The sequence below is a fragment of the Mercenaria mercenaria genome, unplaced genomic scaffold (assembly GCF_021730395.1).
Source record: "Mercenaria mercenaria strain notata unplaced genomic scaffold, MADL_Memer_1 contig_586, whole genome shotgun sequence".
NCBI classification, from domain to species: Eukaryota; Metazoa; Mollusca; class Bivalvia; order Venerida; family Veneridae; genus Mercenaria; species Mercenaria mercenaria.
In genome coordinates, this window is record NW_026463467.1 from 1 (window position 1) to 69,776 (window position 69,776).

At 35.7% G+C, this 69,776-nt stretch overlaps 4 protein-coding genes across 4 annotated transcripts; 1 reads left to right on the forward strand and 3 right to left on the reverse strand.

The window, feature by feature from the left end:
* Window positions 1-134: 134 nt before the first annotated feature.
* Window positions 135-1,997, reverse strand: LOC128554639 (uncharacterized; the record flags this gene model as incomplete). The annotated part of the gene is made up of 2 exons (XM_053535929.1): window positions 1,874-1,997; window positions 135-1,575 (listed from the first exon to the last, which is right to left on the reverse strand). A coding segment is annotated over exon 2 (991 nt), but the record flags the coding sequence as incomplete, so codon positions are not given.
* Window positions 1,998-13,803: 11,806 nt separating this feature from the next.
* LOC123553304 (uncharacterized) lies at window positions 13,804-30,949 on the forward strand. The gene is made up of 8 exons (XM_045343045.2): window positions 13,804-13,898; window positions 19,237-19,376; window positions 22,917-23,881; window positions 24,252-25,079; window positions 25,724-25,804; window positions 28,944-29,203; window positions 29,748-29,825; window positions 29,966-30,949. Exons 1-8 carry the CDS (start codon window positions 13,836-13,838, stop codon window positions 30,050-30,052), a joined length of 2,502 nt encoding a protein of 833 aa, XP_045198980.2. The 5' UTR covers window positions 13,804-13,835; the 3' UTR covers window positions 30,053-30,949.
* Window positions 30,950-38,749: 7,800 nt separating this feature from the next.
* On the reverse strand, window positions 38,750-40,976 carry LOC123552774 (uncharacterized). The gene is made up of 3 exons (XM_053535930.1): window positions 40,778-40,976; window positions 39,913-40,632; window positions 38,750-39,702 (listed from the first exon to the last, which is right to left on the reverse strand). Exons 1-3 carry the CDS (start codon window positions 40,974-40,976, stop codon window positions 38,750-38,752), a joined length of 1,872 nt encoding a protein of 623 aa, XP_053391905.1.
* Window positions 40,977-41,062: 86 nt separating this feature from the next.
* On the reverse strand, window positions 41,063-44,020 carry LOC123553302 (uncharacterized). Its single transcript, XM_045343044.2, has 2 exons — window positions 43,922-44,020; window positions 41,063-43,661 (listed from the first exon to the last, which is right to left on the reverse strand). The coding sequence occupies exons 1-2, from the start codon at window positions 43,934-43,936 to the stop codon at window positions 41,868-41,870; spliced, it is 1,809 nt and encodes a 602-aa protein (XP_045198979.2). The 5' UTR covers window positions 43,937-44,020; the 3' UTR covers window positions 41,063-41,867.
* Between the last annotated feature and the right edge of the window lie 25,756 nt (window positions 44,021-69,776).

Consider the following 69,776-nt stretch of genomic DNA (forward strand, 5'->3'; position numbering starts at 1 on the left):
ACTCACTAGTGCCTCATTAGTGACATTCATTGTGTAGTCTTTACTTTGAAGACTGATGAACATCTATTAAACGATGTTTAGTCAAACTTTACTATGCACAATTTGTAAATATGCATCAACAATTTTGCACTTACTTGTAAAAAAGAAGCCCGCCCTGCTAAGTGTATTGGGATCAGGACTTCTCCGTGTCCACCGTGCATATGATCTTAGTCTGTCATTATATTCTATAAAATCCGGATGTCTTGGCCTTTGCACTGTATTAGACTGATTCCTAGAAAAATGCATTAAATTACTAGCATGCGCAATCTCATTTCCAGAAGAAGCATTATGTCCGTGGTATCTAGACAAACTATTACCACCTATTGCCAAGCTTGAAGCTTGATCACTGGTCACTGGCAAAGACTGGCCATTTGAAAACGCAAATACACTCCTCCCCTCATCATTTTGCTCTTCAGTTACTTGTTGGGGAAAGTTTTCAGTCATTTGAAATTCTCCTGATAGTGGAAACACAATTGATGAACTGTCAAAAGTGGGTGTTCTAACTTTACTTAAACTTTTCAAAGATATTTTGCGCGTTGTGGTGCAGAACGCATCTTTCCAAGTGAAATAGTTAGAACTTTCACTATAGTTGTGTCTATGTAATATTTCAGAAGGTAAACATTTCACAATAGTATTGTTTTCTTCCAATATATCATCAAGTTTGACATAAACTACTGATATATTTTCTTTTAACTGTTCAAAGAAATATGTCGTCTGACTAACTTGAGGTAAAACAATTGTGTCACCATCATTCAATTTGTATATCAAGAAACACTCATGCAGCTGCGACCAAGAACCAATGTTTTCTAGCTTGAGTCGAGGAAGACTTTGTCTAGCAAAGTATGTTAGCTTGTCGGATAAAGTGGTTGATAATTGTGTGAAAACTTGAACTTGTCCGCTTTCATACAGTAACAAGCTGTCTCCAAAAAACTTAAATATATACTCAATATGTGGTAATATTTGTACACTCGACGACGACTCTTGCAAAATTGTTATCGCTTTCACAAATGTGTCATTTTTTCGTTCCTCACCATGCGTGTCAGACTTTCTGTAAAATGCCCTGTTTTTGTTTTTGTTTTTATTCATGATGAAAACTCATATGTGAGAATTGAAAACGTATACATCAAATACTTAAAAACAAACAAATAAAGGAAACCTTGAAGATATACTAACAAATCTTAATCTTAACACATGCTTTATTTTTTAAAACATCTGTTGCTCTGCTCTACTTTCGTTTAGAGTTCTTGAATTTAATATCGTGCATAGCGTTAGGACTACATCATCATGCCACTAGAGATCAATGGTTTACAGTGAATTTCTACAGTAGTGGTTTTAGGGTTATATCTACTCGGTCTTTTTTCTTCTTTCCAGTTACGACGACTGCCTTAAAATGCGTATAGAGATCTTGTTTGATAGATGTAATATTATATTAAACTTCCAACATTCGATGCAGTTGTCGTTTAGGCTTTACGTTTGCTGTGTAGTTTCTTTTCAATATTAACATAATTCCGTTTGATCTACCATCCATTTCATTTCCTGAAATAAAAAAGTATACTTTTTCATTAAAGAAAAAAAAATGACATTCTGAGTCTCTTTCAGAATTTTATTTGTAAAAAAGCTTATTTAATTAAATCTATGAGGTTTCAGTTGCAGACAAATGCATGAAAGTAAAAAAGAACCCTTAATTTCCGTAAATTCATTTCTTCTATCTGTTTAAGACAAAAATAAGACATCGACCTTATTTACCTTAAGATAAGGTTTTACTGTATCTTACGAGAAGATTGAGTTTATTTAAAAAATACCTACGGGCAAGAAAATATAACATTACAACTACCTAAGGTCTTAAAGAACCCTTGCATTAGTCACCCAAGTCTTCGACATATGTAGGCTTTATAGAAAGACTATCTGAAACAATACTAATGTCACAAGTCATAATGCAAAAATTAAGAAAAGTGTCTAAAGATTACACTAAAACAATGTTACTCTGTCATTCAGGAAGATCGAAACTTGCTGATAGGAAATTAAATTTTAGGCAAGTTTAAATTTGAGGGTATCTTGTGTATAATCACCTTGTTCAAAAGACTCTGAGAAAAAACATTTTATTATCAATGAAATACATAGTACCCTGACGAGTTCTCTATATTTGATAGTGAATTATCCCGTCTAGAATTATACAAATTGATAATAATTTTACTGAAATATTACAACACAATAAACAGTAAGCCTGAGATTGCCATACATAGTTTTATATTATCAACTAGAATTATACAAATTGATAATAATTTTACTGAAATATTACAACACAATAAACAGTAAGCCTGAGATTGCCATACATAGTTTTATATTATCAACGCCTATATATCTAAGCATATCAGTTGACTCGCGTCAAGAGTAATGTATAATACTTCACTTAAATCTTCAACAATTTATATCAATTTTGGTCTATTTAGAGAGTATATTATAATCCTTTATAATACACGGAAAAGTCAACAGATCAAACAAAAAATAAATGATCTTACATACAAATAAACGAATAGGAAAGATATTTTATTTATTCTAAAATAAAAAGATACAAACAGTTGAATAAAATAATGACTTTATATAATTTTATCAGTAACACACTATGGACTGAGATCCCGAAACAAATAATCACGATAAGCCGAACAAGAAAGGTTAGCAAACAGATTCCAAGTAGTATGGAGTGACCAAACAGAAAATGCGGAGGAGTTAAAGTCAGGATATGGCTGTACAAGAATTGAAGAAGTTTTATGCTGGCACATCAAACTGAGCGTTGTTAAAGTTGGAACTGGAGTATGAAAGCCACAAGATGGGGCTAGGACAGGCTTTTCTATAATTTTATGCATGCTCAACATCAGGGATCCCTTTTTAAAAATGCATGTATATATAAAACAGTAGAAAGAAAATTTCTGAAAATTGGCATATTTGTACATTTTGCAAAGATGACTTTAAGGGAAAAGTTTAAACCTGTCAGGAGAAGACAATACTTTTACTGTTTGTAAACAAAGCCACGTGAATGGGATTATAAATGTAGCAATACCTATAAAAAATCACCTACATTTTGTCAACTAATCTTTCTGCATACGGTTCAATACATTTTCAATGTAATGTTCAGTGCATGAATTGCGTTTAAAAATTGAAAAAGCAAATAAAATATGCATGTTTTATGTAACATGAAAATAAAGCTCAAGGCTACAATGTTAACTTTTAGTCACTTTGTCTGGCTTCATAATCAGTAAGTTCTAATTGTCCTTTTACTGTAACTATGAATTCTTTGTCATATACTTACATAAAGAATACTATTGAACCAAAATGGAAATATTTTGGCATCAAACTCATATATGGCTAGATCTTATGATTTCGGAATACTTCTATAGCATAATGTTGGTAAAACTGGATCAAGTAAGACTGTCATTGATATTCAGGCATCTTCTAATACACTGTTTCCTGACAGTGGAGTAGTAAGAAAACATCACAACTTAAAACAAGTTTTTAAAAAAAAAGATATTTATGACTTGTGCAAATATCATAACTAGATTTGATTCCACAGTAATTACAATATATATATATATATATATATATATATATATATATATATATATATATATATATATATATATATATATATATATATATATATATATAAAGCATGAAACTGTCAAGTAAAAGAGTTATTGTATATTTATACACCATTCATCATATTGTTAAATAATCTCACAGGTTTCTTCGAACCTGCATATCAGTTAAACCCAAAATAAATTGTACATAGAAAATTATGACAATTTTCATGGAATTTCCCTTAGTAGTACCTCGTAACAGTTAAGTGATGAACAGTGTTGAAAATTTCAGAATGTGTGATAAAAATAATCACTTGGTGTAACAGTAACAACTCTACCATCTTCCTCCCATGTCAGAACTGGGAACGGGCTGGCCTATAACTTCTGTAGTAACAGCTTTCTTTTGTCAATCACTGACCTTGTATATTGGTGCGTTTCCTATAGGAAAACCTGCCACATATTCTAATTTCAAGAGAATTTTTTTTCATCTTTTATCATATCCCTACTTTCTGCAGAGAAAAAAAAATAGTAACAATTAACCCTGTAAGACTTAAAGTTAAGCTAGAAATTGTCCCGGAGTTAATTTTGCACCATGTGATCCGTTAATGGTTGAACGACCCCTTGAGGTCATTAAGTAATTGAGTAATTAAAGTTTAACTACTGAACTGTTGGAAAGACAATTTTATTACCAAATTGAAATGAATTGGTTCAATTTATTATTTCAAATTGGTAATAAAATTGCTTCATCATTATAATTTAAACCATGAAGCAAATACAGAAAAAACAAACCTTGTTGCTGTAGAAAAACGGGAAATCTAAAATCAAAAATAGCTCATTACGAGGATCTATTTATAGTATAATTTATGGCGCCACTCCAGGTAGACGCATTAACGTGTCATTATGATTTTAAATATCAACGTTTTGAAAGATGACTGAAATTGTTGAGTCATTGATTGGGTATTGATTGGGTACATTGTTGATTCGTTAAATTAAAAAAAAAATCAAATGTATAAAAATAGTGACGAAACCTCCGGATCCAAGCTGTTACCATTTAAGTCTACTTTAATTATTCACACTGGACAACGGTTACCTTAAAATGACAAGAAACGAGAGATGTTAGCATTATAAAGGCAACAAAATGGCTAAACTGACAATTGTTTAAATTCATACAAACTATAAGAAATGCATAGATACGGCATACCCAGATAACATGTACGCGATAGCAGATAACATCAAGAAACAACGTGACTTTGTTTATATCTTCTCGTCCACGCCGCGATAAGTAGGATAGACCGCTTTAAGCAGATATGGTAAGGAGATAACAAACTGCATGTTCAAGGTTTATTCGGCAAATTCGGCATTATACATGCCTTTGGCCATTAACAAATATAAAAAGAACATGGCATATTAACAAACAATACAATACATGTATAAATATATAGTGCAAAAAATAAAAGTGTATGCATACATTAACAAACGTATAAATTATACAAAAGTATATGTTAGGAAACATCCAAACAAACAAAACATATATAACAATTTTCGTGAAATTATGTGGTATTATTTTTAAGTACATTGATTCTATATTGCGTGGCTTCTTTAATAAACTTAGCTATCTTAATAATCAGTTTAGCATTTTTCGAAGGCATTAAATTATTAAATTTCTGAATAGGTGGCCATATGTGTAATACCAAGGTACGTGCGTCTTTCTAATATCTGTATAGTTACTACAACAAAGAATGAAATGATATTCTGACTCCACAACATTTCGGTTACATATCTTACATAGTCTGTTACTTCTATCTATATTATTATATCTACCCATCTCAATTTCCAGCTGATGTGAACTTAATCTCATACAAGTAAACATTTTTCGTAAATCAGTATTTTTCGGCGTTAGCTGAATAACATGGATTTTGACCTAGATTCTGTAGTAATCGGGACACGGAACAGGTGCGCGCTGAGAAGATAAACCATTTATTAAGTCTTAAATGACATTGATTATCAGAAGGCACATATTAAATAGAACATATTTAGTAGTTTTGTTACCCTAAACTAAAATGATATATTCTAATTTAAAGTTTTTAGTAATTTATCACCGCTAGAGAAATCGAAAGTAAACTTCTTCCCCCGTTGCGTACCTCGCTTATGGATGAATGAGTGGTGGCTGGTTGTAACTGTATACAGTCAGTGTACCCGGTGTCGGACTGTACGCGGTTTCGCACACATGGCAAATTCATGCTCTTCGTGAAAATAAAGCAGAAAAAATAACAATTCTTTGTTACTATTTCACGAAACTGAGTTATTCCCTACATAATTTGACACCAGGGGTCTTTCCCCACTAGAGCCTCGCTCTGGCAAGTGCAGACAAAAACAATAACAATTAACACCAACGGAGGCCAGTAGGTCAGCTGAAAATTTTTAAATTTCATGAAAATAATGACTATGCAAACAACAACAATGTGCAAATTAAATTTAAAAATCACTATTCCATCATATATTATGTAAGTATTTACCTATTACTTTACCCAAATAAAAAAGATTTCAACATTTATTGAGGGTATCACAATCTGCAAATGTTTAATTTTTTGCTTTAAGTTGTTTTTTAAACAGAGAATTTAATCAAGTAATTAGAGTTATGGGGGTCACTAGTGATTTAAAAGCTAGGGTTTTATTTTCATGTCAACTGCTTTAGCCTTTTCCAGTCCAACTAATTGTACGCTGGTCGACATATTGTGCTAGTGGGTTACTTATGGGGGATTCTGACCCAACAGAATCAGCCCAGGACGTCAAATCATTTTGACCTTCTATCACTGAAAGGATACCTCTTGATCATTTAAATTTGCTGCTTAGTTGGAATATTTGCAAATGAACAATGTGTTCGTATATGCATATCAAAATATTTTCTGTCTGTACATTCTGTTTAATTCTGAATTTTTCATGCGCCAAACATTATTACCTCTACGCCGTTTGTCTTTTTAAAGACATTTCTTGTTTAATTTCACAATATAATCCTCAAAACAGAATGACGTTTTATATTTACAGTAACTTTCCAGTTTAGGCATAGCATTTATATATTCACTCCACTCTTGAATGAATTGATCATATAATCTGTTTTTCAACAACGGGAATAGTTCAAATTATTATCAAAGTTCATGCGTATATCAGTGTAACCAATTTTAAGGTGATCTATAATGGAGTTAATTTGATTTGACCAACAAATACCGTTAATAGTTCTGCACTGTTCAAGAAATATACTCAGTTCCAAAAGAAACTGTGCACTTTTTAAGTTTAAATATTTCAAAAAATTCCCCGACGTTTTTGTTTCATTTTTTCATACACTAACTCTCAGGTATAACTCAAAATCTAAAATGCACACCAATTTGTTTACGAACTGATTTAAATTTTGGTACCAAACATTATAAGTTTTCATGAAATAACCGAGAAAAAATAACAGAAAACTAAGTGCACACTTTCTTTTGGAACTGAATGTATGTCATATAAAGCAGAATTAGGGTTCTTCATGATTTTTAACCAAAATTTGATTGCTCTTATTTTACAAACAACAGACAAAGGTAGTACCCCTAATTCGCCATACCCCGAATAATTTGGGGTCTGACTTTTAACACCTAAGAGGTATTTACAAAACCGAACATGTAACTTGTCAATTTCTTTTAACTTGTAGACACCCCAAACTTCTGCGCCATATAGTAAAATAGGTAGGACCATTGAATTGAATAAAGACATTTTTGTTTTTACATTCATGTCCACATGATCAAATAAGGACAGAAGATTAAAATAACCTCTAAGAGCTTGATCATGTAGAAGCTTCACAGCATCTCTGAAAGTTCCTGTATGTGTAAATTTAATTCCTTAATAAATAAAACTGTCAACAATTTCAACTTCTTTATCATTTATGAAAAAATCTACGTTATGATTGCATTCCCGTTTCTCAAAAAGGCAGTCTGAAAGACAGCTAAATCCCCCGCTACTGCTATGGATAGTGAAAGGGTAAACCTTTGATTTTAGCTGTGACCTTGACCTTGAACTGACATGGCTGACTCATGAATTCTGCACAACGTCTTGATGAGGTGATCATTTGACCCAAGTTTCATGAAAATCCTTCAAGGGGTCTAGGAGATACAGAGCTGAAATCTTTGACCTTCAGTTGTGACCTTGACCTTAAGTTGACATGGCTGACTCATGAGTTCTTGATGAGGTGATCATTTGACCCAAGTTTGATGAAAATCCTTCAAGGGGTTTAGGAGATACAGAGTGGACACAAAATGGAAGGCTCAAACCTTCGACCCTTAGTTGTGACCTTGACCTTGAGCTGGCGTGGTTGACTCATAATTTCTGCACATCGTTTTGATGAGGTAATCATTTTACCCAAGTTTTATAAAATTCCTTCAAGGGGTTTAGGAGATATAGAGCGGACACAAATTGGAAGGCTCAAACCTTTGACCCTAAGTTGTGACCTTGACCTCGACCCTTAGTTGTGACCTTGACCTTGAGCTGGCATGGTTGACTCATAATTTCTGCACATCGTTTTGATGAGGTAATCATTTTACCCAAGTTTTATAAAATTCCTTCAAGGGGTTTAGGAGATATAGAGCGGACACAAAATGGAAGGCTAAAACCTTTGACCCTAAGTTGTGACCTTGACCTTGAGCCGGCATGACTGACTCATGGGTTCTGTACATCGTCTTGATGAGGTGATCATTTGACCCAAGATTGATAAAATTCCTTCAAGGGGTTTAGGAGATATAGAGCGGACACAAAATGGAAGGCTCAAACCTTTGACCTTGAGTTGTGACCTTGACCTTGAGCCGACAAGGCTGAGCTATGGGTTCTGCACATCGTCTTGATGAGGTGATCATTTGACCCAAGTTTCATGAAAATCCTTCAAGGAGTTTAGAAGATATAGAGCTGACACAAAATGGAAGGCTCAAAACCATTGACCCTAAGTTGTGACCTTGACCTTAAGCCGGCATGGCTGACTCATGGGTTCTGCACATCGTCTTGATGAGGTGATCATTTGATCCAAGTTTTATAAAATTCCTTCAAGGGGTTTATGAGATATAGAGCGGACGCAAAATGGCAGGCTCAAACCTTTGACCTTGAGTTGTGACCTTGACCTTGAACCGACAAGGCTGACTCATGGGTTCTGCACATCGTCTTGATGAGGTGATCATTTGACCCAAGTTTCATGAAAATCCTTCAACGGGTTTAGGAGATATGGACCCGACACGATTTTGTTACGGACGGACCATTCCTATAATCCCTCCGCCACGACGGGGATTAAAAATACAGATTTTAGTCTTGTCTATGTTAATTTCTAAGCCCCATTTAACAGAATAGTGCCAAAGACTGTCAATTTGTGCTTGCTTTGGGTCAGTTGTGAATAAAACAATATCGTCTGCAAATAAAATAAAATATTTTGACAATAAATCTAAGTCATTCTAAGTCAAAGAATTTATATCAAGATTATCAACTGTATCATTTACAAAAAGAATAAACATTATCGGTGACAAGGGTTCACCTTGTTTTAAGCCGATAGTGACATTGAAAAGATCTGACATTTTCATAGAGCTTGACATACGTACACATGCCTGATCATTGTAACATATTGACTTAATCATTCTAATGAACATGCTTTATGTCTTCCTTAACAGACCATCTTTTATTTCTTTCAACACGTCGATTTTTTATTTTCAAAGAACCCATGACTAATTACAATCATAGCTTTTTAATTATTACGAAATTCAAATGAAGTTCAAAATGTGCTCATTGGTAATCTTGTGAGCCTTGAGGGTCCTCTTGTTTCTCTTTAAGAAAAACACCAAGACGGAATAGATTGAAGACAGAGAAAATTGTTATACTTGCCAGAAGAAGGAAATTTTGTTTTGTTTTGTTTTGTTTCACCGACACAGTTAAGGTGAGAGGGCGATTTTTTCAGCTTTAATAATAGAGGAAAATCCAAGCTATCTCCGTGACATTACTTCAGACACGAGCGAACTTCTTCAAGCCAACATGATGCTTCCACGTGACGGCAATGCTCGAACCAACAGAAGCAAGGGACAAATAGTTCGAAGTCATCAGCTTTAACCACTCGGTCAGGGAAGACCCCTGATGAATAATTATGAGATACTATTTAGCATGTTTAGATGAAGCGAGTTTAAATGATATATATTAAGATTATCCTTTGTGGTGTTATTATAATTAGGTGAGAGTTATAACAAATTGGGCGAAAACATTTAAATCTACAGTATGAATCGGAATAAAGAAATAAATCACATTCATTCATATATTGTACACTACTATTAGAAAATTATTTTGACAAGTACTTCATCTTGTCCATTTATATGCCGAGATGTGCGTCATTCTTCATGTTATGGCATAACACGTCCTTTTATACAACACAAAAGCCAATGGCACTCCAGTAAACGCTTTGTGGAAAAGCATTCACCAAATGGTCGCCATAAACATCATCTGATTCTGACAAACAGCCACTGCAAAATTTACATGACATGTTTTTTCTAGTGCTGCATACATGATTTGCCCGGAATTTTCAGCTTAAATGCTAAATATTTAAACAAAATGTTAATGTAAATTTGTAATCTGGCCTTCTCCTTGCGTACATGTTATGTAAGTGTGCGCTCTTAATTAAACTTTTATTTTTGAAAAACAAGAGGGCCTTGAAGGCCCTGTATCGCTCACCTGACCTATTGACCTAAAAATCATCAAGATTAACATTCTGACCAAGTTTCATTAAGATATGGTCATAAATGTGGCCTCGAAAGTGTTAACTAGCTATTCCTTTGATTTGACACCTTGACCTAGTTTTTGATCCGACATGACCCAGATTCGAACTTGACCTAAAGATCATCAAGTTTAACAATATGTCTAAGTTTCATGAAGATTACAGTCATAAATGTGGCCTCTAGAGTGTTAACAAGCTTTTCCTTTGATTTGACCTAGTGACCTAGTTTTTGACCCCACCTGACCCAGATTTAAACTTGACCTAAAGATCATCAGGATTAACATTCTGACCAAGTTTCATTAAGATATGGTCATAAATGTGGCCTCTAAAGTGTTAACTAGCTTTTCCTTTGATTTGACCCGGTGACCTAGTTTTTGACCCGACATGACCAAGATTCGAACCTATCCTAAAGATCATCAAGGTAAACATTCTGACTAAGTTTCATGAAGATACAGTCATAAATATGGCATCTAGAGTGTTAACAAGCTTTTCCTTTGATTTGACCTGGTGACCTATTTATTGACCCCACCTAACCTAGATTTAAACTTGAGCTATAGATTATCAAAATTAACATTTTGACCCTGTTTCATTAAGATATGGTCATAAATGTGGCCTCTACAGTGTAAACTAGCTTTTCCTTTGATTTGACCTAGTGACCTAGTTTCCGATTCTACATGACCCAGATTCAAACTGCACCTTAAGATCATCAATAATAACATTCTGACCAAGTTTCATGAAGACACAATCATAAATGCGGCCTCTACAGTGTTAACAAGCTTTTCCTTTGGTTTGACCTGGTGACCTAGTTTTTAACCCCAGATAACCCAATATCAAACTCATCTAAGATTTTATTTAGGGTAACATTCTGATTAAGTTTCATTAAGATTGGGCCAAAATTTTGACCTCTAGAGTGTTAACAAGCTTTTCCTTTGATTTGACCTGGCGACCTAGTTTTTGATCCCAGATGACCCAATATCAAACTCATCCAAGATTTTGTTGAGGGTAACATTCTGACCAAGTTTCATTAAAATTGGGCCAAAAAATGTGACCTCTAGAGTGTTAACAGTCAAATTGTTGACGACGACGACGGACGACGGACGGACGACGGACGACGACGGACGACGGACACAGGGCGATCACAAAAGCTCACCTTTGAGCACTTCGTGCTTAGGTGAGCTAAAAAATGTAAGTATTTGTCAGGAAATTATCATTTAAAATATGACGGATTCTTCAGAAAAGTGCGCTCCCCATTCCTTCTGTAAGTGGTATAAACGACAGAGAAAACACTATCTGGGTACGGTACGCCTATGCTAGGCACCGAGCTAAAATCTATACCAAATAGCAATGATTTCTTTTATGACGCGTTTGTTGTGCTTATTTCTGGCGTTTCTTGTCATTTTGTGTCGTCTTTTGTGTGAGTAAATTAACTATGTCCGATGTTGTATTCCGATTAGAAAAAAAAATCTTTAACTAGAGTGTAATTTTAATACAGAATTTCTATATCCTCTTTTGATTATAAAATGGATAAAGAAAACACAGGTAGTTGCTTCACATTCAGTTAAATGACAAACTTGGCATTGATTTGTTTAGTGCAAGAAGTCTGTAATAATTACCAGACCTGTTCTCCTACTTCTATTGGTTACAATACAATAGAGCCATTATATCAAGTTACCAGGTATATAAGATTATTGGATGTTTCTTAAAAGTCTGCTATAAAAAAAGACTTTCGTCCAGTATCTAGAAATGTGTTTAAAAACTGGCTTTGCGATAAAATTAAACATTTTCTGATAAAACGGTCCTGGGATTTATTTCAATGTCAAACAGACCTACTCAATAACATCTCCTTGAGACAACATCCGTCTAAGTACTGGATTTATTAGAAGAAGAATTCTTGAAATATGAACGCTAGACAAATTATAAACGGTCGCAGAATTTACAAATAGCAAAAATGTCCCCTGAGTTCATTTTTTATGATGAAAGTCTTGATGATTTTCCATACAATTTACATGGAACATAAATTTCAAACGTGTATTTCAGAAAAAGCCTTTACTATTCGATATATATTTCTATAACATTTCTGGGCTTGTCTCATACTGTTTCAACACGCTTTTAAGACAGCAACTTCTAAAGTAGTGGAGATCAGTGGGTTTCTAACAGTATATCCCCCGTTTTCTAAACAAAAATGTCCATGATTTTGCCGAATATCGTTAAGTCATATCAAAGAAATATTGATATTTGTGTGCTTTTAGACATTCTTACATTTCTTCACTGTGCAAAGTTTTGTCGTTTGTTTTTCTCGGTCTTATGTCGTTTATTTAGACATTCTTACATTTCTTCACTGTACAAAGTTTTGTCGTTTGTTTTTCTCGGTCTTATGTCGTTTTTCTAACAATCTTTCATTTATGTGTATAATATACTAGTATTAACTATATCCTGACATGTAACTGACAACTTCTCCTCGTGAATCAAAGAAATCATTAAAAGCATAAATATGAAAAAATATAACAGAACAGAACATATACAGTAAACTCCCCCTATAAAGAACACGGTTATAACGAATTAGTGGTTATAAGGAACATTTTAAAATGTCTCATTTTTTACCCTCTTTCAAATATTCGTTTATGGTAAGATTTTGTACCGGTGTCGTATCTGGGCATTACCCTTAGGATTTATTTAGTGTAATTATTTGGTTTCAGTTTGATTTTATTTTTTACAATCTTGCGGGCAATTGTAAGATGTTTTAAGATAACTGAAAATTACGCAATAATTATTATGCCAGAAAATTACGTCCGCAGTATTATAAATCTCGGCAAAATGTCCTATTCAAGTTATCCTGCAAGCTCAAGTTTTAACTTTTTTATATCACCAAAGTTATTTTTAGTTTCTTCCACTCTAAATTTTTATCACTATATTCTTTCTCTTTTTGATTTTGACGCGCAAAACGTCTACGTTCCCGCAAGGGGTTTGACGTCAACGGCAGATAGATAGATAGCTAGTGGGTGCGACACCTTATGTACCAGTCACTTTATGTACCATTTTGACACCTAATGTACCACCTACATATTATATAGTAATTGTATCTCATAGTGTAGTGCTGTGAATAGGTGATAGTTACCTGTGAAAACAACTTTTGATTTAATCAGCTCAATGATATAAATCTGTTGAAACAATTAACAGTTACATTTTTTTTCATTTTATATTTACATTTTAATATGAAATGACTATCAAAATATTTTGATCATATCAAAACAAAAATGATAATCCACTATATATCATATATGTGGTACATAAGGTGTCCAAAGTGGTACATAAAGTGCTGGTACATAAAGTGTCTGGTACATAAAGTGCCGCATTCATAGATAGTCCCAGTTCCGGAATCGTACGGTATTTACGAGCAAATAGCAGCACGGTTAAAATACTCTCCAGTTTGGAGAAGTACGGGAAGTTTTAAAAAAAGAATGATTTTCTCAAAACAAGAAACTTCCAACACGATCGGGGTTTATGACAGGACAGATGTGAAAGTATGTCGAAACGAATGCTTTTATAAAGGCAGTGGCTAGGGGTTCGGTGTAGGGCTTCTTGTTTTTTAACACTATCAACTGTATACACATCGTGTATTACTTTTATTCTCCTGCTGTCCATTCTACTTTTTAAATTTCTTGTACAGCTGCACGTAATACTCTAAAAGAGACTTGATGCAGTATAGATAGATAGGGCCGTCTAGAGGTCCGGTAATCATGAATACTTACACAATAGTATGTGCATTTATCTATCAAAATAAGGTGATGATTTCAAAAAGGCAGTGGCTACGATTATGGTACCGTAATCCTAGCCTCCGATACGGAAGTTTCGTATTCCTAGACAATCCTATGAGGATAGGCTAGGATTACGGAAGTATGTTAATTAGAGGCATCAAGTATATGTTAGAACATGCATAAATGATGTATGGTTTTGGAAAGAAAAATGTATACGGGTGTTGATTTTGCCTGTTTCTTCGCGGAAAACTCGAGTGACAAGCAAACTAAACTCATAAAATTTAAAGCATAGAATTTTTTTAAAATCTAACTTTAACCCTCAAATTTCTATAATATTTCCGCGCGCCGCCATTAATATATCGTTTAAGATTATACTGTACTAACCCAAACTGGCGGATCGATAACACGAAATACATGTAATACGGTAGGCATGAAAAAATTGTTATTTTCAGTGAAATAAGTAAGTTTACAACATCATTTTAAATATGCATGTCCTAACTTATTTCCGTAGCCCTAGCCTAACTATCTAGGGTTGTCTAGGAATATGGAACTTCCGTAATTCTAGAACCGGAGGCTAGGATTATGGTACCGTAATCGTAGTCACTGCCTTTCAAAAAATTACTCATCTTCTTTTTCGTTATTTTAGATTATTTAAATTCAATACATTGCAAGTGATATAATTTTTTAATCCGGAGAAAAACACATGAACTTATGGAGTTATGCTTTTCTTTAGTATTTTAGACTTGGAATTAGTCTCAATTTTTCGACTGCAAGGCAGAACGATTTCACAGACTAACATTTACTGTATATCTGCCTCTACATCTCAAGTAGAGCGGTGGTCTAGTGGATATGGTGTCGGCCGCTCAATCCAGGGGTCGTGGGTTCGAGCCCCACTGGGGTCACGACTATATGACTTCTCATTTTGAATGGTAATTTAATAGGTTGTGCGAGCAATCTCTATATATCAAAGAGCTCTATGGGCAAAATTAGTTGGGCTAGACTTGGATTGTGCTCATAAATGACTGAATTCGTTTTACTGCTACATGTAAAGTAAATAACAGTGACGGAAATCGCTAATAAAATTCATTTCGGTTACTGGACCCCTAGCCACTGCCACAGACACTTTGGTGTCAGAACCTGTCCCCACTCCCAATCCGCCCCTGCCAACCTTTAGCCAACATATTTTCGCCTTTTAAATCAAACTGAGCACATGTCTCGATCATACAACAACTTCTGTTACCATTTCAATATGTTTAAAAAATCTCCCATATACTATCAATGCTTAGAATTTTTCTGAAGCTATAAAACTCTTAACATCCTATTATGCTTATCAGGTCATGATCTGACTAAAAGAGAATTGAATTAACCACAGTTTGCTACTAATTTCACTTTAAAGATCACTTTGTGAGAACAGCAAAAAGACTTTTTTTGAATAACTTACCTGAGTTAACTATATTTTATAACTAAGAAAGGTTATACAATGCTTGAAAAAGTAACTGAAATAGGTTACATAACTTAAAACAGTTACACCCCTGACTGTTAAATTAGAAAAAAAATGTTTCTGCTCAGTAAATTCACTGATGAATAGGATATTGCATCCATACTTGGAATTTAGGAAGCTAATAAATGGAAACCATGGTTTTAGTTGTATCTAGGGTTGCTTAGTTCAAGGTCAAGAAAATTGTTACTTAATTCAACTTAAAACAGAAAAGTGGTTTTCTCATGATAACTTCAGTTAGGAATGAGGTAATTAAGCCAGGGTGGGTAAACCCGGGGGGTTGGGCAATACTCCTAAAAATGAATGAAGTGGGCAATACTGGGCAATAAGAAGTTTTTCTAATTTTTTTTACCAAAACAATTGAGTTTCTATGTTATAAAATGTGAGCTAATTCTTACATGAAATTTTACTTACATTGAAACCATTGGTGAAGGGATAGGTAGCTGACAGAACAGTTTTATTAACAAAATTACCATTTATTTACTGAACAAAGTGTTTTTTTACGTGAAAGTAAACACCCGTCAACATTTACAGTTACAGGTATGTGAATTTATAAATGACACAGTATTACCTACTCGCTGCCACTGATCACATATATATTGAACGATCTCTCTAGGTCACAACTAGATTTTGCTTAACATATGATAGTCTAACAGTCTAGTTCTTCTTTATCACAAAGCATTCTGTAACTGAACACAAGTTTTGTAGTCTTTTCAATCCCAAGTCTGTTTCTGAGTTTTGTCTGAATAATACCAAAATTTAATAACACCCTTTTTGTTGATGCAGAAGATATGCCAGCATATCTAGAAGGTTTTTGGCTACAGTACCCTACAGAGTGGTCTAAGGCTGATCTAATCCCAACACACTGCAACATGTCTATGAGCTGTCAGTCTCAATTTTGGTACTAACCACAGTGCTACAGTCTTTACATTTTGCAATCTTTTTTTACCCATCCTCAGTAACATTAACCTTTACCCTGCTAAATTTCTATAATGGACTGTTCCATTATTATGTCTCCCCCAGGAGACATATTGTTTTTGCCCTGTCTGTCCGTCCGTACGTCCTTACGTCACACTTCATTTCCGAGCAATAACTGGAGAACCATTTGTCCTAGAACCTTCAAACTTCATAGGGTTGTAGGGCTGCTGGAGTAGACGACCCCTATTGTTTTTGGGGTCACTCCTTCAAAGATCAAGGTCACAGGGGCCTGAACATTGAAAACCATTTCCGATCAATAACTAGAGAACCACTTGACCCAGAATGTTGAAACTTCATAGGATGATTGGTCATGAAGAGTAGATGACCCCTATTGATTTTGGGGTCACTCCGTCAAAGGTCAAGGTCACAGGGGCCTGAACATTGAAAACCATTTCCGATCAATAACTAGAGAACCACTTGACCCAGAATGTTGAAACTTCATAGGATGATTGGTCATAAAGAGTAGATGACCCCTAATGTTTTTGGGGTCACTCCATCAAAGGTCAAGGTCACAGGGGCCTGAACATGGAAAACCATTTCCGATCAATAACTAGAGAACCACTTGACCCAGAATGTTGAAACTTCATAGGATGATTGTACATGCAAAGTAGATGACCCCTATTGTTTTTGGGGTCACTCCGTTAAAGGTCAAGGTCACAGGGGCCTGAACATTGATAGCCAGTTCCGATCAATAACTTGAGAACCACTTGACCCAGAATGTTGAAACTTCATAGGATGATTGGTCATGCTGAGTAGATGACCCCTATTGATTTTGGGGTCAGTCTATTAAAGGTCAAGGTCACAGTGGCCTGTTAATGTAAAATCTATTTTTGGAAATAACTTGAGAAACACTTGACCTACAATGTTGAAACTTAATAGGATGATTGGACATGCAGAGTAGATGACCCCTATTTATTTTGAGGTCACTTGATCAAAGGTCAAGGTCACAGGAGCCTGAACAGTGACTTGAGAACCACTAGGCCAAGAGTGCTGAAATTTAGCGAGATGACTGGACATGCCAAGTAGATGATCCCTATTGCAGCCAACCATCAGTGTCTCTTTGACTTTGGCTCCTGACCCCTATTGACTTCTTGCCTATAGGACTTTGCATTGGGGGAGACTTGCGCTTTTTTACAAAAGCATTTTCTAGTTCAATTTGGGCAGTACCACTTATCATTTAAAGGGGTGTTTACTGAAAATTTACTGAGTGAATAGCGAACAGGGCAGACCATGATCAGACTGCACGGGTGTGCAGGCTGATCTTGGTCTGCACTGGTCGCAAAGGCAGAACCACTAAATTGCCACCAGCAGGCTAAAGGTGCTAACAGTTCCATACGTTTCATGGTAATACATTGTAGCATAGAAATGACAATGTGATCTAAATTGGAAAGTTGATTTTCATGAGTAAAATGGCCAGATTTAAGTTGTTCACACTTCTAACATCATCATAATAATGTCTATTCAATAGATTTTTTTATAGATATTACAGCATTAGGCATGCAGGTGTCGCTGCTATCACTATATGGGTTGTAAGTCAACTAAAGTGTTGAAATATGTATTGAAGTATGAACTGAAATATTATATTGCCCAGTATTGCCCACTATTGCCCGGGTTTTCCCAGTATTACTATTACCCACTGGGCTGGGCAATATGCTTAAAACCCGGGTTTTTGCCAACCCTGAAGCCGATCAAACCTGGTAAACATTGAGGCAATTTTTATGCCCCCGAAGGGAGGCATATTAGTTTTCAACTGTCCATCCGTTAGTTCGTTAGTTCGTTCGTCACAACGTTAACTTTTTGCATGAAGGCACTTTACTCGCAAACTACTGCACCCAGGACCTTCAAACTTCACATGCTGATAGTACTTATTGAGTACACAACCCCTACTGACTTTGGGGTCACCAGGTCAAAGGTCAAGGTGCTGCGGGGGCATTTGTCACCATTAGTGACAGCTCTTGTTTTTAACTAAATACAGGAAAATGGTTTTGGATCAATAATTTAGAATGAGTACATGTAGCCTTCAAAAAGACTGAAATTCAATTGCACTAAAGTGCTTTTTGCCTTAAAGGGTAAAACCTTCCCATTTGACAGGAATACCCATTTACTGAATTTGCTTGTTTAAATTTCAGTTCTAGATCTAATTTATTACTACATGATCACACTAAAAGCACATGATAATCAGGGTTTCCACTGGCCCAGATTGTTTTTTTGGCCACAAAATTTCGAAGTCAGTGACACATTGGGGGTGTATTCTCCAACACACTGCACATGTTGCAAAAATTTTGTCATTTTTATATAATTTATCTCATCATTTTATTTTAAACATATTTTGTATGTTCCCAGCTATAATCTCTCCTCAGTTGTTTATATCATTCTTGATAAATAATCAAAAATAACTGAAAATATTTTAGAACTTATTTCTAATTAATGTACATACAATTATTTCATGCTTTAAAGTGATGCAGCGAAGGTAAATATCTCCTCTTTTGTGAATGTGTTGTCAGTCATCTTTGAAAACAGTTTGGAAAAATTGAAGATTTTCTCAGCTTCAATGTCTTGCTGCCTTTGTTAGCTAGTTTTTTTTTATAAGTATAATAATATATTATTCATTGATAACTCAAATTGCAGGTGTTTATTCATTGTGCCACAGATACCATTGTAGATCACAGCTTTGACATTCAGCATGATGGCCATTGGTTTTTGTATTGCCTTGCAAAGAAAGGAGGCTTATACAGGGTGGAAAAAGGATGTGAAGAACAGTCTGCCAGGTTAGTCTGTTCTGCTGCATAAAATAAAAATTTACCCTTCTATCTGTTGGTCACTGTCAAAACGTTTGAATGTCATGGTACTCACAGATACAAAGTATACTGGGGCTATATTGGAGTCACGTATGTCCATCTGTAAGCCAGTCCGTATATCTCATCTGCTCAATTTCTAATCCACCGGGAGGATTTTCATAAGTCCTGGCATCAGTTAAGTTATGTACCATATCGGTATGATCTGCAGAGCACACAACCAAGGTCAAAGTCAGAGATAGAGGTAAAAGGTTAAATAGCTTAACTTGTGTCCATATTTTCTAAACTGCTCGGAAGATTTTCATAAAACAAGCTTGAAAAAATTACATAATCCAGGTGACGTGCAGAGCACCCAACAAATGTCACTAGGTCCAAGCCCAGTGTCAAGGTCAATGATCAAATAGCTCAAATTTATGTCCACTGTGTATGTTCTTAATCTCTGAAAGGATTTTCATTAAACTGGCATGAATTGCTTATGTCAGCAAAACGACATTCACAGCACACAACTGGATCAGAAGATTCATGGTCAAGGTCACACTTCAAAAACCAAATAGCTCAAATTTTTGTCCACTCCATATCTCTAAATCACTGATACGAATTTCATAAAATTAGCATCAGTTGTTAACCTCATCCAGACGACATGCAGAGTGCACAACCCAGGTTAAAAGGTCCAAGGCCAAGGACAGGTCAGAGATCAAATAGCTCCGATCTTTTTAACCACTGGAAACTAGCATCAGTTGTTTATCTCATGAAGACGACATGGAGATCATACAACCCAAGTCATAAGGGTCAAGGTCAAGGTCACATTTTAAGGTCAAAGATCATAATCACAACGTTTTAATTTCACTGTATCAAAGCAGCATCTGGTTGTATTAATTACCTTTAGTGATAGCTCTAGTTTCTCTTGAAGCTTGCTATGGGTGAGCTATAATGTGTCTGTCATCAGTCGTTAAATTTGACTGTTAACACTCTTGAGCTTACAATGTACACCCAATCTTAATGAAATTATTCAGAATGTTTGTCTCATAAATTTGGATGAGTTTCAGGTATCCAATTAAGTCTCTATAATTATGTAGGCCAAATAAAAGAAGTAACTTGTTAACACTCCATAGGTCACATTTTCTGCCTGCAGTTAGTGAAACAATATATTTGTGTTGGTGTTATCTAGGACAGGTTTGAAACTGGGTTATTTAAGGTCAAAAACTAGGTCAGTTCACTATATATGGAAAAACCTTGTACGTATTTCTGAATGATCTTCTTGAAACATAGTTGGAATATTTGTCTGTATAAAATCGGGTCATCTTTTGTATATAAATTAGGTTATTAGCTAAAGTCTTAGAAAAACCTTTTTGAACATCTTAGACAGTCTAAACCTGGTGTCGTCTAGGGTCTAAACCTAGGCAGTCAGGTCAAATCATACATAAACCTATAACGGATCTTTTTACAGATTTTATTATTTGTTAACATTCTGCTGTCCTGAAATTTTGTCTGATTGTATCTTTGTCCACCAACGTAGGCCCAATAGGGCCAGCACAGATCTGTGTATCGTGGGTTTGATCCCGGGCAAGGAATATGTTCTCCTTTACAGTTTGATAAAAACGGTGTGTTTGAAGTCATTTCATTATCGACTTCTCATGCGGAGAAGTTTGCATTTGCTTTGGAGAACAAATTAGTGCTGATACAATATCCAGGATTATTTAATAATTAGATTCAGTGCTGCCCTTACGTGGCTAAAGGGCACTTGCTAGTAACTCGAAACAATCTAGTACAAGTATTAGAGATTAAGAACTAATACAAATAGATAAGGGAATTCATTCGTATCCAGCAACAGATGTAGACAAATCATGGATTCCACAAATAGTTTTTCCCATTATTTTGTTACTAGGTAAATTCGAAACAAGCTATCTGGCTTCTCACAGTTCGTATAAGTTATTAAAAGTAAGACGTTGGAGTTTTATAAATAAAAAAGCGTTGCAGCATCGAAGTTAGGTAAGGAGTTACATATAGGTCCATTGTATAGAAGGTGTCAATATATGGCCGGTAGTTAAACGCTATAGATGATGGCATACATACGCTAAACATGATCAAAAAGCTGAGATGCAGTAAGAGAGGAGTTTCAGTTTACAAGCAGAACAGGTTTAGCGCTATTGGTGACGTAATAAAAAAGCGTTGCAGCATCGAAGTTAGGTAAGGAGTTACATATAGGTCCATTGTATAGAAGGTGTCAATATATGGCCGGTAGTTAAACGCTATAGATGATGGCATACATACGCTAAACATGATCAAAAAGCTGAGATGCAGTAAGAGAGGAGTTTCAGTTTACAAGCAGAACAGGTTTAGCGCTATTGGTGACGTACAGTTATTGCATATTGGTTATACATTTATGGTAGCTGGATGTATGTCATAACATAATATTATATGAGCTGAGCATCAAGAAGTCAGGACAAGTTTATTCAGTTGCAGCTTTAAAGAAGACACAGGCTGAAAACATCTGTACAACTGGACTCGTATACTCGTATAATTATTGTTGATTCGAAAAAATTACTATAAAAACAATTCAGGTCTGGTAGTTCTACCCTATAGGAGGTTAAGCTGAACGTCGTTAGTTTAAAACATTGAGTAATAAGAGTAGACATAAATTATGTTATTTTCTCCCTTTCCGTCCGTTCGTCTAACTGGCTATCCTTACGGTCACAAATATTTTAAAAGTACAAGAGTTTTTCAGTTAACCTGGGACATAGAATGAATGAATCATTTCTGTCCCTTTATCTGTCGATTGGTCTGTCCGTCAGCCACAAAGGGTAGATCCTTTATTAACTGTCAAAAGTACAGGGATAATATGTTGGTTCTTTGAGTAAGTTTCAATCTAAAATGTGGTTCCTATGGCAAGAAATATGACAAATGTCGGTTTCTTCCGGTTAGGCACTTTTATTGCTTGATGGTATTTTATGATAGAGGTTTATAAAAGAAAAAGTGGAAAAACACAGGTCGCCCAACACGACATGAATAAAGATGTTGCAGGCTCGGTTTGATTAATCCTGTTCATGGAGTTATACAGGCATATTATGCTACGATATGTTCCTTTTGTTTCACACTTTGTTCATAGAGTACCATTCTTAGTTCTGTCGGAGGTGTATTAGCTAAGAACATTTTTCAGAAATAAACAAAAATTAGTTGTGCCACGGAAAGGCCTGTCTTTAGAAAATCGGTTTTGATGCATGCCTTTATCTAGCCCTTCTTGATTGCTATTTTCTGGAATTGTCTCTCTTTCTACTTAACTTTTTGACAAATGAGCATCACATGGATTTAAAACAGAATTAATTGGAGGTAAAGTACCTCCATAAAAATAAGTCCATTTCAAATTAAATGTATTTGGTATCTATTCAACGTGGGGAAGAGCAGTATTAGTATGTATATAGTATGTTTGAATTTAATATAGTTTGATGGCTTTACATTTGTTAGTACTGTGTAGTACCAAAGTACTTTAAAATTGAATTGAAATTTCTTTTTCAGACAAACAGCTTCAAATGAGGATGATCAGACAGAGATATTTTCAGACCTCCTTGGCCGGCAAGATGATTCTGTTGATGTATTTCAGCTGTGCATGTCAACACAACCTGTCTATATTTTGAATGATTCAGATGTTGTCGGAAAGAAACATGAAAATCCTGTTGCATTATGTGTATGTTCAAATCAGATAGTAATTGTAACAGAAACGTCAACAGAATACACCATATTTATCTACAGAAAAGCAAATATGCATGCTGATAAAAGTACTGCCAGGCTACCAAAAAACGCTGTTACAGAGAAAAAAGCTAAATTTTCGGAAAGCGTATTAGTAAAGGTTTTGATATGTGATACTATAAACAGCTATGGCTCAACCAGCTCAGACATTTTAAAACTAGATGCAACATTGTTTAAACAGTTATTTGGAGAAGATACAGTACTTCTAAAGTCTCCTATTATATTGATTGGTCAACCAGATGGATCAGTGCATTTCATTCCTATGTCGTCGTTTGTTCCCAGTTCCAGTTTAGACAATATGCCCATGCCGTTGAGGAGCAAGCATTATAAGGGCAGCTGGAGCTTACTGTGTCAGATGTCCCTCTCTGTGAGGGAAATAACTAGTGTAACTTTAGTGAAAGGCGACGGGCAAACGTACGACTGTTGTGATACTGTACTGTGTATTTTTGGACATGATGGTCAAGTGATAATATTCTGGAGTGTGAATGGTAATCCAGACTATATTGTCTCCGAAGACTTTATTTGTAGCCCCGTGCTTAGTGTTCGATCTTTTCACAATAAACTGTACTACTCAAATGGATATAGCTTGTTTGAAAGTGCGATAGATGTACATAGCAATTACAGCCACTTGCCAAGAAACAGACAACTGCAAATATCTAAGACGAAGGTACTGAATGATAGATATGTGACTGAAATACATGAGATATCTGCAGATGGATATGTTGGGACACAAGGTAATGTTCACTTTTGGTATTGCAGACGGTTGTATTTAAAATGAATAACTCTTGAATTATGCAAATGAATAATTGAAATGTTCAGTGGTATTAAGTAACAACATAACTCCACAAAGATTGCAAATCAAATAACTACAAAGATTGCAACAAGAAATGTATAAATCAAATATTTTATAGCAGGCATGTAAATGTTTTTGGATCGTGAGAGACAGTTCAAATGGTCATATTTTATTTCATATCAAGTAGTTAGCAAATATTGCTTTGTTTGTTTACAAGTGTTTCTGTAAAACCTGTTCAATGGTTGTGCGATTTTTTTCTCCATTTTTTGCATAAAGATATAAGACACATAATATCTGTTCACACATTTCAGCATCCCCATGCACAGTTCATTGTTCCTGTCTGAATGGTCAACTTGTAGTAATAGAAGCATCATCGTGGTCAAACCTTATCTGTGATACTCGCATCTCAAAGAAAGAAACTCTTAAAGATATTCTGACTTCAATTGATGAAGTTGGTAGAAAGAGACAAGAATTGAAGAAAAAGACAGAAGTTCAAGATGAAAACATGGAGCAACTTAGTATTGCAGCATATTTAATGGCTGCATACGCCCGTCAGAAGAATGTATGCCTGAGCGACAAAGGAGAAAATAAAGAAGAAAGAGTGCAAGAAGAAATTAGCCCTTTGTATTCCAACATTCCTATATCTGTTGTCTACGACGCAAAAGCACAAATGAATGGCAAAAATGAAGTTTTTGAGATGTCAGTTGAAATCACAAATCAAATGGCAGTTACTCTATCCAGTGATTGGACTTTCTCTGCGTCAGTAGTTTCCACTTATGATGTTGAAATTGCTACTTCGTCCGTGAAGGTAAACAAAGAATGGAAAAAGAATGAGAAATTTATACTGTCACTTCCAGTATCTTTTCAGCAGATACTGTCAAAATGTAAACTAATTATTAAAGCAGTTGTTCTGACAGGCAATAATGTAACTACTGGAGATGGTAAAAGAGATAGAACACAGAAACGGCAGCTTAGTGTTCCAATATATGAAAAAGACATTGATGTCCTTGACTGTTTGTTGCCAGTGTCTGAAACCAGCCTACTGAATGAGAACATTTCGAAATGGTCTTCAAACACAATGATGAAGGATCAAGCGAAGAATCGCATACCAAATCTGAAATTGCCCGGTGTGAGCGAAGGTACGTAATACAGGAATAGTTAAACATTTGGATCTTTACAGCTAATTGCAGATATTTACAGATATGCAAATAATTGTTGTTTTAACTAGACTAAAGACGTTATTATAATGAAAAAGCAACATGGATGAGACCGAGCACATATTTTAACCTAATGTGTTTTCACAATTAATTTTCTGTTGTATGAGCACAATTATTTTAAAACATACCTGGTTCTCCGAATGAAAATTTCTGTAAGTCGTCGTTATGAAAATATTTAGTCGACTGATTATGTGGTTGTATAATGATAACGAAAGATAAAACATAACCTTATCGAGGGTTGTGCGCAATACTGCCGTAACTCTTATCAAATAAAGAAGTAGTTACGGCAGTATTGCGCTCAACCCTCGTTATGTGTTTTTTTTTTTTTGCCTATTATATGAAGATACGCGCACTTTGTACACATGCACAAACTGGTATCAAGTTTTGTTAGATGTACACTCGAGGAGCGATATCAATTATTTATAAATCAGCCAGGATTGATGTCATTATATTATAAATTTAAAATAGCACAGGTACCTCCTTTTAAAAACAGTTTTTACTTGTATTTGATCTTGAATTTTATTAGGTGATTTATATGTGTATTTTATGATGTGATTTCTTTTAAGATATTGGCGATATCACCGTATGTACTAGAGACGTTTTTCATATATCATCGACAGCTCTTGGAGGACATGGACAAGAGAGAGGTATGTTACCACAAAATTTGTTACTTAAATATTTCTATAAAATGTGTCTTAGACTCTTAGACTTTATTGAATAAAGATTGTTTTAGGGTTTTTTAGCTCGCTTGTCACGTAGTGACATGATGAGCTTTTGTGATCACATTTTGTCCGTCGTCCGTTCACAATTTCTTGTGAACACGATAGAGACCACATTTTACAGTCAATTTTAAGGATGACTACCCGTAATAGGTCTCAATTTCGCCAAAAGCTTACATAAAACTTAATGTAAGCTTTGAAAATGTCAAGCGATAGAAATAAGATGCATGTTGACAAGTTATATAGTGACAGATGTTCTCAAAAATTTCCTTTAAATTACTTCCCCTGATAATTTTGGTTTTTCATGAGTTATATTCCCTGAAAACTAGAAAAAATTAAAATTCTCCTTTTCCCTACGGGGAATTTTAGATTTCTTTTTGATATTTGTATCAGAATCATATAATGCAGCTTTCTGTCGCAAAATTTTCTCGAAACTCAAGTTCAGATTCTCATAATCAAAGAAATTATATATTTCCCATAGGCATCAATATTAACTTCAATACCGATTATCTCCCCCAAAAATGATAAAATTTGAAAAATCTCTCGGTGAAACGTTTTCAATTTTGAATGTCTTTAAAGTGACCAAATTTCATTTTAATATTACCATCCTGTTACAAGATATGAAATATGGTTATTACACCATGTTATCCTTAATTAAACTTGCACATAACTTGTATTGGCATAATATCTCGGTTCCTTTCGAAAACTGGCCAGATTCCATCATGGGTTCCAGAGTTACGGCCCCTTAAAGGGCCAAAATTTGCTATTTTGGCTTGTGAACACGATAGAGACCACATTTTGCAATGAATTTTAATCAAACGTGTACACAACTTATATTGGTATAATATCTCGGTTCGTTTCGAAAAATGGCCAGATCCCATCATGGGTTTCTGAGTTATGGCCCCTTAAAGTGCCAAAATTTGCTATTTTGGCTTTTACAGCAATATAGAGACTTCATTTATGGTTTGATTTGATACAAACTTGCAAAATTTCTTAAGCAATAATATACATATATCTTGGATTCCATGATGAATCCGTCAGATCCAGTAATAGGTTCCGGAGTTACGGCCCCTGATTGACCCATGAAAGAGCCAAAATTTGTTAATTTTTACCATGTGAACACGATAAAAGTGACATTTTACATTTGATTTTAACTACACTTACACACAACTTTCAGCCATATAGAGGTTTCATTTATGGTTTGATTTGAAACAAACTTGCACAGAATGTTTATCTTGATGATCTCTAGGCCAAGTTCGAAACGGAATCACTTGGGGTTTAGAAACTAGGTCACCAGGTCAAATCAAAGGAAAAGCTTTTTGACACCCTAGATGCCACATTTATGACCCTTTCGTCGTGAAACTGTCAGAATGTTTATCTTGATGATTCCCATGCCAAGTTTGAAACTTGGTCATGTGGGGTCAAAAACTAGGTCACCACTCAAAGGAAAAGCTTGTTCATACTGTAGAGGCCATATTTATGACTCTGTCTTCATGAAACTTGGTCAGAATGTTTATCTTGATGATTCAGAGGCCAAGTTAACAGGTGAGCGATATAGGGTCATCATGACCCTCTTGTTTTGTAATACGGTTGTTGTTCTAATGTAGACATTATAAATGTACAATAAAACAATTAAACGGCTTTGGTGATATTTGCAGGTATCTCTCTTTATGGTATTTATACTATAAATATATATTTTAAGTACAGTATTGCATTTCACGTGAATTATGATAGCAGTTTAGTTTTAAAAAATAAGTACAGTATTTGATATCTTATGAATTATGATAGCAGTTAAGTTAAAAAAAATGGTGAGAAATCATTTACATGATTAAATTAACCTTTATCCTGCTGGCGGCAAGTGATCCTGCCTTTGCGACCAGTGTAGACCGAGATCCGTGCAAGCTGATCATGGTCTGCACTGTTCGGTATTCTTGAATAATAAATGGTATTGTCCAAATTGAAAGAAGGACCAGTCTATTTTAGAAATTTAGCAGGGTAAAGGTTAAAGACAGTTGTGAAAAAATAACGAGATGACGGGAGTCTTATATTACACACAAATACGAACAATTCAGAGTATGTGTGTAAATGTAAAATTCATAGGTAAACATACCAGTGTGTTGGATTTTAAATTAGTACACGAATACTTATACAGCTGAGCATATTATAAATGCGTTCTGTTTTAACATATGACCTTGAATATAGGGCTACAATCACTGTATATATTTAGTCGAGTTTAATTCATTTGATGAAGATATTCTAAATTTAAAAGTGAGTATCTAAAGTCATTTAATATTTTAATAAAAATATGGAGAAAACATATCATCAGAACTCTTTTTAAAGTTTGAAGAACACAATCTCATATACGCAGAAGGTTCAACATAATTTCAGTTAAATATTGTTGTTGTTTTTTTATGCCCCCACTTTGTGGGGTGGGGCATATAGATTTGCCCTTGTCCGTCCGTCCGTCCTTCCGAGAATGTTGTGTCGCGCCTAGCTCAAAAAGTATTTGACGTAGAGTCACAAAACTTTACAGGAATGTTGGTCAGCATGTGTAGTTGTGCACCTGGGGTTTCGCGTCCGGATTCATTCAGTCGTGTAGGAGTTATGGCCCCTGACTTTGTAAAAATTGCCCTTTTAAGTGTTGTGTCGCGCCTAGCTCCAAAAGTATTTGACGTAGAGTCACAAAACTTTACAGGAATGTTGGTCAGCATGTGTAGTTGTGCATTTGAGGTTTCGCGTCCGGATTCATTCAGTCATGTAGGAGTTATGACCCCTGACTTAGTAAAAAATTGGTCATTTTAATGTTGTGTCGCGCATAGCTCCAAAAGTATTTGACCTAGAGTCACCAAAGTTTACAGGAATGTTGGTCAGCATGTGCAGTTGTGCACCTGGGGTTTCGCGTCCGAATTCATTCAGTCGTGTAGGAGTTGTGGCCCCTTGCATTTTTTTTAAATAGCAACATATTGTTTTCCCCAAGGTTGAAATGTGTCCTTTGTCTTGTAGTGGGGGCATCTGTGTCCCATGGACACATTTCTAGTTTAAATCCGTTTCGATGCAATATTTTCAGCTGCACGTCATCTACTTGAGTTACTCTTTGGTAAGACAATATCAGATTGCAATGGCATGAAACCTAGCGACTTCCAGCTGGTGACTGCTTTCGGACATGTTGTTCAACTTAGCATACTACCATGTAAACCAGATAAGACCGCAAACCGTGATGACGGGTATACAGTGAATGAAATGGAGGATACGCTTGAAGTGATTGTGAGAGCCTCACCTAGAATTGCAGCAGCTGTACATAGGGCAATTAGTTGCAGACAACAACAGGTGAGAGGTTATTTCAGTTGAATTTATATTGATCTTAAATCGAACTATAAAATACAGACAAAGATTGTAATGTACCGTTGCTTAAGCGGTAAACTGTAAACTAGTTGTTCTTATTTATACAGCGTGTGTGTAATGATCGGAAACCCAGCATCTGTCAATTGTTCAGTGTATGGCGCAGTAACATATTGGTTTACCTTATAGATCTAATGCTTTATATTATTATTGTCTTAATTTTTAATGTTTAGTTCTTGTCTTTTTTTAACGTCACACCGATACAATTATAGGTAATGTGGTGACTTTCCAGCTTTTTATGGTGGAGGAAGACCCCTGATTGGAACCATCGACCTTGCGTGAGCCAGTCGGACAACTTCCTCACATGAATAATTCTACATCCCTAGTGAGGCTCGAAAGTATATTTCTTGGTGTGGTTTTATGTAAATATATTGTGGCAGCATCTTTATTGTCATATGAATTTTCACTATGATTGTAAACGATTTTCTTCTGCATTATGTGATAAAAATTTTCTGTTTCTTTTTGTTTTCAGATTCTTAGCTCATTAGGAAAACGATTTGTGCCGACAACTTCCACACAATATGCTCGCAAATCTATACAGACAGCACAGGTATTGATTTTATTTTAATTTACGCTTTAATATGTGAACGAAACTAATGTTACACGTTTGGTCACGTTTCATAAGCAACTATTATATATAAAACATAATGTAAATGTATACTTGCTGTGCAAATTGTATGTATTTTCCAGGACACGATGAATCAGATAAATGGCAACGGACAGAATGAAACAACATTTGCCTTTGCTTTCCAGAAGATTAGAAATATCCACTTTTGAGGAAATTGTCACATGAAACAATGGATAGACTAAGAAATAAAAACAATAGAACCAGTCATACATTGCCACGTCATCGGAATTACCATTGGTATTTATTTGTAAACCTATACTGTTATATATGGCTGGTTGTTGTAATGTTATTGTTCATAACATGAAATGTAGAATCAAAAGTTGTCCCGTATTTCCACGAATTTCAACTTGACTATCCTAAATACAATTTCATATTCGTAGAAAGTAAGCGCTAGTATAGTTTGCAATATGAATAAGAAATCTTACCTTGAATCTATGAGGCGTTTCATTTGATTGGTATTACTTCCTTGTCTTCACTGGTAGTGTGTTACACAAATATACAACACCTACATATACAATAATGAATATTTACAACGTTTCCTTGGATACATATTGATCATAAACACCTGGCTGTTACTCATGTATAATTATAGTCACGCATGTTATTGATCGCGGCCGATGACAAGTATTTGCACGATGGGGAAAATATTTCATGATGGACCTGTCAATTCTTTACTTATGGGTGAAACAGGTCTCATAAGCGTAAATACGACTAGCTTCTACTGATTATAAAACATACCGTACGCTTTGTTGTGAATCAACTGTTGTTGTACTTTTAGTAGTTCAAGTGCCACCCTTGTTTAAGAGCAACATTTAAAAACACGTTTTTTTTTCATCCTCAAGTAATAAGTAGGTAGACTCGCCCAGTTTAATCAATCTAGACGCATAATCTACATAGAGCGCTTACTTCACCCGATTTACATTCGGAACATTTTCACGCGTTTCGGGCTTTATCGTATGTTTAACATGGGATTTTTGAACCGTCCAAAGATGTTGGAAATGTTTGTCTCATTGTTTATTTTTTTTTAATAAAAATGTTACTGCTTTCATTGTCTACCACTTTTTTTCCACCCTTGCCTGAAAAAACAGTAATGAGTTTGTACACTGTTCAGACAATTGTGCTCTGTTGAAATTTAACCAAACACAAGTTTACCTACATAAACAGAAAGCATGATATGTCACCATGCGCGGATCCAGATGGGGGGTGGGGACCGGGGGTCCGGACCCCCTCTGGAAAATCTTTAAAAAAGGAAAGAAGACAAGAAGGAAAGAAAATGTTTTTCGAAAAAAGCAACATTAGGACTGCATGGGCTGCTGCTACATACGACCCCGATATAATTCATATTATTTATCTAAAAGAAACTAAGAATTTTACCTTCAAGAAAGCTTGATTTTATCATTTTCGCAAATTTAACAGGTTAGTCCATAAAACTGTCCCAGAATGCAAAAAAATGAAGTGCCAAATTGCAAAATTTCCAGGGCGGGTGGGGGGTGGGGGCAGGGGATCGGACCCCCTCTGAGAAAATTGGCTGTGTCCGTGCATGGTCACTATACCTGTCCAGTACTGGACATTATGGTAAACGCTTCATTCCTGCACAAATGACAATTTCGCAACTTCTGTCCGGTTTGTACAAGTTTCTGGCCGCGATAAACCATTTGACTTGGACTTCTATATGAATAACAAGAGCTGTCTGATGACAGCGCGCTCGACTATTCGAAGAATTGGGTCAAAATATTTCCACAGATATTCAGACAAAAGAAATAAATAGATTAGACAAACAATGTTCCTGTATTTCATTGATTTCGATAAGTCTTGCACTAAATGGCAATGTGTGAACCAATTTCAAAGTCCAAAAAGGGCCATAATTCAGTCAAAATAGTTATGTACTCTTGCCTACAGATGGAAATCATAATGATAAACAAGTGTTCAAAGTTTAAAAGCCATATGTCAAATAGTTTTGACAAAACGTGGACTTGTATGAAAACAGAACCAATTTCAAAGTCCAAAAAGGGCCATAATTCAGACAAAATAGATGACAGAGTTATGTACTCTTTCCTACAGATAGAGACTATTATACTAAACATGTGATAAAACTTTCAAAGTCATATGTCAAACACTTTACAAAAAATATGAACTGGTACGGAAAACTTAACCAAGATTTATAAGTCAAAAAGGGCCATAATTCAGCCAAAATCCTTGATGGAGTTATGTACTCTTGCCTATAACTGGATATGGTGATTGTAAACAGGTGTTGAAAGTTTCAAAGCTTTATCTCAAAAGACTTTGTCAAAATATGAACTGGTACGAAATATTAACCCAGATTTCTAAGTCAAAAAGGGCCATAATTCATCCAAAATCCTTGATGGAGTTATGTGCTCTTGCCTATAACTGGACATGGTGATGATAAACAAGTGTTGAAAGTTTCAAAGCTTTATCTCAAAAGACTTTGTCAAAATACAAACTGGTACGAAAAACAACCAAGATGTCTAAGTCGAAAGGGGCCATAATTCAGCCAAAATCCTTGATGGAGTTATGTACTCTTGCCTATAACTGGCCATGGTGATGGTAAACAAGTGTTGAAAGTTTCAAAGCTTTATCTTAAAAGACTTTGTCAAAATATAAACTGGTACGAAAAACTTAACCATGATTTCTAAGTCAAAAGGGGCCATAATTCAGCCAAAATCCTTGATGGAGTTATGTGCTCTTGCTTATAACTAGCCATGGTGGTGGTAAACAAGTGTTGAAAGTTTCAAAGCTTTATCTCAAAAGACTTTGTCAAAATGTGGACTGGTACGAAAAACTTAACCAAGGTGTGACGCCGACGCCGTGGTGAGTAGGATAGCTCAACTTATTCTTCGAATAGTCGAGCTAATAAATTGTTTCAAATGAATTGAGTCACCCGGTTGCATTTGATAAATAATGTTTTTGCTTTCGTCGTCTGTCAGTCCGCATTAAGTTTTTTCATGTTTCTTCTTTAAAAAAAAAAAAACCTTGGTCGATCTAATTGAGTAATTACCTCTTAAGAGTTCTGAATTGTATGAGCTATATTAGTGGGATTTGATTTAAACTTCATTAGAATGGTCAGTATAAAGTACATTGTATGTTGCGGGTTTTACAGTTAAATGTTCTTCACCTAAGTTATGGCCCTTTGATTATTATACATGATGTTATGAAGCCTAGTTATATTTGTCATTGGCACGTGTCGTTAGATTATTTTTGCGTAGTAATTCCCCCTTAAATATTTTAATAAAATTTGTCAAGACCACTTCTATGCTGTTGGTTGGATTTGATTGAAACTTAATAGTATTGTCAGTGTAAAGCTTTTTGTGCAAAGGTTGCAGGTCTTACAGTTGAATGCTATTCAACTGAGTTATGGCCCTGTGATTATTGTACATCAATTCTTTGAAGAGATTCTTGTGTGTGCCACCTCCCAAAAAGTCATGGCCAGATTTCATTTAAACTTCACAGGAGTAATTGTTTTGAAGCCTTGTTGTGTTTTTCTTCTTTATATTTCGCTCATTTTTAGCTCGACTTTTCGAAGAAAAAGTTGAGTTATTGCACTCGTCCCGGCTGGTTAAAGTTTTTGATAAAGTGAAATATCTCTGTTACTATCAAAGCTTTTGACTTGAAACTTAAAAAAAATAGTTATTTACTATCAAAGTCTACAGCAGGAGAAACAATCCCTATAACCGCCTCGGTAGCCTAGTGGTAGAGCGTCCGCTTCGAGTGCGGGAGGTCGTGGGTTCGATCCCCGGCCGCGTCATACCAAAGACGTAAAAAATGGTACTAGCAGCTTCCTCGCTTGGCGCTCAGCATTAAGGGGATAGTGCTAGGACTGGTCAGCCCGGTGTCAGTATAATGTGACTGGGTGGGGTATCATGCCACGTGTCTACGGCGTGATATTCCAGTGAGGCAGCACTATAAAGTTGGGCATTGTGCTCTCTGCTACAAGTAGACACCGTCGTTTATATGACTGAAAAATTGTTGAAAAAGACATTAAACCCGAACACACACACACGCTATAACTGATTTGAATTTTGACAGAGTTATGCCCCTTTTTTTAACTTAAAATGTTTGGTTAAAGTTTTATCTGGCAAAGCTCTAATTCAGAGTCAAAGCACTGAGAAAAGTCGAGCGCGCTGTCATTAGACAGCTCTTATTTCAAAAGTTATTGCCTCTTTAAAATCATTTTTAGGCCCCCACCCCTCACTTTGGAGAGGCGGTGTATATTGTTTTGTACATGTCGGTTCCGTCTGTCCGTCCGTCTGCCGGTAGAGCGAACGGTTTCCGCCAAATAACATGACAACCACGTCATTTATGTCACTTATGGAGTAGATGGCCCCTGTGTTTTAAGGGGTGGGGAGGGGTGTAAAAGACCAGAGGTCAACAAGGGCATGAACATTGAAAAAGGGTTATTCTGTTATACCATGGTGTTTGTCCGTTAGCAATTACGTGTCCGCTCTGTAACTCTCGAACCCCTTGAATATTTTAAAGAAACCTGACACAAATGTTCACCACATCTGGACAACGTGCAGAGCGCATGTTCTGGATGGCTCGCTTCAAGGTCAAGGTCACACTTAGGGGTCAAAGGTCATATGAGTGTGTTTGTGTCCGCTCTGTAACTCTTGACCCCCTTGAAGGATTTCAAAGAAACTTGACACAAATGTTCACCACATCGAGACGACGTGCAGAGCGCATGTTCTGGATGGCTCGCTTCAAGGTCGTGGTCACAGTTAGGCGTCAATAGTCATAATAATGAGTGTTTCGTGTCCGTTCTGTAGCTCTTGTACTGCTTGAAGGATTGTAAAGAAACTTGGCACAAATGTTCACCATGTGCAGAGCGCATGTTCTGGATAGCTAGCTACAAGGTCAAGTCACTTTTAGGGGGTCAAAGGTCTTACCTTCGGGCGTATATTGCTCCGCATTGCGGTGCTCTTGTTCACCGAGTTACAATTCATTGGCTTTATATAATATGATATGGCACGCCAAAGCTGCCTTTTGGTTATACTTCTTAAACGGTGATGTAGTCATGTCAGTTGGTGATGTGCGTTTCACGTTTCGTGACATGCATTTACTATGTCGTGCAGAAGATACGTCAGTTCATGATGTACAGTTTACATTTCGTGCAGTAGATAAGTCAGTTCGTGATGTGCATTTTACATTTACATTTCCTGCAGTAGATAAGTCAGTTCGTGATGTGCATTCACAACTGGTGATGTGCATCTTACATTTCGTGCAGTAGAGAAGTCAGTTGGTGATGTGCATTTTACATTTCGTGCCGTAGAATAGTCAGTTGGTGATGTGCATTTCACAATTGGTAATGTGCATCTTACATTTCGTGCAGTAGAGAAGTCAGTTGGTGATGTGCATTTCACAATTGGTGATGAGCATTTTACATTTTGTGCAGTAGATAAGTCGGTTGGTGATGTGCATTTCATATTTCGTGATGTGCATTTTACATTTCGTGCAGTAGATAAGTCAGTTGGTGATGTGCGTTTCATATTTCGTGATGTACATTTCACATTTCGTGCAGTAGATAAGTCAGTTGGTGATGTGCATTTCACAATTGGTGATGAGCATTTTACATTTTGTGCAGTAGATAAGTCGGTTGGTGATGTGCATTTCATATTTCGTGATGTACATTTCACATTTCGTGCAGTAGATAAGTCAGTTGGTGATGTGCGTTTCATATTTCGTGATGTACATTTCACATTTCGTGCAGTAGATAAATCAGTTCAGTTCGTGATGTGCATTCACAATTGGTGATGTGCATCTTACATTTCGTGCAGTAGAGAAGTCAGTTGGTGATGTGCATTTCGCAATTGGTGATGTGCATTTTACATTTCGTGCAGTATAGAAGTCAATTGTTGATGTGTATTTCAGTTTTCATGATGTGCATTTTACAATTCGTGCCGTAGAATAGTCAGTTGGTGATGTGCATTTCACAATTGGTAATGTGCAGTTTACATTTCGTGCAGTAGAGAAGTCAGTTTGTGATGTGCTTTTTACAATTGGTGATGAGCATTTTACGTTTTGTGCAGTAGATAAGTCGGTTGGTGATGTGCATTTCATATTTCGTGATGTGCATTTCACATTTCGTGCAGTAAGACAGTTTGTGATGTGTATTTCACATCACGTGCAGTATATAAGTCAGGTGTTTATTTGCATTTCACATTTTATGAAACTTGTCAGAATATTTGTCCCAATAAATCTCGAACAAGTTCGAAACTGTGTCACATGGATTCAGAAACTAGGTCACGAGGCCAATCCTTAGAAAAACACTGTGAACAGTCCGGAGGCTACATGTTTGATCGGATATTCATGAAACTTGCTCAGCATGTTTGTCTTCATGAACTTTTGAATCATTTGGAAAGTGGGTCACGTGGAATCAACAACTTGGTCACTAGGCCAAATTTTAGAAAAACCTTTGGAACGCTCTAGAGGTCACATTTTTTATCGGAACTTCATGAAACTTGGTTAGAATATTTGTCTCAATGAATTCTTGAAAAAGTTTGCAGCTTAGTCAGAAGATTTGTCTTCGTGAAATCTTTTACAAGTTTGGAAGTGGGTCATGTAGTTTTAAAAAACTAGGTCACTGGGTCAGATCTTAGAAAAATCTTGTAAACGTTCTAGAAGCCTCATTTTTATCGGCTCTTCATGCAGCATTGTCAAATTGATTGTCTCCATAAATTCTTGCTTAAACAGGTTTCTCAGGTGAGTGATATATGACCATTATGGACCTCTTGTTATAATAATCTGTGTTAGTAATCACGAACCAGCTGGCTATTCTACTGCACGAAATGTATAATGCACTTCACGAACTGGTGTAAATACTGCACGACATTGTAAATGCACATCACGAAATGTGAACTGACTTATCTACTGCACGAAATGAAACATGCACATCACGAACTGACTTCGCTACTGCACGAAATGTAAAATGCACATCACGAAATGTGGAATGGATCCCACAAATTGGCTATTCTACTGCTAGAAATGTGAAATGCACAACACAAACTGGCTAATTTACTGCACGAAATGTGAAATGCACATCACGAACTGACTTATTCGCTGCGCGACATAGCAAATGCACATCACGAAATGTGAAATGCATATCACGAACTGACTTATCTACTGCACGACATAGCAAATGCACATCACGAAATGTGAAATGTACATCACGAAATGTGAAATGCACATCACGAACTGGCTAATCTACTGCACGAAATGTATAATGCACATCACGAACTGGTGTAACTAGTGCACGACATTGTAAATGCACATCACGAAATGTGAGCTGACTTGTCTACTGCACGAAATGTAAAATGCACATCACCAACTGACTTACCTACTGCACGAAATGTGAAATGCACATCACCAACTGACTTATCTACTGCACGAAATGTAAAATGCACATCACCAACTGACTTATCTACTGCACGAAATGTAAAATGCACATCACCAACTTACGTATCTACTGCACGACATAGCAAATTTAATGCACGTCACAAAATGTGAAACGCACATCACCAACTGACATGACAATATCACCGTTCAAGAAGTATAAGTAGAAGGCAGCTATGGCGTTCCATATTTATACATGAAATTTTTAAAAAATCATTTATAATATTACATATTGGTGAAACTTAGTTATACATTTGCAGTACTAGGTAATACGAAGAAAAGTTGGATGACGATTAAAAGTACCGATTTGATGTCGATAAATGTTTCGCTGGAGGGATGACTACCCGTAATAGGCCTCAATTTTACCAAAAGCGTACATACAACTTGAAAATGTAAGCTTTGAAAATGTCAAACGATAGAAGTTAGGTGCATATTGACAAGTTATATAGTGACAGAAGTTCTCAAAAATTTCCTTTAGATTAGAATCTACCTCCCCTGATAATTTTGGTTTTTATCTCGCCTGAAAACTAGAAAAAAATAATTTTCTCCTTTTCCCTACGGGGAATTTTAGATTTCTTTTTGATATTTGTATCAGAATCATATAATGCAGCTTTCTACCGCAAAATTTTCTCGAAACTCAAGTTCAGATTCTTGTAATCAAAGAAATTATATATTTCTCATAGGCATCAATGTTAACTTCAATACCGATTATCTCCCCAAAAAAATGATAAAATTTGAAAAATCTCTCGGTGAAATGTTTTTAATTTTGAATGTCTTTAAAGTGACGAAATTTCATTTAAATATTACCATCCAGTTACAAGATATGAGATATGGCTATTACACCATGTTTATTATCCTTCACTTCTGAGAGGAGGTGCGCGTTTCGGCTGGATGATTTTTCTGTGTGGCTTATTTAACAGTATACTGTAGTACCATCACTAGCTGAAATTTAGCGAACTCTTAAATATCTTCTATTTATTAAAAGTTTGTTGGGTTTAACGTCGCACCGACACAATTATAGGCCATATCCTTAGTAGGGTCATAGGCATTCGGCGCATTTGTTTAGTCAATAATGAGGATATAGAATCTATGTTACAAAAAAAAATCATTTACAGACAGCCCAGGACCCAAAAATAAGTCCAGCACCCATTTACTATCAGTTTGTGTCCTGGACTGTCTATAAATGTTGTTTTTTTTTCTATAATATAGAAAAATCTATATCATCATTGTTGACCAAACAAATGCGCCGAATGCCTATGGTAGGTCCGGGACATTTTAGGCATGCGTATGTGTTTTTGCAACACATATAATGACGTCAGATGACCTTCAGCTTTTCCCAGAAGTAAAGAAAATGAAAGTACACAGGCTAAACTTGAAAACGAAAGTCGCATTTGAGTCATTCTATATTTTCGTCACATTTTTGGGCTGGTAACTTTTGAAAATTAACCATCATCATTTGTGACGTCGTCTTTGAAAACCGGTCCAGATGCGGCATGACGTATTATCACAGGTGTATTGGTAATCATGCGTTTTAATTCGTTCAAACATTCATCTTCTTGTTGTCCCCAGTAGAAAATAACATCTTTTTTCAGAATTCTACGAAGAATTTCAGTTTTCTCCGATAACATTGGAAGAAATTTACTTAGGTATTGAATAAATCCAATGAAAGTTTTCACTTGTTGTTTGTTTTGAGGAGGTTTCATGTCTAGCACAGCTCTTATTTTCTCAGGGTCCGGTTTTAATCCATCACTTGTCAAAGTATGTCCAACATATGACACATAGCTTTTCCTTATGTCACATTTGTCCTTGCTAAGCTTAAGATTATTATCTTCTAATCTTTGCAAAACTTCTTTTAGTCTTTGATCATGTTCTTCTGTATTTGTGCCTGTGACTAATATGTCATCCATAATGACTTCAACGCCATCTATATCATCCAGAATTTCAGAAATCACGTTTTGAAATACCTCACTGGCTGATTTTATTCCGAATGGCATTCTCAAAAATCGAAATTTTCCAAAGCACGAGTTGAAGGTGCATAATTTCGAACTTTCTTCATCTAGCTCAACTTGCCAAAATGAAGATACACAGTCAAGCTTCGAGAATACTTTGGCATTTGGAATTCTTGTGACTACATCTTCTATTGTTTTCAATGGATAGTGTGGCCTTTTGATACATTTGTTCAAATCGGATGGATCCAAGCAGATCGTAAGAGAACCGTTCGGTTTCACTACAGTTACCATATTATTTACCCAGTCCGTATGCTCATTTTCTTTTACAATTATTCCTTCTTCAAGCATTCTGTCGAGTTCGTCCTTGACTCTCGAACGCAGTTTTACAACAGGTTTTGCATCTTTTTCTATTTCAATATGATGCTTTTTCGGAAGGCATCCTATACCTTTGAATAAATTTGGAAATTTATCTTCAACAAATTCATTTCTTGTACTGACATTTTGTTTTGTTTCGTCCTGTACACCATACACTCGCTTTACCAGTCCTAGCGCGATGCATGACTCAACGCCAAGTACCGTAGGTGCTTTTTCATGAATGATATGAAATTTAATCTCGTGGGAACTATCATTGATGATACAAGGTAAAGACAACGTACCTATGGGCTTCATTGTGTGTCCACTATAAGATTTCAAGTTAACCCTTGTGTTCTTGATATTTCCTTTAATTCCCAGTTTTTTCAAAATTTTCACACTCATAACATTGCACTTTGCACCTGTATCCAGTTGCATAGGTATGCAAATTCCATTCACTCTTACTTGTACTGTCATGTCATGTGTAACAGAATTTACACTTTTGTCACTTGTTGAAATTCCCATATATTCAAATTCTCCGCTGGTATCACTGTCATTTTCTGAAAAGTCGTCCATCATGTGTACTTTACCGTATCTAGATTTCCTCTGGGATTTTGATTTACACATTTTCTCAAAATGTCCGGGTTTCTTACATTTCCTACAAGTTTTTCCATTAGCAGGGCACGTAGCTGTGGTATGCTGATATCCACATTTAAGGCATATCCTTGGTTGAAAGTATTTCGCTCCTGATTGTTTTGGTTGAAATGTTTTTTTCTTTGATACTGGAGGTTTTCGTTTGATTCCATGCAAGGATTTATCTTCCGACTCCATTTCTTTTACTTGTGTTTGAGATATTTCATGGGTTCTGGCAATGTCCAAACAATCTTGCAGTTTTAAATCTGAACCTTTCCTAATTAAGCTTTCCCTAATTTTATGCGATTTTACTCCAAACACTATGTGATCTCGCACAGTTTCATCATATCTGTCTTCTGGGTAGCCACAATCTCTTATCAATAATTTCAAATCTGTGACAAATTGTTCAAAAGTTTCATCTTGTTTCTGTACTCTTGATTTCAACAGATATCGTGAATAGATAACGTTCGACTTTGGTTCACAATATTCTTTCTAGTTTTGTGAAATGGGGTTCCAGTTTCTTTTTGTCATCATTACTTAGAGTCCATGTAGAATAAATATCTCTTCCTTTCTCTCCTACCCATAACATCAAATAATTGACTTTCTGTTCTTCCGACTTCGAATTTAAAGGTCCACCAAACATAAAATTACAGTGCGTTTTGAACTTTTTAAATTCCGTTTTTAAGTCTCTAGAATCCCAGTTGATAGAAGGTGTTTTCACTTTATATTCATCCATCTTTTTATAATGGTGAATTAACAAACAATCAGTTTTTTACATTTCTGACACCATGTCATGTACTTGAAGAAAGAAACAACACCGAGTGACTAGCTCTAGAGTATATTATATACTGACCAAGCATACATACAAACATACAACTATATTATGAGTAGATGTATATACCAACTTATAAGACAGTACATCACAGAGAAATGACGTTTAAAATTGCGCCAAGTTTACGCGCGCATCTTTCTTACACATGTTTTAATTAGACAAAGTTTGACCGTTAAAGTACGACTGCTTGTTACATGATTGATAACAGCCTACTAGAGAAAGAATATTTAGACATCAGACCTGTAAAAAATAGTGGTATTACGCCTGAGGCAAAATATTTCGTTCAAAATCAGTTGTTTCCCCTTCAATATGTTTCCGGTTTCGGATTTTATCAGGGAAGCGTGTGAAGTTTACTTTTGTTTATCTACCTTTTGTTCAACGATGGAGGGATCTGAGACTTATAATATCCTGGCTTCTTATATTTTCGACGGTGTAAGGAAATCGGGCACTATATTCATTTTAAATCTTTGCATAATGGGATAATTGAAGCATTATCATAAAAAACATTCATTTTCCCAACAAACTTACAATTTTTAATCGTACACAACAAATATTTACCTTCTAAGTTCAGAAATATGGCCGCATACCAATATCCGCTTCCCTCCAAGTGACGTCATTGTTTTCGACGGTCCTGATTGGTTGTCATTTTACAGGTAAAGGCAATGTTCAAAAGTTTGATAAACACTAAAAATATTAAACGTAACGTTCTGTGCACAAATTTCTAAAACAGTCAAATTTTTTTTTGCTATTTTTTTATGTTTTTATAAAAAATACAACAGCATAGTTGTGCTTCAACTACTCCTCCTCTGTGCATTTTGGGCACAGAAAGGGGTCGTTTCTCCTCAGAACTTTCACGGGGGAGCAAAATCTCAAGTGAACCCATTTGTCGCATTTATCGCAGCATCCCCACTTTACCAGTGTCAGATTTACACAATATTTCAACTCAGTTGGAGTGAACCTACCACAAACTGAGCATACTTCAGTGTCATCTTCATCACCAGAATCGGAAATTATTGAGGCTGGGGATTCTACATCTGCCTTCCGATTATTGCTGGATGTGCTAGGTTGTTGTACAGGCCTAGGAGACTTAGGTATATTCAACAAAGGTAAGTCTTTCTTTTGATGTTTTTTAGGTGTTTTTGACCTTGAGCTTGGTGTTTTCTGTTGGGCAACGTGGTCTTTCATGTTTTCAAACACTGTGTCTTCAGTTATTGGCTTTCCTCCCACGACCTTACTAAGTGTCCTCCTGACCTTGGCAACAGTGACGTTCTCTAGGATTTGACCGCCCCTTTTCTCTAAAAAGATCCTAGCTTCAGACATGGTTGTTTCATTTTTTGGATCAGATTTGTCACCTTGTAGCTCATCAGGACATGTGCTAGATTCAGGACGTGGCTGAAATGTCAATGACGGAGCTATGGATTTGTCATTGATGACATCAGGATTGAAGGGGTATATTCCACATCGCCTGAATGCTGACTGGATGTTTAAAGGTGTCAGAGTAGAGCTGTATACCTTGCTCGCGATGCGGCCCACCTCGTACCGTGTGACTACACGACCACCTGACTCCCTCATGTGGTGGTGGCAAGCTGCGTTCCAGCCAACTTCAAATGGACCAAAGCATGATACGTCCATAGGCTGTAACAAGTGTGAGCAATGTGGCGGAAGTACGAATAAAACTATGTGCTGATCTCGTGCCCACTCTACTAATCCAAGTGATACATGGCTCTTATGACCATCATAGAGTATCAATACTGGGCTGTCATTGTTTCGTGCTGGCAAAAGTGGCTCTACATGCTCCTTCATATATTTTCCGAAGATCTCTGTGTTGGACCAACCGGATTCTGATACAGTTCCATCGGCCCCTGGTGCTGCCCCTTCCATCAGTGCTGGCTGCATCCTAGCTCCCGGAAAAATGAAAAATGGTGGGATCTGTTGACCTAGAGCATTGCCACCGCCAATAACAGTTACTGTTTTGGACCTTCCGGCTGTTACGGCTTGCGTCTTGTAGTGAGCACCTGCAACAATCTTTGGAGGTTTGTGTTCCAGATTAAGGCCTTTTTCATCAATGTTAAGAATGTGGGAGGGCTTATCCTTCAAATTGTACTTAGTAAGTATGGAGTTAAGTTCATTGAAATACCTGTCAATAGCAGGACGTGTTGCATATTTTGCACGAGCAATTTCTAGACTGCGTGGCTTTTTCACCTTTAGTTCTGGCCACCTATCAAGAAAACTGTAAAGCCATGTAAGGCTGAATGGTTTGCTTTTCTCCCGGATTCCCAAATGTACTGCATAGTCTGTTGCCAGATTGATTGTCTCTTGTCTTGAATAGCCAAAACCTATCTCAGCCATTGTCATCAAATGTTTGCAGAGAAAAGCTTCTTGCTCTAATGTAAACATGGTTTGAGGACCAGACCGAACAGTATCAATGTGTACTCTGCCCTTCACTCTATCTTTCAGTGTAGTGATTGGGATATTAAAACGTTTGGCAACTCTCTCAACAGGTAATCCTTGTTCCACCACTACAGCATATGCCTCATGCAAATCACTGGCAGAGTATGACCTGTACTTGCCCCGAACATTTGCCTGGGTCTGCAAACAAAACACAAAAAGCTGACAATGCTCGTAACAAAGTACTATTTACGGAACAAACTTTTGGGCACACCCTGTATATAATTTTTGACGTATCACGTGACCAGTTATGAGAATTATTACTATAGCAGACGTACAGATGTTTCTTTGAAGATATTTTTATGAAAAGGTAGATTTATCAACATTTTTTGTAACAGGTATTTTAGGAATAGTAAAAGTAGTAAAATTTTACATTATTGTCACAGAAATCGATATTTTACCTGTCTAATTTCCATTTTGAACACTTTGACAGCTCAGCGTGTGTATTCGGTGTTTGTTTACTTCCGGGAGGGCGGAGCTTCATGAAATCACGCGAGATCTCGATTTTAAAGGGGAATAACTAACACCGTCGAAAATGTAAATACGTCGAAAATGTAAGATGCCAGGATACTGTTTAGTGATTTGGTAAGTACCGTTTATAAACAGTTGTTAATGTAGATTCTCTAATATATTTGAAACTTTCACTGAAATAAGTCTGTCTTTTACCCGGAAGTGAATCCAAAACATAAAGAGGGAAATTTATTTATGAAATTTATCTTGTGGCCACTAAACACAGATGATTTCACTATGCCTGTGTATTTAATATAAAATGGCCAGTTGGGTTATCACAAAGATTATTGAAGGCAGGCAGCTTCTTACTCGAAGTGACCAGGATTCATCAAATTATTTCATTGTCCATAGACTAGTAAGCATTATTTATGAAAAAAAAAAAAAAACAATAATAAAAAGTCAATATATATGTAGCTATGATAATTAATAAATTTGATGCAGATTTATGGCGTACCGTTAGGGTCGAAAATGCCGATTTAGCTTTAAGACAATTCGGAATTAGTATGACCCTGAATTAAGATAAATCTATTTAGCTTTAAGACAATTCGAATTAGTATGACCCAGGGTCGGACATATTCCAATTAGTATGACCCAGGTTCGGAATTAGCTTAAAGCTATTTCATTTAGTACGACCCAGGGTCGGACATATTCCAATTAGTATGACCCAGGTTCGGAATTAGCTTAAAGCTATTTCATATTTAGTACGACCCAGGGTCAGACATATCGGAATATGTCCGACCCAGGGTCATACTAATTGTAACTATGTCCGACCCAGGGTCGTACTAAAGATGGCTGCCGTAATTGAGGGTCATACTATTTCGGAATTAGCTTAAAGCTAATTGGAATATGTCCGACCCAGGGTCATACTAACTGGAATATGTCCGACCCAGGGTCGTACTAATTCGAACTGTCTTAAAGCTAAATGGATTTATCTTAATTCAGGGTCATACTAATTCCGAATTGTCTTAAAGCTAATTGGAATATGTCTGACCCAGGGTCATACTAATTGGAATATGTCCGACCCAGGGTCGTACTAATCCGAATTGTCTTAAAGCTAAATAGATTATCTTAATTCAGGGTCATACTAATTCCGAATTGTCTTAAAGCTAATTGGAATATGTCTGAACCAGGGTCATACTAATTGGAATATGTCTGACCCAGGGTCGTACTAATTCGAATTGTCTTAAAGCTAAATAGATTTATCTTAATTCAGGGTCATACTAATTCCGAATTGTCTTAAAGCTAATTGGAATATGTCTGACCCAGGGTCATACTAATTGGAATATGTCCGACCCAGGGTCGTACTAATTCGAATTGTCTTAAAGCTAAATGGATTTATCTTAATTCAGGGTCGTACTAATTCGATTTAGTATGATACTATATAGAATATGTCTGACCCAGGGTCGTACTAAATATAATTAGCTTAAAGCTAATTCACAACCAGGGTCATACTAAATAGAATATGTCCGACCCTGGGTCATACTAATTGGAATATGTCCGACCCTGGGTCGTACTAAATCGAATTGTCTTAAAGCTAAATGAATTAGCTTAAAGCTAAATGATTCTTATCAATTAGTACGACCCTGACGCTAAATATAGTAACTAAGATGTGGCCAATCAAAATACCTGTTACATACTCAGCACTCGTCAAGCAAGATGCTCGCATCTAAACTCTCTTTATCCAGTACTTCCAAGTACTCATGCAATCAAACCTGTCAGTTTGGCAGAACATCGCAGAATTCACTAAACCACTTATTTACATCAATTTTGTAACCGTTAATGCGTTATTTGTAAAAGAGAAAAAATGACTCCTGGTATCAAGCGACAGTTAGACTCAGATAAATAGCTAAGATACTGCCTGTTTATATGTCTTTCCAAGACAGATTGTAGATGTTTGAGTAAAAAAAAAAAAACAACTGCTGAAGCCTTTGGTGAAGTTTATGTATCTTTTAACCTATTTCTAAAAAAAAAGAAAAAGAAAAAAAAAGACAACATAAATGAAAAGTATAGAAAAATTTCATTTGTAATGTCATATTGATTATCGATTGATATAACTTTCGATCTTTGTTTTACATTTTGCTTTAACATACTCGTGAGGACAAAACCTGTTTTGTTGAAAATAAAAAAAAAAACGAAATTTGTTTAGTGATTTGGTAGATAAATTGACCTTTTGGGACATAGATGATTAAACATTTATACCGTGTCTGTTAGCTGTGATTCCTAATGGGCAGTTTGCCGTAGTTCCAAATGGCCATTTATCAAATTAGATTGCTAAACGTTTATACAAGACAAAGTTTAATGGATTCCTAACTATTTCATACTTGGATGGCATTAAAAGTTTCGGTTTTCCAAGACCAGGATTAAGTCGGGTTTTTAATTTTGTATGCGTTTCTTGTTGCAACATCCATTCGATATAACTTCAATTTAACTTCTGCATTAGTTTATACACACGTAAATATAAACTTTGTATATTTTAAAACTATCTATTTTTAATTTAATAATATTTATTGTTAATATTAATTACAATGGGAATAATTTAGTAACATTTTCCAATAGATTTGGCCACGAGTTATATTAAAATTAGCTAACGGTCCTCTCCACAAAATGACATTAAAACGGAATATTGTAAACAAAGTCCATAAATATCATTTTAGTTTGGAAACTATACGTTGTACAGGCAATATTTTATTTATCGTTATGGCGTAGATCTGTATGCCAATATTACGAAAATTATTTTGCGAAAACAACCCCTTTTGCGAGCAGTAAACAATTGGATGTACATAGGACTCGAACTTTACGTCGTTAGACATGTGACTGGAAATTTGAGTGGTCTGAGAGTTTTGTCATTCCACTAATTGCTCCTTTAACTGGTTACGAAAGTTCTAAGTTACGAGATACCTATGTAGTGAGAGAGATCGTTAAGTTATACACACAGAATCTGCCTTACTCTATTAGCTCTAATATCGAATGCATCCGTGCAAACATTGGTTGCAATTAGATCACCAAAATAGCGTGCAGCATTATCATTTACAAAAAGGAAGTTACAATTGGTGCTTTTCAAAATCCAAATTCATTAAAACGCAATTTAGGGGCTAGGGGTTTAAGTTGCATACCTGTAGTACTTTGCGTATCATGCGCAACCCCTAAATATTTGGCTACATGATTGCTATTTCTGTGTTGCGTTTGCTTCAGGAAATGGTTGAAATGCACGTGTATGATATGCGCGTGTCTGTATAAAGTAGTGGTCGAAATGCACTTTTCTGTATGCAGTAGTGATCGTAACGCACGTGTCCGTATGCAGTAGAGGTTAAAATGCACGTGTCCGTATGCAGCAGTGGTTGAAATGGACGTGTCCGTTGGCATAGTGGTTGAAATGCACGCGTTCGTATGCAGTTTTTTTTCTGAAACCGTTGATATTGTGTTGCGATTTGCTATTCTAGTACTTTGGAGTACAGTACAGTGGCTAACAAAATATAATGCTGACCGTTTACATAACGATGTCGTAAATATAATATAGCACCAGTATTAGGCAGGTACTTCTATTCAAAGCAGGCAGGTTCGAACTTTCAGACTTGTAGAATTTTCAAATCAGTTCAACTGTAGCAACAGTTGGTAACTCAGTGAACCATATAGCGGCCATATAATACGGAAAATCTTTCATTATATCTGCCATACCTATCATAGGAAACATTTCTTTACTATTTTAAAACAACTGAGTAAAAATAAGACCTGACATTTAAGAATAGTCGTAGAAATGTAGCGGTATGCGTCACCGTGGCAACGGCTGATGAAACTGGTCAAATTGGCAAATGCTGCTTTTTAAAAACTGATTTTAAACTAAAACGACTGAATACTTTTCAGTAAAACTTGACACACAATAGGCCTATAAGTACATCAGTTCCCATCGCATTGATTTATGATGATGAAGATTACTGTCTAAATGACATAAATTTGGGGCGAACATGCAGAATCACATAGCTGACAAGTCCGTACTTATTATTTTGTTTTTTAATGATTTCTTCATAAAGTAGACATTAATTTTATAGCGCCATTTGGTGTTCCGCCAAAATCTCAGTTGAAACGTCATTTGTAAGAATTGTTTCCCAGTCCATTTGTCTTTTCTTTCACATTTGATGAATATAAATCGGTCACTTTAAAATTGAAAATATTTATTTCAGGGGACGCAAGCTTCAGTTGAATGGATTAGTCGTATTCTTGTCGAGGGATGGTGTAAAAAGATCACTTCCAGACTAAGATCATTTTACTTGTAATAGTGATCGCTTAATAATCGAATATTATTCGAATGCCATAATCATAGCAGACTACCACAAGACTGATAATAAATATATTTCTGCATTTTTCACCTTTTTTTGACGAACCCAATTTCATAGAGACAAAAGCCAGTCTATTCTACAGATTTTCACAGAGGAATGATGTTAAAATTATCATATTGGCCATAGGATATAGACTGTCTCAGTTCGTTACATTCAATTATAAAAATGTAAAAAAGATATGTCATAGTCTAGGAGCTAGTCCATAATCATAATACAGTATCCACAACAAAGCGAACGCTTTGCCGGAAATGCACACATATCAAATAAACTCTCTTTAAAGTTGAGAAATAGAGGATATTACATGAGTGTCTTTTCATATTGAATTTATTAAACGAGTTGAATAAAATTATATAATGCGAGGCTCTGCCGAGCATTTAATCAATTTTATTCAACGAGTTTCATAAATTCAATGTGGAAAGTCACAAATGTAATATTCTTTTTATCACATGATAATTTTTCCTGTCGAAACATCAAAAATTCTTCTTTCTTTAGCTATTTAAACAAGTCAATTTGACCAACGTCTCCTATACTTTAAACGACGTCGACGTCAAAGGTTTATTACACTAACTAGTGTATTGTCATTTTTATGTAATGGCTTTATTACATTCCCGCGACGTCAATCGTGTGATAATAACGAATATCCAACAGTTACAGCCAAAACAGCACATCATAAGTTTGAAATTCCAGTTTTTGTTCAGTAATAAGGGCTTGTAAAAGTTACTAAATTACCTTCAATACTATATTTGTCCTGAATCACCCTTTAATTAATTAGAAAACCTAATTTGTATTGTTATAGCTTTTGAAAATGTCGATAGCCGCTTGACCCGGGAGTCGAAGATTCGAGTCCAACTGAGGTCACGATCGAGCCTAATCATAATTCACCAGTACTGGTCTTTCCAGGGAGAGGCCTCAAGAGTGTACGATCAATACTTCTTCTACTACGACTACTACTACTACTACCACTACTCTGCTACTGCTTCTGCTGCTGCTGCTGCTGCTGGTAATACTACTACTGCTACTTCTACTACTATTACTACTGCTGCTGCTGCTATTACTACTACTACTACTGCTACTTTTACTACTACAGCTGCTACTGTTACTGCTACTGCTAGTACTATTGCTACTGCTTCTGCTACTACACTGCTACTGCTGCTGCTGCTGCTGTTACTACTGCTACTGCTACTACTTCTACTGCTACCGCTGTTACTACTCTGTTACTGCTGCTGCTTCTACTGCTGCTGCCACTGCTACTGATACTACTACTACTACTATTACTACTGCTGCTGCTGCTACTACTGCTACTACTACTACTGCTACTGCTACGGCTAATTCTACTACTACTGCTGCTACTGTTATTGCTACTGCAAGTGACTATTTTTAGTGACATACATCGTCAGAGATAGCTACGTGAAATATTTTTAGTGCAGGCTTCTACAGTGAGTGTATTTGGTCATATGCATCGTCACAGATAGCCACGTGAAATGTCATCAGTGCATGCTTTTACAATAGACATATGTTTTTACATACATAGCCGCGTGAAATATCATCCATGCATGCTTCCACAATGAGTATATCTACTACTCTGCTGCTGCTGCTGCTACTGCTGCTGCTACTGCTGCTACTACTGGTACTACTCTGCTACTGCTGCTGCTACTGCTACTACTGATACTGCTACTACTGATACTGGTACTACTCTGCTACTGCTGCTGGTACTGCTACAACTCTGCTGCTGCTGCTGCTGCTGCTACTACTACTGGTACTACTCTGCTACTGCTGCTGCTACTGCTACTACTGATACTGCTACTACTGATACTGGTACTACTCTGCTACTGCTGCTGGTACTGCTACAACTCTGCTGCTGCTGCTGCTGCTACTACTACTACTACTGCTACTGCTACTGCTACTACTATTGCTGCTGCTGCTGCTACTGCTACTACTACCACTGGTACTTCTCTTCTGCTACTGCTGCTACTACAACTGCTAGTACTGCTACTGCTGCTGCTGCTACTACTACTGCTACTACCCTGCTGCTGCTGCTACTACTACTGCTACTACAACTGCTAGTATTGCTACTGCAGCTGCTGCTGCTGCTACTGCTACTGCTACTACTGTTACTACTACTGCTACTATTCTGCTGCTGCTGCTACTACTACTGCTACTACAACTGATAGTACTGTTACTGCTGCTGCTACTGCTACAGCAACTACTGCTACTACTCTGCTGCTGCTGCTGCTGCTGCTGCAGCTACTACTACTGCTACTACTCTGCTACTACTACTGCTACTACTACTGCTATTACAACTGCTACTACAACTGCTAGTACTGTTCCTGCTGCTGCTGCTGCTGCTGCTGCTGCTACTACTACTACTGCTACTACTGTTACTACTACTGCTACTACTCTGCTGCTGCTGCGACTACTACTGCTACTACTCTGATGCTGCTGCTGCTGCTGCTGCTGCTACTACTGTTACTACTACTGCTACTACTCTGCTGCTGCTGCTACTACTACTGCTACTACTCTGCTGCTGCTGCTGCTGCTACTACTGCTACTACTGTTACTACTACTGCTACTACTCTGCTGCTGCTGCTGCTACTACTGCTACTACTCTGCTGCTGCTGCTGCTACTACTACTACTACTGCTACTGCTGCCGCTGCTGCTGCTGCTGCTACTACTACTGCTACTGCTGCTGCTGCTACTACTACTACTGCCACTACTCTGCCGCTGCTACTGCTACTACAGTTACTATTACTGCTACTATTCTGCTGCTGCTGCTACTACTACTGCTACTACTCTCTTGTTGCTGCTGCTGTTGCAGCTGCTACTACTGCTACTACTACCACTGGTACTTCTCTTCTGCTACTACTGCTACTACTACTGCTACTACAACTGCTAGTACTGCTACTGCTGCTGCTGCTGCTGCTGCTGCTACTGCTACTACTGTTACTACTTCTGCTACTGCTACTACTACTGCTACTACTCTGCTACTGCTGCTACTACTACTGCTAGTACTACTACTGTTACGTCTACTGCTACTACTCTGCTGCTGCTGCTGCTGCTGCTGCTGCTACTACTGCTACTACTCTGCTGCTACTACTGCTACTACTCTGCTGCTGCTGCTACTACTACTAATACTGCTACTACTCTGCTACTGCTGCTGCTGCTGCTGCTACTGCTACTGCTACTGCTACCGCTTCTACTACTACTACTACTGCTGCTGCTGCTGCTGCTACTGCTATTATTACTACTGCTACTACTTCTGCTACTGCTGCAACTACTACTGTATACAAAATGGTTACTGTCAAATGCTAAATTTTATACAAAACTAATTCTTATAGTCAAATGATAAATGGTAATTCTGAAATTATTGAGCTTTATACATATATGATCAGGTTTTTTTTCAACTAATGAATGTCACTTTACGCCTTTGAAAAAAATCTACCTGACTGATTTGAAGCAGTAATATGTTGCACCTATTATGGGGACATGGAACCGTAACTTTCTGCTGTAAAATGCTTACTAAAATATCACATAGAGCGATGAACAATGAGTATATACTATATAAAGAATGCATTCATCCACTGATATTGTCAGCTATTTACTCAGCAATGAGCATTTAGCGTTTATTGTTTCAACAGTTAGCATTTACCATTGACAATTACCGTTTGACAGCCAATATATGATTCAAGCATTTAGTAAAAAGCATTTTTCATTAACGATTTGCCAATTAGAAAGGCGCATCGGCCTTCCACAGGCACATGTATATAGCATTTGGTATGTTGCATTATGAAAGGCCAGTGTACCATGGTAATGGCCAGTTGATAAATGCTCAATAATCAATATGATAAATTCAACTACTCAATCCGAAATGGCATTTTTAACGCTAAATGCCAAATACTTAATGCTCAATATTACATACATTGCATTTATTATTACATATTTGTCATTTTTTTGCATTACGTAATTAGAATATTGTTACTGCAATGTGTGCTGTTTTACAACAATTTCACTATAAGCACATCAACATATTATGTTTTATCAATGAATAGCAAATATAAAACCAGATTTTAAATTGACAAAAATGATGAAATGAAGTTTTTTTTCTTCAATTAAATTTCAAAAAGAATGAAAGGTGAGTATTACCATTATTTTTCTAGGACAATTTGTTCAAAAGATATTAAAGAAGTAAATAATGCATTTTTTCTTTTCTTTTCAGTGTATTATAACAAACGTTATGTTATTATTATTTATATTTTTATTGTATTTGTATTTCGTGCCATTTATTTGATCTTGCCTATGTAACATGTTTCCTTTTTGGCAACCAATAATAATAATCTTAAAGGAGTTCATCACAATATTTTGTGCGCAACTCAATCGCGCAGCAAGCGATATCCTCTGTAAAGTTCATATTTCGCCACCGAAAGTGCATAATTGTCGGATATGCAGCGCACTCGCGCAAAATATATCGTATGTACTGACAATATAGGTCGTGCATCCATATTTTACCTTTAAAAGTGATGGTGTTTTATTGGAGGAGTAGTTGTAAGAAGTACATTGTGGACAGCCAATTTGAAAGTAACTATTTCGTCCAGTAATGATGCAGCCGACTCCAAGTCAAATAAAATTCCAGAAAATCTTAACGTAGATATATCTCCTTCAAGTTCAAATGTGACTTCCTAAAAATGTTGTTATATTTTTTGTGCCCCATCCCGCATTTCACGTAGTAAGACCAGAGTTATGGCCCTTGATAGTCAAATTGTACATAAAGGGTCTAAACCTTTGTGTCGCATGTATCTCAAAATTATATGCGCCAAGAGTCATGAAACCACACAAGAATTAAATTCAGCATGCGAAGTTGTGCACCAGTGCTTTTATTTGAGGTTTCACTCAATAAAAACAGATTTATGTCCCTTGACGTGGTCAAATATATACGTAAATGGGATGTGAAAGCTTGTGTAGCACTTATCTCAAAAAAGTATTTGACCTAGAGGCATGCAACCTTAAAGGACCATTATTCCGCATGTGAGTAAGAATATTGGTTAAGAAACTGATAATAACATTGTGCAATTTGCTTTGTAAGAAAAAAAAATGTTCATAATTTTTAGGTGGGTGGGGTAATGAAAAATACCTTTATGGGTGGAGTGAATATTTTTTAATTTTTCTTGAAAACAAGCACGGGTTGATATTATTTTTTTGGTTTAGATTTTTTTGTCTTAGTTCTAGCTTACATAATATAAAATTTGGAAAAATTCTGTCCGCTAGATTTTTCATATTATTAAGAAATACTTTGTGTTTTTCTCAGTTTCAGATACTTTCGACATCTGTGAAGAGTAATTTTTCTGAGTTAATATATCTATATGTTGACATTTTATGCATAGTTATAGTGGTGTTATTAATTCGGATGCATAAACAGTAAGATCAGAGTGAAACTTTGGATAAAAAATTGTTTGCAGTAGTTTTATTATGACATGTATGTACTGTTTCTTCGGACAAAAATATCGATTTGGTGTTCTTAATAAACTTTGAATATTGAAAAAAGAAGCACGGGTACCTATTATTTTTATTTTTTATTTTAGCTTGTCATACATCAATCTATAAATATGCAAAGTTACAAAAAATTCTGTCCGCTAGAAATAATTGTGAAAAACATCTTTAAGTGATTGTTGCAGTGATTCAGGTATATGGCTATATATGCATTCTCAACAGATACGTTATTTTGCCTAGGACAAGTGTCTGCAGCTGGAAATCAATTTTGATTTTGAAATTTCAGGCTTGTTGTCTCGTCAGCATGATGTCCCATTAAGAATCAGATAATGTGTATTTATGGCACTGGCCATCTGATAAGCTTGGAACCTGGAACATATGCGCATTAATGTTTAAAAGCAACTAATTAAGCCTCATAAGCGAATATTTAATCGATTGATCATTTACACCGTTTTGTGTACGCGTATCAAATACACCTTTTACTATATCCCTCACACGATCAAGGAAACTTGAAAGCGACATTTTATGATAACTGTTTTCAAGATTTCAAAATTTTATTTCAACTGACCTATGGTGGCCTCTGGATATAGACGATTATGTACAGGAAAATGTAACACCTGATTTCATTGGTCAGTGAATTTGGTGCATTCTGGTATTTTGTCCGAGGATCATACTAATTCAATTGTCTTAAAGCTAAATAATATGTCTTTAAGTTAATTCAATTTAGTACGACCCAGGGTCATACTAATTGGAATATGTCCGACCCTGGGTCGTACTAAAGATGGCGGCTGTAATTGAGGGTCATACTAAATCGGAATTGTCTTAAAGCTTATTAGAATATGTCCGACCCAGGGTCATACTAATTGGAATATGTCCGACCCTGGGTCGTACTAAAGATGGCTGCTGTAATTGAGGGTCATACTAATTCGGAATTGTCTTAAAGCTAATTGGAATATGTCCGACCCAGGGTCATACTAATTGTAAATATGTCCGACCCAGGGTCATACTAATTGGAATATGTCCGACCCAGGGTCGTACTAAAGATGGCTGCTGTAATTGAGGGTCATACTAATTCCGAATTGTCTTAAAGCTAATTGGAATATGTCCGACCCAGGGTCATACTAATTGGAATATGTCCGACCCAGGGTCGTACTAATTCGAATTGTCTTAAAGCTAAATAGATTTATCTTAATTCAGGGTCATACTAATTCCGAATTATCTTAAAGCTAATTGGAATATGTCTGACCCAGGGTCATACTAATTAGAATATGTCCGACCCAGGGTCGTACTAATTCGAATTGTCTTAAAGCTAAATAGATTTATCTTAATTCAGGGTCATACTATTTCGGAATTAGCTTAAAGCTAATTGGAATATGTCTGACCCAGGGTCATACTAATTGGAATATGTCCGACCCAGGGTCGTACTAATTCGAATTGTCTTAAAGCTAAATAGATTTGTCTTAGTTCAGGGTCGTACTAATTCGATTTAGTATCATACAAATTGAAATTGTCTGACCCAGGGTCGTACTAAATGAAATAGCTTTAAGCTAATTCTCAACCAGGGTCATACTAATTGGAATATGTCCGACCCTGGGTCGTACTAAATCGAATTGTCTTAAAGCTAAATCGGCATTTTCGACCCTAACGGTACGCCATACAGATTTATAGATGCCTGCCTATGTCGCATGATTTGTCGAAAAGTCCCCTCACAGTAGTAGCCAAGGTATTTTAAAAGGAAATACAGTGTAGATGTCCGGTAACCGGACGCCTACCCTGCATTCTAGCTGTCCGGCAACAAGACGACTAGCCTCTCCGCTAATGTTTTTCTAGCTGTTCGGCGATCTTTTTACATACGAATACTGTAATGAATAAATTTATTGTATCATATTTTTTTGGCATATGTTTGATTATTATACCTCACTTTTGTCTACAATGGTAAAATCCCATTACCCGAAAAAGAGATATTTGGACTATCAGAAACATTTTCAGCCTTTTTGACACGTGACCAAGCGAAAGTGACTGTCAGGTCATGTGACCGCGCTGATATTTTGAATGTCATATAAGGGCAAATAACTGCTTCAATTTTTTAGCCAAATGATTGCCTCCCTTGTACACAATGTCATATTGTAATGACGTCACTATTCAATGTGTACACAGGTGATTACCGCGCTAAAGATGAAACTGTTGAATTAAAAACATTTTTAAAAGTTTTTTATGTGCTTGATTTTGTTCGGTATAATAAAATAAATATCATATGACAGCGTGTGTGACATTGATATTGTCAACCCTCGAAACAGAATGTCACCACTCGGCTTTCGCCTCGGGTGACATTCTGCCCTCGGGTTGACAATATCAATGTCACACACGCTGCCATATGATATTTATATAATATTCACCTGTAAGGCTTATACAATATTTTAAAATTGATTACCGGACGCCTAGAAAACCCCTATAGGATAGGATAGGATAGGCTAGGCGTCCTGTTACCGGTCGGCTAGAACACTGGCTAGGTTTCTGGTTACCGGATGTCTAGACACTTCCGTTTATAAAATCAGGGCACTAGACAACTTTTGGGGACAGGTACCCATACCCAAAGGAAGGGGAATTTTTCGACATTTTAAGATGAAAAGGGGAAGTTTAAGCCATGTATATGTAACTACTTTTCACACTTATTAATACTGTTTTCAATCATTTCTAACTGGTGTGTCTATATTGCAACAGTAATCTTCCTTAGAGGCGCTATATAATATTAAAAGAAAGAGTTAATATCTATTTGTGTCAAACAACCTATCATCAGGGGAATTTTCTTCTGAGAAAGGGGAAAAAACATATTATTTCAGGAGGGGAATGGTGCCCATATTCGGCCCCAAAAATGGCCAAACGAGTGCCCTGAAAATGGTAACTGTTTTTGCTGTGGGTCTCATAAGTCATTTTATTTCTGTCTGGTGACTACTCTCTTTCCATTATTGTTGATTCAGAATGTTTTGTAACAGGATGATTGTATATGGATAGTGGGAATTTATGCCATATAATGAAAATCTTTTTATTTTTGAATTTTTTTAGCCTTGCTGTGTGTAAAACAGTTTATGATCCTTTAAAAAATAGATTCATAGTATAATAACTTTTAAAGTATCTTGTGGTAAGTTAATGAAACCTTTCAAAATCACATTATTAATTTAGTAGTCAGTTTTTGATTTTTAGTGATGTTTACGGTACATGAAATGTATCTTCTTTCAGATAATATTCCTTGTTCCTTTGATGGTTCATTCCACTACAGCTGGTTCATATACCCTACAACAGCCAGGAAATTGGTCTGTTTACTTTAAGATCTCAAGAAAATGTAACATTCTTTGGATGTGCTTTGAGGAAGCAGGTAAGTAACAGGCAGCTAAAGGCTCTTATTATAATTTTAATGCAGTATATTATTTATTTATACCTCTGTCTAGGTTTTGCTAGAGACAATTCAAAATAAGTCTACTTCTACACTAATGATTTGTACAATGTATGTACATGTACTATGACTATTGAATGGCTTTTAAAAACTGGCATTATTGAAATTTAATTTCAACAGTCTGGTTTTGAGGAGGATCAGTTGATGTAAAGTCTTCATTACATTGGCTATTAGCCTGGGAAAAGTTTGTGGCACTCAATAAGTACATGGATAATTTGAATGCTTAACACTACATGTACATGTGTATAAGTTGATATCTCATTAAGTTGTAGAATAGTTCTAAATAATAGGAATTTTAATTAATTATTTGAAGTAAATCAATTAATTGTAATTTAGTTTAATTGTAATATGATTATTTTTAGATTTAATTAACCTATTCTTGACATAGACATTGTTATGTGATTGAATTTTTTTACCAGTTTTATTGCACCAAGAATATGGATTAGAATGAAGACTGTAAAGGTTCCTGAGATACATGAAGATAACAGATACTTTTTCCAAAGACTTTTAAATCTTTTTTCAGGAAGGCAAGTGTTTCCTCTTGTTTATGACAACAACTCAGTTGGTTAAGGGGCAGACAACTTGTGAGCATGGTACATCACTACATGTTTTGGTATTCCATTTTGACAATGCTGCTAGCTAGAATAGAAATAACATCTTGCTGTGGTATGGTCTGTGGAGAGTTTTACTAGGTAACAACCATTTTTGATAGCTGTTAAAACAGTGTATACTTTTAACCATTAGGCTGCATGAGGCAGCTATGTCTGCCTTTGCAACCAGTGCAGATCAAGATCAACCTGCACATCTGTGCAGTCTGATCATGATCTGCAGTGTTTGATACTTAGTCAGCAAATTTTCTATTAGAACCCCCTATAAGCTATAAATGGTACTGTCTCTATTTAAAGATGGAGTAGTCCATTTTACAAATTTAGCAGGTTAAGGGTTAACACAATAAATGCAAAAAATGTGTTTTAGAACATCCTATTTGCAGTAACCAAAATCTACAAACAAAGTACATTTTATATACTGACAGCACGCTGTTGTCAGTCTGTTTGTCAATGTTTTAGAGCATTGGTTGTAAGAATCATCTATTATCAAATAGTGATAACCCTGCTTTTATTAAATAAAGCGACTCCCAGGTTAACTATTTAAAATAAAATGTTTTACTTATTTGTTACAGGATATCACAGATCGATTGAATATTCAACAATGATCACAGACCATGCAAAGTTTGAATCTGACTTGCACTTTTGAATTTAGAAGAATCTGTGGAGGAGGGTGAATGCTGAGACCTTTAATAATACATGATATTGCTGACACAGTGTGTCAGTCATCAAAGAAATGTCATAAAAACACAGTTGGTCAACAAAGATTTAAATCCTGTCACATTCTACCAGTGGAGAAATATCTTATCACAATATTTTAAACTTTTGAAGAAGATAACCAAGTATTACCACTTTATCATGTCTGCAGAAACACCTGGATTGTTAGTCTTAAAAGTGACAGTCCAGTTAACTTACTAAAATCTACTCCCCCTTGCCAAACGAATATTATTGACATGGAATGACACGAGCCTGACAATGGTACCTGTATGAACTCATAAGAGAATAGTATTTGTCTGAAAAGTCAAAGGATTCTGTTTGTCCCAAACCACTTGAACTGAGATTGGATTGACGAGGATTTTTCTGAGAACTGAAAAAAGGAAGTGAATATAAAAGATAGAAATTGTTGTTGAATTCAAACGTTTTAATATACAGCACTTTAGCCCGTTTTGCTGTTCATATAGATATGTTTAGCTGTTAAGGTTAAACATCAAGTAAAGGTTGTAGTTTCAGTTACCTACATTAAAGTATTGGCTGGAAATAAATATTTACTTTTCACCAGAGTTTGTAGCAGTGTAACCTTCATCAAAAGTTAAGCTGTTGTGTTAATTATTAAAGTATTTTTAGCTCACCTGTCACAAAGTGACAAGGTGAGCTTTTGTGATCGCGCGGTGTCCGTCGTCCGTCGTGCGTCCGTGCGTCCGTAAACTTTTGCTTGTGACCACTCTAGAGGTCACATTTTTCATGGGATCTTTATGAAAGTTGGTCAGAATGTTCATCTTGATGATATCTAGGTCAAGTTCGAAACTGGGTCACGTGCCGTCAAAAACTAGGTCAGTAGGTCTAAAAATAGAAAAACCTTGTGACCTCTCTAGAGGCCATATATTTCAAAAGATCTTCATGAAAATTGGTCAGAATGTTCACCTTGATGATATCTAGGTCAAGTTCGAAACTGGGTCACGTGGGGTCAAAAACTAGGTCAGTAGGTCTAAAAATAGAAAAACCTTGTGACCTCTCTAGAGGCCATATTTTTCATGAGATCTTCATGAATATTGGTCAGAATGTTTATCTTGATGATATCTAGGTCAAGTTCGAAACTGGGTCACGTAGGGTCAAAAACTAGGTCATTAGGTCTAAAAATAGAAAAACCTTGTGACCTCTCTAGAGACCATATTTCTCAATGGATCTTCATGAAAATTGGTCTGAATGTTCATCTTGATGATATCTAGATGAAGTGCGAAACTGGGTCACGTGGGATTAAAAACTAGGTCAGTAGATCTAAAAATAGAAAAACCTTGTGACCTCTCTAGAGGCCATATTTTTCATGAGATCTTCATGAATATTGGTCAGAATGTTCACCTTGATGATATCTAGGTCAGGTTCGAAACTGGGTCATGTGGGGTCAAAAACTAGGTCAATAGATCTAAAAATAGAAAAACCTTGTGACCTCTCTAGAGGCCATATTTCTCAATGGATTTTCATGAAAATTGGTCAGAATGTTCATCTTGATGATATCTAGGTCAAATTCGAAACTGGGTCACGTGCGGTCAAAAACTAGGTCAGTAGGTCTAAAAATAGGAAAAACCTTGCGACCTCTCTAGAGGCGATATTTTTCAATGGATCTTCATGAAAATTGGTCAGAATGTTTACCTTGAAGATATCTAGGTCAAGTTCGAAACTGGGTCACGTGGGTTTAAAAACTAGGTCAGTAGATCTAAAAATAGAAAAACCTTGTGACCTCTCTAGAGGCCATATTTTTCATGAGATCTTCATGAATATTGGTCAGAATGTTCATCTTGATGATATCTAAGTCAAATTCGAAACTGGGTCACGTGGGGTCAAAAACTAGGTCAGTAGGTCTAAAAATAGAAAAAACCTTGTGACCTCTCTAGAGGCCATATTTCTCAATGGATCTTCATGAAAATTGGTGAGAATGTTCACCTTGATGATATCTAGGTCAGGTTCGTAACTGGGTCATGTGCGGTCAAAAACTAGGTCAGTAGGTCGAAAAATAGAAAAACCTTGTGACCTCTCTAGAGGCCATATTTTTCACGAGATCTTCATGAAAATTGGTGAGAATGTTCACCTTGATGATATCTAGGTCAAGTTTAAAAGTGGGTCACGTGCCTTCAAAAACTAGGTCATTAGGTCAAATAATAGAAAAACCTTGTGACCTCTCTAGAGGCCATATTTTTCAATAGATCTTCATGAAAATTGGTCAGAATTTTTTATCTTGATGATATCTAGGTCACATGTGCTCAAAAACTAGGTCACTATGTCAAATAATAGAAATAACGACGTCATACTCAGTTGAACACTGGGTGATGTGGGGATAGGTGAGCGATTCAGGACCATCATGGTCCTCTTGTTAGAAAAAGGAATTTAGTATGTATGTTGCCATGGTAACATAATTCAAATTATATTTCATTGAAATTATGGATTTGTATTTCAATAAGGGATCTACATGGTAAAAGAATGTTCACTTTCTTCAGTATTGTCAGTTGTAACTAGCCAGTGAAAAAAAACAGATTATGAGGAAAGGGATGACTGAAATGTTTATTCTTACGATAACTACTTTTGTTACAAAACATGACTGTTTTAAAGTTTTTATGTGAAATTTTCAGATTTCTTTCCTGAATACTTGTACTTTCAGATATTTAACTTATTAGAAATACTTTTTAAAATAAGCTCTTGTTTTTAAGTATTATTGTAGGAAAAGGGAATTTAAATTTGTTGCCATGGTAACACAATTTTCTTAGAAAAATGGAAAAAATTTAATTAGCTGTACTTTCTAGTATTCTAGATAAGCATAAACAATAAAAAATCAATAGTAATATATGTTTCATTTATTTCAAAATAGTAATTTATTACCAGCAGGTAAAAGGCAAGTTATGAAGAAACAATGACAGAAATGTCTTATTCTTATAGTTATTACTCATGTTACAAACAGTGTCATAACACAAAACATTTTACTTTTTTAACATGGAATTTTGAGATAATATTTTTGAATATATACCACTTTATAATATTCAAGTTATCTGAAACACTTTTCCAAATTTAGCTTGTTTTTAAAGTATTATTGTAGAAAACAGAATCAAATGCATATGTTGCCATGGTAACATAATTTAATAATGTTTTTATAGAAAATATGAAGGACTTTAGCCAGCTAGATGTTTGCACTTTAAGTGAATATCTAAATATTCTTTGTAAAAGAAGATTCATTTATTTAAAAACAGCCAGTGATTACCAATAAGTGAAAACACAAACTGAAGAAATAACGACTGAAATAGTTTATTCTTGTGGTTATTTCCCGTGTTACGAAATCTGTCATAAAACCAAACATTTTTTATCTTTTCACATAAAATTTTCAAATTTTACTTTTGAATACATAAACCTCTAAATATTCAACTTATAAGAAACACTATTTTAAATTAAGCTTTTATTTTTAAGTACTATTGTAGAAAAAGCAATTTATTGCATATGTTGCCATGGTAACGCAATTTGAACAATGTTTTCATAGAAAATTTGAAAGATTTAAATTGGCTGTATTTTTCTGTTTTAAGTAAGCATCACAAAAATAAAATTTCATAGTAATAGAAGGTTCTTTTTTTTCCAAGGTTGTCATTTATTACCAGCATGTAAAAGACAAGTTATGAAGAAACAATGACAAATCTATCTTATTCTTGTGGTTATTACCCATGTTACAAAAACTGTCATAAAACCAAACATTCTTAATATTTTCATGGGAAATTTTCGGTTTATTTTTGTAAATACATATGCCTTAAAATATTTTGCTTTTTAAAATCCTTATTTCAAGCGAACATGTTTTTTTTTTAAGTTTTATCATAGAAAAGGGATTTTAATATATTTGTTGCCATGGTAACACAATTTTAGAAATAGTTTTACAGAAATTGTTGTATATTTTAATAGATTATCATTTTGTGTATTAAGAAGGGATCTTACTTATATCATGCAATTGTAACAAAAGATAATTTATTTCAGAATTGTTAGCCATTACCAGTATGTGAGAAATAAACTAGAAAGAAAGGATAACTGAAATGTACTGTTTTTATTTTTAATATCTATGTTACAAAATCTGTCATAAAATTGACACTTTTGAAGATTTTCATCTGAAATTTTCAGGATTTATTTCTGAATGAATATACTTTCTAAATATGCAAAAACCTGAAAACGTCAAAATTCCTCATCTGGACCCATTTTCTCAGTCATGGTCACATTTGTTGTTTTCCACTGGTGGATTTAATAAACAGAACATATTTTGCGTTGGTCAATAGTCAGGTTTCACGCGTACTGTCATCTCGCGTGGACCTATTTCTTTTCAATTTTCAGCACTTCCTTACGCTCTGGAAATACCTGTGCTTTAAGCTTTTCATCTACAAAAAATATTTGCACTCGGAAAAAACAATACAGAGCAAGAGTATATGAAGATTTTTGGAAACTCGTCAAATCGTTCAAAAGGTCCTTTTTGATGTCTTAAGTGTCAGTATATGCCTCGGATGTCATATATTTCCGTATACGAGAGCTGCAGACCTAGACATTTCAGAAATCTATTTTCAATATGAATTTCGTGTAATGGTTGATTCTACGGAAGCGTGAAAGGACCATCAGACGCTAATACATTTTAGTACGCTACGGCTACAGAAAGGTTATGGCGACTTTCTAGCTTTAATGGTGGAAGATCCCAGGTTCCCCTCCGTGCAATATGTTCACGAGCGGGCACCTGGTTAGAACCACTGACCTTCCATAAAATGAGATGGCGTCCTCGCATGAAGAATTCACAACCCCGAGTGAGGCTCGAACCTACATCGATGAGGGGCAAGCGTTTCAAAATCAGCGACCTTAACCACTCGGCTAAAGATAAAGTAAAAGAAATGTATTCTAGCATTAGGTAAAATGGTGAAAAATTAAAGGTTTGATATATCTTTGAGTTTGTTATGGTGATTAAATATCATTAAATTGAAATTAGATCATATGATATTACAAAGTTGCATTCATTTTGGCTTCAAGTTTAAACTTGATAAATTGCAATTTCTATGTTGTCGTGTCGTGGGTACATTCTTACTTTAGCATGTGGGCACATTTTGGTTTGGGTACGTTTTGACCTGCAGCCAAGGAAACTGCTATTTCATTTAGCTTTAATGCTTTCTCCAGCTGTTTCCCTTTATGATGCATAGTCTTTGACATTAAAGGGTTATACATCAAGATTTTCATAGAACTTTAATTTGTTTTTCAATTGTAACTTAAGTTTTAATGAGAGTAGGCAGTATTTGAATTTTAACAAAGATATTAATTTAGTGTGTAAATAATTGTTGAAAACTGTCAAATGCATCTGAGGGCCTCTGAATAAAAGGCCAAGGCAACAATGACTTCCATATTAAGAACGGTTTACAATTGTTAACTCAAGAACGCTTTTGCCTCATGAGATTAGGGATTGTAATCAATAAAAGTATATTTAACACTAGTTCGAGGGATCTGTATGTCGAATGTTAAAGTCGCATTGAAACTGATACGAGCTCGTATCTTCATCTTTCACGGTGTATACCCATATCGGATCCCTCTCTGTGGTAAATGAGAAAACGGACCCCTCTCTGTTCGCGCACAGGACACTGTCTGTGCTAAACCATGAACTCCAACGTCAGTCAGCTCGGAAAATCAAATTTTTCGTCCTAAACACATTTTTGTGCATAAAAACATATGGCCCACGGAATGACGTAGCTATATACCATTGCTTTTTTATCGTTACATTTGTTTTATCAGTTGACACAAGTCCAAACGAAGATGGAATATAGCCGGAGGTACTGGCTTGGATGAACATCGTGCGATGTTTATGAAACTTAAATACGACTTTCCTTGAATATAGCAAATATCTCGTACCTTAGATGTGAAGCCGTTGATCCTATCTTATTTGTAAATACACAATATGTGGATATTTTCATCATATTTCCTTAAAAACGCTCTACTTTCGATTTCGTTAATGCACGGGATCGCTCTCAGTCGGCTCAATTTTGCCTCACAGGACACCTCTTGACTCTCTACACACGGCACGGGAACCCTCTCGGACACAATTATTTTTCTATCGGCACAGGTGCTCTCTCACTTTAACTTCAATGTTAGAGTTATGAAATGGTGTTCGTATTTAAAAGCAAAACAATAATTATAGGTTATTAGTTATGCACAAGTTTTGCAGCAGAAATAGATAGTACGACTTTAGGAGCGCAATATTCTTCCGCTAAAGAACGATCGAGTGCATATTTACCGATGCAAAGATAACCTTTTTATTACATACGCATACAAGGTAATGTAACTGCACTATAATTTTGTTCAATAGTCTGAATAAGATTGACAATATTGAACTAAATAAAAAAAAGTTAATGCCACGACACATATTCAGTTACGCCACGCATCCGATATGAAAGTCAGGCGTCAGTGTATGTACCGATGTTTTCGATACAGACTTGTGTGCCCGTGTACGTACCGATGTTTTCGGTACAGACTTGTGTGCCCGGGTGGACAGGGGTTTGTTATGATAAAAACAGATGTGTCGCTGAACCTTTTCAGACTAGCTATGCATGAATGGCCCATCTTTGTACCAAATAAAATTATACAAATTCGCGTTTAAAAGTTATTTGTATATCACTAAGATATCTACGGAAGAGCATTAGTGCCAGGTGCGTTTTTTTTTATTAACTCGAAATTTCGAGTTACTATCTTGCCCTTTCATCAGCAAAATCTGAACGTCCGTCCGTCAGTCAAAGGCCAAAAATGTAATGGACGACTTTTGACTCTACAAAGTAGAATCATCTATATATACATCCATATATTGTACCGAACATGTAGATACTTGAACATATACTACAATACATCAATGTATGGCATACTATTATAGCATCTAAAGCTACTCCAGATTTCAAATTGTATCCAGGATATATACTCTCATTTACATGTATGATATATTCATGTGTTAGGGGCTCGAACTAGGTCGAAAATCTTCCAGACATGGTCAGAATAGTAAAATATTCTAAGTTTGAATTCTTCCCGGTCACCTTCTATGACCTCTCATCAAAATCAAGGTCTGTCAAGGTACCCGGTCTTGGTTAGACTCATAATTACACTTTCATTTAGGTATGTCTATATTTCATTGACATATGGGCTCAAACTAGGTCAGAAAAAAGTTCCAGACTTAAGCATGATTTAGGCACCTGAGGTCTTCCTCCAACATAAAAGCTGAGAAGTCGCCTGTGTCGGTGCGATGTTACACCCAAAAAAATCAATAAATAAAGAAACATTGTTTAAATTTCAAGATAGGTAACTCGAAATTTCGAGATAGTAACTCGAAATTTTGACTTAGTAACTCGAAATCTCAACATAGTGTCTCGAAATTTCGACTTAATAACTCGAATCTGGCACTAATGCTCTTCCGTAGGTATCAGTAAATTTGATAATAAAATTTAAATATAAATGTTATGTGAAATTGCTGATTTATTTTCAATTTAAAAGCATATTAAGGGAAGTAAAAACACAATGATCTATACCCTTAGAAACAGATGTGGTTTTCAATAAGAATACCATCTCAAAATTCTAACACTGAAGTTGAGGGTGCCGATAGAAATTTTGTCGAAGAGGGTTCCCATGCTGGGTGCAGAGTCAAGAGGGATCCTGTGAGGCAAAATTGCACCGACTGAGAGGGATCCCGTGCATCAACGAAATCGAAAGTAGGGCGTTTTTAAGGAAAATCTGATGAAAATATCCACATAAAGTGTGTTTACAAGTAAGATGGGATCAACGACTTCGCATATAAGGTACCAGATATTTGCTATATTTAAGAAAGTCGTATTTAAGTTTCATAAACATCGCACGATGTTCATCCAAGCCAGTACCCTCCGTCTACATTACATCTTCGTTTGGACTTGTGTGAACTGATAAAACAAATGTAACGATAAAAAAGCAATGGTATATAGCTACGTCATTCCGTGGGCCATATGTTTTTATGCACAAAAATGTGTTTAGGACGAAAAATTTATGGAAAGGTTTAGTGCATGACCAGTTTGAACTAAAATTTCAATATAACAAAAAGAAACTAAAACAAACTGTAAGTTAGATCTCTTGACGAATTGATTGACTTTTTCTTGAATTTGAAATTCAGTACATATATTTCATAATCATATGAATTCCAAAATTTACATGAAAAATATTTCTGAGAAAGGTTCTCGACTACACGAAAAAATGTAACAAAAGTCACACATTTTTATCCTAATTTACTGGACACTACGGCCCTGGAAAACAGAAGAAAAAGCTGTGTCTTGCAGACACAGCTAAGTGTCGGTGCGGATCAGAGGAACAAACACCATTCCACGTCCTGCAGAGCTGTTCCTATCTGGAAGAATTGTGCCACTGGTTATTCGGGTACCTATTCGTGTGAGCGATACCGCCCTCGTGTGATTAATGTACATGTTGGTGAACAGGAAATTCACACCTATAACAGGTAATTATTCCGTATTTTACTGAAGATTTGAAAAGTTTTAGTATTAAATGTGTAAGATCATACCTTAACTATATCCATGTCAAATACCTATCTCATATGATCTGAATAACTGTGAAAAAAAACGTTTTTGTCGCGAAAATGAAGATATTTTAATGCGATAGCATATATTTTCACGATTAATGGTATTATTTCGGAATTTTTTGTTAGGAAAATGAAAAGCAGTCATTCTGTGTATTAGCCATTGCTTTCCTTTCACAAAAACTTGAAGCACAGTAAAATAAGATCTATTTTTTTTCGAAGATAGTGTGTAGAAAATAAGATACCTCTGACGATGTACCATGGCACCATCCTCGTTGTTTCTGTCAATCTAGCGGATACCGTCCTCGTTATTGAAATGAACATTACATTGACGCAGACCCCATTTCTAAAATTTAGCGATAATATGCAATGACAAGCTAAGATAAAGATAAAACTTTGGTCTTTTATACCCTCCAGCTACTGGAAGCAGCCTATCCGAAGAAAAAACGTCTCACATAATTTCTTCAATTTCGCTTTTTAATCTTAATAAGATCCATCTACATAGAAACATTCTTATGTGTATTTTCAATTGAATATTGCGACTTCCGTACGTTTTGTCTTGTAATTTAAGTTGTTAAGGGGTACAAAATGTTTGCAACAAAACCAAAGTTAAATTTGTTCAGAAATTCTATGATTTTTGTCAAATATTTTATTGCGATCGACCCATGTTTAGCTTCGTTTTGAGGAATAAAGCCAGTAATTCGGTCGAAAATGTGCTTCGTTTGAGAAGTCGAAAGAAGTCAGTAGTAAACAGATCCTTATTTCCCCAATATTTTGTGCGAAAATTCGTGTAGATAAGTGCATTAATCACATGTTTTTACTGCTAGAATACATAATGCATGAAATGAGATGAGATATGTTTATACACTCCACATTCAAGTTTTGCAGGGGGTTTATTGTGCGGACAGGAGCATATACGCTCGTTACTTTAACTTATGATAGAACTTTCATGAAAAATAGGTGTTGGAAAAAGTGATGTTCTATTAAGGTTTGTCGAACAATTCAAGCCTCGAGGAATTTGCCTATTATCCAAATGTTGAAAGCAGAGTCAAAATAGTGGGAAATGAAAAGAAACTAAAAGCGACGAGAAATTTTGCTTTTTTTTTTTTGGTAACTATTTGTACATTTTTTCAAAGTTATTACAGCTCGTCTGATACTTAAACTTTAACAAAGCAGCGTTTGATTCTGTCGATCGTATGTATTGATGGGAAAGTCTTTTATTATAATAATGCGGCACTTGAAGTAGTAGATGACTTCAGTTATCTAGGAATTAAATTTAACTACGATTGTAACTTCAATAAAACTAAAATGTATTTGGTTGACCAAGCTAGAAAGGCTATGTATGCTCTGTTGAAAAAAAACATGTAGGAAGTTGCAGCTTAGTATTGATTTACTGTTACATTTATTAAAGTCTGTGGTTCAATCAATATTATTGTATGGATCAGAGGTATGGGGATGTGGTGATGTTAGTATTGTTAAAAGTTTTCAGCTTAAGTTTTTAAAAACATTGCTGAAAGTTAAAAAATCAACACAATATGTCATGGTTTTTGGTGAGCTTGGATTACCAATAGATATTATTAATTAGAAATAGAATATTGAACTACTGGTGTACAATTTATTAAATGGTAAACAAGAAAAGATAAACTGTATACTTTACAGGTTCATGTTAGACTCCATCAGCAAAATGTGAATTATTGTTCTTGGATTTCATATGTAAAAGAATTTTTAGAACAACTTGGATTTGCTGAATTCTGGTTAAATCATTTAGTACTTTCACAGGTGTATTTCCGCAATATTCTTATTTTAGAATGTCCCTACTTTAATTTGGACAGAGTAAAATATATACAAAATGACTTTCAACTGTCAAATGTAATGTCATTTCAACGTTTATTTCAAAGTAATGATAGTACTCTTTTTTTTTTTTTGAAGTTAGCATTGTTTGTACAGAAAATACTTCAAATTTTTAGGTAGGGATAGGTTTTTGTCACTGGCAGTTATTTGCTGGCCATTTAAAACAATGTTTTTCAACCTGGTTAATTCTAAATGTACACCATCTATTTTTAGCTTACAAAATATTTGTATCAGGTCTATTATGACCGTAAAACTACTGTTTTATTTTATGTATTAGTATTTGTTTTGTTAAATTTGTTGTTATTATAATGCTGATGCCCGTATAGGCCTAGTTATAAATACAATCTTGAAATCTTGAATCTCACAGAATTCCTCCCTTGACGTACATTTAACGTTTACAACCGCTGCGAGGAGTGTGTGAACAAACACTAAAAAGAATCTGATACCAAGACTTCCATATCTGCTTCTGTTTCTTCAGTTAATCACCTGTAAGACACTTATACAGTAGTGTATATTGTATGCACTTGTAAACAAGTCGCGTAATTAGCACTACCTTAATGGAGGGTGAGCCTATGAACAGAGGCGAATATTGCAAGATACGATAAAAGGCTGATTTATGAAGCCGAAGCCTCTCCCTAAACGAATACAGAACAGAACAGAACATATTCTTTATTAACTTGTACAACATGTACATCGTTAGATAACATACATTACAAACACAGATT

What these genes read in the sequence shown, in the direction of transcription:
- LOC123553304 (XM_045343045.2), top strand. Translation starts at nt 13,836, where the DNA reads ATGATTTTCTCAAAACAAGAAACTTCCAACACGATCGGGGTTTATGAC. An exon ending in AGGACATGGACAAGAGAGAG is followed by an intron (nt 25,805 to 28,943) that starts GTATGTTACCAC and finishes CAATATTTTCAG; the next exon opens with CTGCACGTCATCTACTTGAG. An exon ending in TTAGTTGCAGACAACAACAG is followed by an intron (nt 29,204 to 29,747) that starts GTGAGAGGTTAT and finishes TTTTGTTTTCAG; the next exon opens with ATTCTTAGCTCATTAGGAAA.
- LOC123552774 (XM_053535930.1), bottom strand. Translation starts at nt 40,976, where the DNA reads ATGGATGAATATAAAGTGAAAACACCTTCTATCAACTGGGATTCTAGA. An exon ending in TTATTCTACATGGACTCTAA is followed by an intron (nt 40,633 to 40,777) that starts GTAATGATGACA and finishes AATTTGTCACAG; the next exon opens with ATTTGAAATTATTGATAAGA. An exon ending in ACACACAATGAAGCCCATAG is followed by an intron (nt 39,703 to 39,912) that starts GTACGTTGTCTT and finishes ATTTATTCAAAG; the next exon opens with GTATAGGATGCCTTCCGAAA.